We start from the raw sequence: 60948 nt of genomic DNA, 5'->3' as shown, positions 1-60948 counted from the left end.
CATTAAAAATCTCCCATGGATGATCCTACGCATGCTCTCTTTTGTTGAGGCATGGGCGGCCCAAGTGTCTGATGGCTGAGATAGAAAACCTTGATCTTGGAATAGCTGCAAGGAACAGAGGCCTTCAGGTTCTTCCGCTGTCTCAAGGAGTCCACATCAGACTGTTACATCAGAAAGACACTTTTCATGAGGCCACTGGAGGAGAGGGTGGTTGTTCTAACAGCTAGCATTATTTCCCCTACCTAATATTTTTTACATATACTAAATATGCAAGTATATTAGAATCTAATATTTAAAGATAGCCTTTGTCATGTTGGCATATTTATAAGATACTGTATTTCATTTAAAGGTGTAAACTTCAGTGGTAACATAAACTGTACTGTTCACTGTGCTTTAGGGAAAGGCATAGATAAAGCATGAGTTAGGATTTGGTTCAGCTATATGTGAAGAAACTCTAAATGACCAGGCTCTAAACAAGATAGACAGGATTTTTCTCTTATAGAAACAAAGTCTAGAAGCAGTCAAGAAGCAGGCTGGGCTGGTATGTTCACTTTAGGAACTCATTAAATTCAGAAGCTTCTTCTACGTCACCTGTCCAGCCTCTCTACAGTGTGGCTCTCATTCTCATGGTCCATGATGACAGCCCAAGCTCCAGCCATCACATCCATATCCCAGGGAGTAGAAAAGGACAAAGAGGAAAGGGATCACAGGGCATTTTAACAGTTTTTTTAAAGGGAGGCTTCCTATAAAGTGCCATAGAACGTTTCTACTTATATATCATTGTCCAAAGCTTATCATTTAAGTATACCTATCTGCAAAGGAAGCCAGGAAAGGTAGTTTTTAATTGTAGCAGCAATGTACCTAGTGAAAATGGAGTGTTTTACTGCTGACAAAGAAAGGGATAGACTTCCAGGAGCCTCTACTACATTTGGTAAGAACGAACTTCTTACTGTGAGGGGATCATTTTGGACATGGAATTTTGGACATACATCTGTGTATATACATATAAATTTTTGTTTATATTAGATATATGTAGTGCATATAGCTTCTCATTTCCATCCTCATCTCAGCCCATCAGAATTCCTCTAGAGTCAATGAATGAAGTATTGTCCAGTGTTTGGGGCATAAACAGAAGGGTGGCAGATGACAAGAGATGGGCAAAGATACTTTCCGTGTTGTATATCAGGATGCACAAAAGAATTAGTTACAGGGCCTACAATTGTTTCAGTGTAAGGAGGACGAAGATTGTGATTGTGGTATAGCTAGTGTAAGGAGGATGAACATTGTGATTGTGGATTTATGGATAGCTAGTCTCTATTCTGAGTCTGTTTGTGTGCAGTTGTGTGAGTGAATGGTAAGAACTCACTGTACTTCATTTCTACAAGGCGCACTATCATGTAGCATCATGGAGAAACTGGTAGAACAAATAAATATTAAATAGAGAACTGTCTTTCAATTAGGTATGTGGTAGACCCCTTTCTTTATCCTGTTTCCTTCAGGTGTACCATATTTTCCAGGAGTATAACACATACACTGGGTTCCCCTTTACTTCCTACGATGTCAGTAATGCCCTCCTCCTGTGTAATAGAGTATTTTTGGCCTTAAAATTGTATCTATCCTTCTCCCTCATTCTTTATCCACTCATGTAAATTCTAACACTGTATTTGCCCATGTGGCCCCCAAAGACACAGAGGAAATGTTTCATAGATTCAGAGATTTGGGGTTTTGAGTGCCTTTGGACATCAGGTGTTGGCAAAGTCCAAGAAACAAGGCCTTAATGAACTACCTGCCAGCTTTCCAAAGGGCTACTCTTGGATTCCCCACTAATTCTGTAAGGAAGGTACATGCTTGCCCTGTCATCTGACTTTGTAGAGGTAGTGCTTGAGGTCCTGATACACTATGGTAACTCGGGTCCAGTCACAGAGCTAGTGGCCCCCTGAGGCCCCCTGCAAACTGCCTGCCACCAAACCCCACGCCTAACACCACTACATGCCACTGCCTCCACCATGACTCACCACCAGATCCTTGATCCCCTCGCGCTGGTGTCAGCGAAGTGCCCTCTTGGAGCACTGCCTGATGTGGGGCAATCCGTCTCTGGGAAAGCCTACCGTCTAACTGGGAAATAACAAAGTGCTATGAAATGACTGGAATGCCAAATATCCTGTCCAGGGGTGCCTGGGCGGCTCAGTCGTTGAGCGTCTGCCTTCAGCTCAGGGCGTGTTCCAGGGGTCCTGGGATCGCGTCCTGCATCGGGCTCCCTGCATGGAGCCTGCTTCTCCCTTTGCCTCTGTCTCTGCCTCTCTCTGTCTCTCATGAAAAACAAAACAAGAAAAAAAATAAACCCCAATATCCTGTCCACCAGAAGACCCTGGTCTCAAGGCCTGAAACGGCTCAGGGACTGTGCTTGACTCTGTGGCCGCTAACATCCTTTCATGGGCCATCTTGCCTTCCGAGGACAAGAAGCACCCATTGGAGGCACAGATTTGGTGGAGACTTTTCGTCAGGCAGTTCCATCTTGCCATGAATCAACCACTAACCATTTTCATGTGCTCACTTATTTACTGCCCCCTCCTCCTCCCAAAACATTTATTTGCAATCACGTTCATATATTCTGGGCACTGCGAGTCAGTTCAGTTAACAAGGAAGAAGGAAACCGATAAAGATATTGTTAATGGATCTCTTTGTGCATAAAAAGAACTCGAATCTTCCCTCCCACATGCTGTCCTGAATTCCCCTTTTCCTCCTTCTCAAAGTTTTACTTTTTCTCAAATGTCTGTGTATGCCATATGACAGTGATTTTCTCTGGTAATTGCTTTATTCTTTGCTAAGAACCTTTACAATGGTGAACTCCTACAATACTTATGTGTAAATTAGGGCTGTTCCAAGGCAAAAACTGAACCTTTGAATATAAACCTGCGCCATATCTCCCTCGCTGTGAATGTGAGTAGAATTTCTGACTGGTGCAAACCCCCCGCCAAATCCCCTCCTTTAAAAAAAAAAAAAATCACTCCTTTTTTTTTTTTGCATCTATGGTTTCATGCCTTTGGGTTTACAACACAGGATCTCAGAGAGGACAGATCATAAATTCATTTCAAAATAATCGGCTTACTAAGGAAGAGTATATTTCATTCTTTTGTACACAAAAGTTGGGTGGAATTCTATATAAATGGAATTCTAAAATTCAAGCGTTCTCTGGCTAACAAGGCTCATGAGCAGGCTGGCTGTGGGGCAGGGGGTGGCTGTGTCCCCAGGTAGCGGGGCCCAACATAAGAAAAAGCCACACACCTTATCTGAGGGGCCCCCAAAGAGAGGATCTTGCTAGCATAGCTTTATTTTGCTCACTTGCAATAGCAACAACAAAATGATGTCGCAGACGCAAACTGCCATGTCCCACCCACACCATCTGTCCTGCGCTGTGCACCCACAGCCCCCTCATTCTACAAATTAATCTTTCACACATTTTTTAACAAAAAAAGTGTTAATGTTATAAAAGAAAAAAAAAACAAGGAAAACAGAAAGGGCTGTGTAGAAAATAAATTAAATTTAAATTTGATGGCAGTTATGACTTTTTTTATTGACTATAAGAGCAAACAGTCACATCAAATTGGTGCCACTGGCATATCATTAAAACTACAGGGCACCCTTAATGATCTCTGACAATGATTGCGTGTGTGTTTTTTTTTAAATATAGCATGCACATTTTGTCCAATTTGGGCTCTTTTTTCCTGTTGCTTTTGTCCTCTTTCTGAGTGGATATTATTCATGAACTGAGCCTTTATTATCTATTTGGCCATCTGCATAGCATTGGCCATAGTCCCCTGTATTGTAATTTTGAGTGAAAAGGACTATAGGAGATCACAATACTAATACTACTACTACGAATAATATGCTTTAAGAACCCAAAAGTAAAAAATCAAAAACAAAAACCCAAATTATTTGTGATGGAGGTAAGGTTTGAAGACACATATAGCAAGGAGGTGGGGGCACACAGAAATCACTCCATTTGCTCATTTAGGATCATAGAATCTGGATATTCACTCTGACCAAACTGGCACCTACTTGCCTTGGTAACAGGCAGTTTAGAAAGTGATGCTTCTTCGAGGCAGAATGTCTTTGAAAGGGAAAAAAAAACATTTTTTCCCCTTACTTGTTTCTCTCTCCTTTTCAGCAGTCTGCACATCTGTTAGTGGAGTGGCAACCCCAAACAGTAGCATGGCCCCGAAGCTATTAAGATTCTAAAATTTGAATATTCATGTTTACGAGGCATTAGTTGCCTTGTTTTAGTCTAGCGAAGGAAGATTTTAAATTAAAATATAAGGACATACTATTTCCAATTAAGAAAATTCTGTGCTAGGAAAAATGAACTGACTGAAAACTTGTATAATTGCTTTATTTCCTAAAACTTTGCCTAGTTTTATTTGGTCTTCATCCTTTCTTCTCCCTCCTCTTTGATCTCTTCTTCTCTTTCTTTCTGAAAGTCTCTTAATCAGCATTAGTTTACCATTTTTTCCCTTTCCACTTGCCAGATCTTTCCTGCAGCCACTAGAAGGCCATCAAGGTCAGCTGACTAAAGATGTATGTGGACTAACCTGGAAACATCTTCCTGAGAAGAGCAAACACACAAGACTGTAATGATTGATGACAGTAACACTTCAGTTTGAAATGAAAATGTGTAATAATCTATTTGGTTTTTAATGTTCCTTGTTTTTTTCTTGTAATTGTTTCCTGTTAAATTTGAGGACTATGCAATGAAAGTGATGCATACACACACACACACACATACACAGGCGTGCACACACGCGCACACCTCACATGCATGTGCCATGGGTTTACTCCCAAAGCAAGATGAAGTCTGTCAGTTATCTCATGATTTGGAAAATGAATTCTTTACTTGCATTCACAAGTGGCTTAAAATAACTTAAAAAATTTTGTCTTCCCTCTCCAAATTGGTTCATGTATGTATATAGTAACAACCTATATGGCATAAAATTTTCATATTTGGAAAGTTTGAGCTAATCACTTTAATATGCATATTGACTTACCTAAAAATAATGAAGAGTTTCTAAGACCAAGAGGGATAACCCAGTTTCAAAATTAACAACTTGTTCATGGTTGGTAAAATTTAGGCCATATGTTTTTATTTATTTTCATATCCATTTAAAATGTATGTTGACGGTCTGTTGGTCATTTAAAAAATGAGTTAATTTATTCCTTCATTTTTAAGACAATTTTAATTATGAGTATAACAATAGCCCAGACATATTAAACACTTCCATCTCATTGAATGGTATGGAACTTTTATTAACATTATAAAATACATGTTTACATATCAATATTGTATATGTTATATATTATCTGTAGAAAATAAAACTATAATGTTATTTCTTACACCTGTCATATGGTTCCATTCCCACTACATTGGTGTGATAATCACTGATATTTTTAAACCTTATCCAGATGTACATTTGATAAAATGGTACAGACTTCTCTGTAACAAACTATATTTCCAGTCTAAATCTTTAAAAAAATAAAAAATAGAAATCTACCCCTCACACAGAAAAATGCCCAGCCTTGAGCATTCTTGTTTGAGAGCCAATGTTTCTACTCTTGCAGCAGAACAAGAATAAAGTGGTTAAAGATCATGAATTCAAATATAATTTTGTAGATATATGCTATAAAATAAGTACTTTTAATAATATTAAAAGACACCATACTTGTATGAAATGGTTTGGGCCAATATCACATGCTTTGACTCTGCTTTATTGCCCTCTTCCAACACACCCCCAACCACCCCCAAGTATTATTTGCATGGAACATCATCCGAATGCTAAACATTAGCTCTTAACCAGGGCTGAGGAGTGTTCTAACGAGGAAGCCGGAGTCAGAACAATGAACAGGGCCAGGAGTACTCACTCATGCTCACCCTCCAGGAGTTATAGGATTGTTTTGAGGAGCACAATTGGAGTAATGAAGCACTAGTGTGCTTAGGTAAAGTGGCCTCTTTTTTGGATATTTTTGTAGCTGTTTTAAGTGTTACAGATTGCTAATCTCAGAAGCTGTGTGAGAAGAAAGGATCTCAATCAAATTTCGGACCAGATCCCTCCTTATGGCCGTGAGAGTTTGATTTTCATTTACACAACAATAAATGTAGGCATAAGGGTTTGAGATAAATTATGGAAGCCCTTTAGCCATAACCATTACATTCTGCCACCAAATGAGCTGCTGTTCTCACTTTGTTTTATGGACTCTGCGTAGCCTGTGTTATTGTATCTGCCAAATAAAACCCAGCAAACCATGCAAATGAAAATCTAATCTTTTATATTTCATAGTGACAGGATGCACCCATATATACAGTTTTATAGATTCCTCTGCACCAGATTTACTGCTATTAGGACCCTACTGTCTTAGTATGATCTGTAGGATGGGAAAATATCCCTTGCTGGGAGGCTCCTTCCTTTATGTCCACCAGTGGCATTTGTACCCAGTTGGAGCTACACTTGAAAAGTGAGCAATGATTTCTTTCATTCTATGATGTCTAACTTGTCTGTGTGGTTCAGTTGAGATCATGGACTTTGCCCTTAAGGATAAAGACCTGGTAGGTTGTATTTCTTTCAAGGCACAGCAGATTTTAATTTGTTGAAAAACAATGGAGGCTTTTCTTTTAGTTTCAGAGTGGCCTAAATATCTGAAGAACAATGACTTAATGAATCGATGACTAACTCGTTCTGCAACTAACCAATCTCAATCTTGGGCCTTGAACAAGCCACTTAGCCATTCCATATAAACATTCTTCTCCCAGTTGCAAAAATAACAAAAAAATTTCTGCCTATAAGAGGTATTGCTCAATAACTCATTTCTAAAATGCCTCAAAGATGAAATACTCTTTACATATGCTAGGGAATTGCTATGATTCTACCAGAAGTAAAGTCTGCACCACATCCATCTGGGTTGTTTCTCTCCTGGGTCAGAGTACTCCCAAGAAGGGAAACGGACAGTCTTCTGGTAATCTGTAGAATCAGCCGTACTTTTCACTTTTTCCTGAGTTTGAAGGAAGCAGTTGTAAATGAAAAGCACCGCTATTCCCTCCAGCTGGAAAAACGTAAAGGTGTAAGTTCTTTCTTTCCATCCTTCCCTTCCTCCCTGCCTTTCCCACCTCCGTCCCTCTCTGCTTACAAATCTTTCTTGAATGTGTATTCTATGTCCAGCACCATTCTGGGCGCTTGCTAAGGGTACAGTTGTTACTTTCATAGAAGATGTCCCCAAATGAGGGAGCTTAGATCCTATTGAGGAAGATAGTAAACAAAACATAGAGTCAATATCTTAGATCATGGAAATTTTTCCTGGTTCACCTGATTCCAGCAGTTCAGTCTTCTCTCTCTTCGATGCTAATTCATGCATCTGGTCATAATCCTGGCCAGATGTTTTATATGCAGGCTGATGTGCTTTGTGCCAGGCCTTATGCATGCTAGATGTTTAGTGACTGTTGAATGAATGAATTTCTAAAATATGGTTAGTTACGTTGATAAGTAGTTCATATTCCTCAATGAAATGTCAAAACCTCCCCACCATTTCTCCATAGGGTCAAACCGAATACCATGTAATGAGTGTGCTCTGAAACTCGGATGCTATGTTACAAGGGTTCATATCAAGCAGGTCTTATCAGAAAAACCAACTAAACTAATGACCTATAGAGACATGTGCTCGCTCACACATTTATGCAGTAGGCAGCTGCCCTGATGGTGACAATTTAATGTCTTAGGAAGAGTTAAATACCAAGTATATTCTAATTCTCTTTACCTTGGGGCTGGCTATTTCTTAAAGCAGTATTTAAGGACAAAGAGCAAGATATGAGCTGACAAAAAAACCAAAAAAACAAAAAAACAGTGGCATAGGATCAGCAGGGCCAGGAAGGAATATCAACATCTCCGTATGTTTACCTTGTTGCCACTACCACCTCCACCAGCACCACATCCACAAACCAAGGCCTCTACCCACTTCCTTCTGGGATCTTTCCTTTTCTTCATCTCTCTTCCATTATCCCTCTAGACTGCCACCATCTTCTCACTGTTCTTTAATAGCCCTACCTCTCCCCTATGAAGCTATTATTTCCTATGCTGCTCTTCTCTCTTAGTATTTCTGTCTAAAATGCTCTATTATGCACGCATCTTTGTTGACTCTCGTTGCTGTTCTGTCTTAGTGAGCCTGTGTTCCTGCGCCTGTCCCGTATTCCACAAGCTAAGGCATGGCTTGGCAATGTGGACCGGTTGTCAGTTTCTTGTTTTTTGAGGGTTTTTGACTCACAACCTCCCCTTTATTTTTTATTTATTTATTTATTTATTTATTTATTTATTTATTTATTTATTTATGTATTTTTGCCGTGATCTTGTTGAAAAGCCTCAGTTTTATAAAAACAACTTCAGAGCAATGGGTTCTCACTTAAACACGTGCCAATACATTAAAGGTACAGAGCCAGGGAACAAAAGCTTCCCGACACATAGAAGAAATTTGAAGCCTGTTTTCTCTGAGTTCATATTCAAGAACCACTTTTCCTATTGTCTCCCGTAAAGTCATTACTGCAGCTTCAATTTAAAATGCTTATTTTTACTGAGTTTAATTTAGATACACATTTGCATTGTAAAATGAGTACTTTAAAAATAATCATTTTAGTCTTAAGCATAAATGCTAGTTCTTTGTGAGGGAAGTAACTTCCTGAGTTGCATGTTATCGCTAAGGGCGAAGTAAATTTCTGGAGTGAGATTTTACCTTCTGTCTGCTCTTATTACCAGGAATAGTTTGAATTTGGTATGTATCAAGACTTTTGCATTAAATGTATAGAATTTCTGTGTAAGAAAAGATTTTTATTAAGACAGTTTTATATCATTACAATAGTTAGGATCGGTATGCATTTCTTAGCCACTGCACAAAAAGTGAAATGTTGTCTCTTTGTCTAGTGTGTTCACAATGACATTTATACATAATGAAGTCCTGAAGGGAGGGATGATCTTGCCTCGTGTATTGCTGGCACCTAGCACACGGTGGAAATTTGACAAGAACCATGAAAGGGAGCTCTACATTTCTCTAATGTATTGTGTAAGTTCTCAGTAAATAATTTTGGGATGCATCATTTTCCTTTCTGCCCACTTAAAGTCCAAGAAAGTACTGCATTGCAGGGTGGAACAAACATAAAAGGCAGGAAAAACTTCTTCCTGCAGTGAAATGTGGACAGGCAGATGTTTCTTTTGGTCGGAAGCACAACACTTGGCACCTAGTAGGTGCACAGCGACAACACCTACTGGAAATCTAATTCTCTTCAGCTTTTCTAGCTAAGTTCATTTGCACTGAATTTCTACAAGCCCCAATTTAAGCAACTGAATATAATTAAGAATATTAGCATTTACATATTTAGAAATTTTATTCTTTCATTTTGAACAAAACAAACTACCCCTATTGACTATATATTTTACAGAATTTTAGGACAAACAGAACTCAAAGATTTACGTTATTAAAAAATGGGGCATAAATATCATAGGTTCATATCAGATCTTTCTGCTATAGAGTCTATTCATCTGGAAAAGTGATATGTTTCATCAGATTAATTTTTAAAAATTAAATCTAAAAAAACTCCACTGATTAAATGAATGCATCTTCTACTGATCCGAATTAATGCAGCCTCCACAGCAACAGGACAATTCCAACATCTGGGTGTTGGAGTTTCTGTGTGATTTTTCAAGGGCAGTAGACTTGTCCATCCCAATTTATTTTGTTTAGGAAGAGTAGAGGTGGGCAGTGGGGAGAGAGACAGAAAATTAGAGGTGTGGTTGGCTAGTCTTGGTGTCAACCCAGCCTAACCTATCAGCCTCCTTCACCCATTATGCTGTCTCTGGATTTATGATGGTCACATAAAAGCACTGGAAGACTGTATCTTTTGCTCCTTTTCTCCCCTTAACCCTCAAACAGGGTTGAATTACTGGTGTAGGCTCTTTCTGCTTTCAGTGTAGGGGGTGTATGGGTCCCCAGCGCCCTGTATAAATCTGCTAAGGATCTTTCATCAAGAGTTTATGATAACATTATTTCTGTCGTCAGGTCTGAGAATCAGGATGAATTATCTCTTATTTACGGCTTATCATAGTTGAGGAATTTAAGAAATAGATTCGAGTATTACAGAATTTATAACCCAGAGAATGATTTAGTATATAACATGTTTTGCAGAATTATAAACATACACATTTTTTAAAAACCATGCTTTGGGGAAATATGCTCCCTGTTCACGTCATTATTGTAGTGTGTGTTCCAGTTTGTTCACCTACTTTTTTTAAAACTATTGTCTCAGCTGTGATTCTGTGTCTCTTTTTACCTTTAGGCCATTTCAACCTGTTCATTTCTGAAAGCCAGAGAGAATGGGAGAGAGAGAGAGAGAGAATCTAAACAAGTTAATAGAATTTCATGTGTGCTATGACATTGAAAGAGTCTGGGCTTAAAAGAAGCTTTAACACGTTTCACTTCAGTATATTTTTTCTCTCTAGATTCAAAATCAGGTTAACCACTACCCACATTTTGTTACATTTTATAGTTCTTATATGTAAAATATTGCACTTTGGAATATCTGGTCTTTTATTTTTAATGCTCGCCTCCCTGACTTTTTAAGAAAAAAAGACCCCAGTTATACATGAAGTTTATAAAGCATACAATTGCAGGGATAACTTTTTTTGACATGACCTATCTCACAAAGTGTTAACAAAGATGTTGAGTTTTTCAGAGATTTGACCTGTGATTCCCATTTAAAAGTCATTCATTCATTTTATGGAGTTGCCCATCAAATTAAATTTTATTTGGTATGTCAACATTTTATAGTGTTAGATTGTTATTGTTTGAAATCCATGTATTATTAAAACATAAAACTTGTTCTCTGGTGAGAAATCTAACCATGAACGGTTAGATTGGCTCGTGTCATTTTAAATTTCAGGACTCTTAGAAAAGTATGCATTAACTGTTAACTGTACAGGATTGGGATTTTTTTCAGAAGAAAGTAATGGTACATTTTTCTAATAGTTTAGAGATTGTACTTTTTACACTTTATTTCTCCTCACTGTGGGAGAGGGAAAAAAATACTGGCTTTCAAACTCTGTCAAGCAGCTTTTTTTTTTTTTTTTATCTTGTTAATTTGCTAAGCCTGTTGGGTAGAGGTAAACAGACCCCACTTTGAGGAGCTTACCCTGGGGGCTATTTGGGTCTGACTTCTTACTTTCCACAGTTCCAGTGAGCACTCAGTAAAAATAGTAATTGTTCTGTGTCATGACACCTCTGACATCAGTCTTGTTTTATTTACAATTTGTATGCTGATGATTTTCCAAAGATGATTAAAAGGATCATTTTTGTAGTAAGTTTATGACACTTTCAAATAAATTCAGAGAGTAAAACATTTTCTTAACGTAAAAAATGGGGCAGAAAAAATACAGCCTCACCAGGGGCCAGGGGGAAGATGGTTGTAACAACTGAATATTACATTTAGCTCTGACATTCATATTATATTGTTGTTTAGTCTCTCCGTTGTTCCAGATTTTTATACAGTCACACCATTTCTTTCCCAGCTCCATTTAAACCCCAGGAAGGAGAGAACCTGTCTCTTGCTTTTCTGTCATCTTTCACATCCCATCAGAATGCCTTTCTTGAACACAATAAATACTCCAGAAATGTTTTTATTGATTCTGACGACTTATGAATATTCCATGCATTTTCATAAATTTATAAAACCCTTTACATAATTGAGGGATGACATACTTGCTTCCTTAAATATCCATTTAATCTATACTTTCTGGCTACACAACTCAGCTCTCAAAAATGAATTCTAGTAATGACTGCCACATCTAGGAAACAATGCTCACAACTTCGGAGGCATCGACGTGTCAGACCCCTGGCTCATCTCCCGGGCTGTTATTCTACTCTTAGGTAATTAAACCTTTTGGTACAGCTGTGATTTTGCTCTCTATGCCACAGAGCTAAGTTTCCAAACTTTTCGTGGAGGATCTAATTTTCTCACGAACTTATTAATATCCTGATACAATTGCTTCATGTCTGTTCATCCAGAGATCTGTTATTTTCCTTATTTTGAACTTTTCTTAGGTGAGGAACAGCTCTGAGAATGCAAACATTTTATTCCTTTTTTCCTTCCTCAACTTGTTGGCAAAGCATGTGCTCCTTTTCACATTTTTTTTTTTTTAATAGTATGTTGCATCCATCAAGAAAATTTACAAATTTCCCTAACTGGAAACAGAGCAAACTGAAAATTGGGCCTTCTACCAATAGACTAAAAGATCTAGAATTCACCAAAAGCATACATACAACGGTATGTTTCATGAACTAAGGAACTAATTATCACAGGAGGGCCTTGATCTCAGTGATCCATCCCGAGGGCATGTGAAAAAGCCCAGGAAAGAGAACATCGGATTGTTTCTAACAGGACAGCCCAACTGTATTTCAGCCCCAGGAATGTTACGTGCTCCTGTTTGGACTTCATTAGTAATTCAACATGTCTGATTTGCCCACACAATGCTCTCAACTTAGTTTACCCATTTGACCTGGAACAAAGTGAAAGCACATTTTGCTCAGTTGAAAGGTCTCCTGGCAAGTTGGTTAGCAACAGGCTTGCCAGTCCCGGTTCAGTTAGCAAAGAATAAACACATTTCATGTGACAATTACTAGTGCACTGACTTCCTTACTGTGCAATTGGCTATTGTACATTCTTGAACCTTTTTTTTTTTTTTTTTTTTTTTTTTTTTACTTGCTGCTCCACTTTGTCATCCCTGCCTCAACAAGATTTGCAATTTCTTGAGAAGTCTCCACGTTTCTCCGTTGCCGTGATGGACCCAATTTCATAGCCAAGAGGCAGGATCAGATAAAAGTTCCTCTGGAGGGAGGGGACAGCGGCACTGCGGTCTGTCTCACATCTTCCCTCGGTGGCTGAACGCTGTGGCTTGATACGTACCAATTAAGGAATCCGGCTACGGCTTCCACAACTACCAATTTTACCGGAGTTCTCTAGAATTTAGTCGCTTGGGAGTGTGTGCTGGTGAGAGGGCGAGTGCCCCGGGGCCGCGGGGGCCGCAGGCGTGCCTCCCGGAGCCAGACCTCGTCCGGGGAGCGACGCCCGGACTCGCCTCCCGGAGCCCGCGGCCGCGGCGCCCCGACCTGCACCGGGGGGCGGGGGCGGGGGCGGGGCGGGGCGGGGGGCGGCGGGACGGAGCGCGGGCGCCGCTCGGTTCCGCTCCCCGCGCTCGGGCGGCCACGACTGCGCCGCGTCCCCCGCGTCCCCGCGCCCTGCCTCCCGAGGATACCTGCGGAACTCGGCGCACGCCGGCCCCACCGCTTTTAAAAGTGTGTTTCTGGTGGTCACGGTGCGCCCCGAGAAGGTCGCGCCGCACCCCCCCGGGGCGCGCGAGGCCCCGGAGCCCGGAGACAGGCCCCTCCCAGCGCAGCTGTCGCTGCCGCCTGCGGGCTCCTTTCACTTTCTCACGGCCAAGTCACCCAGAGGGGCGCCGCTGCCGCCACCGCCGCTGCGCCCGAGGACTCCGCCCCGCGCCGCCTCGCTACCGGCCCCCCGCCCGCCCGGGCCCCGCCCACCGCAGCAGCTCCTGCCCGCGATTGGCACGCGCGAGCGGCAGCTCCGGCCCGCCTCGCCCATTGGCTGCGCCCTCCTGTCAGTCCGACGGTCGCCCGCCACTCCCCCCGCCCTCCCGCGAGGCCGCCCTCCCATTGGAGGAGGCTGCGCGCTGGGGGCGGGCGGGGAGCGCCGGTCCAGCCGCTTACGGTCAATCGCAGGGGCCCGACGCCGGGAGGGAGGGAGGCAGGGGGAGGAGAGGGGCGGGCCGAGGCCGGGCGGGGGGAACATCTGGCCGGCGCCGCCGCGTGCGTGCGTGGTGCGTCCTCCCGCCCCCTCCCCTCCCCCTCCCCCGCCCGCCCCCCCTCCCCGCCCCCCCTCCCCGGCCGGCGGCTCCGCGCTCGCTCCCTCGCTCGCTCCCTCGCTGTGTCTGGCAGGCTGCGGCCGCCGCTGGGCTGCTGCCATGGGGAGCCGTTGAGAGTGGGGCCCTCTTCGCTCCGCCGCGCTCCTCCGGCTGCCAGCGGGGGTGGGTGGGAGGGAGGGAGGGGGCAGGGGGGAGCGGGCGACGGAGCCGGGATTGGGGGGCGGGGGGGCCGGGAGGGAGGGGGGCCAGAGGAGGAGGAAGCCCACCAAGTCCGGCGGCGGCGGCGGCGGCGGCGGCCGGGAGGAAGAGGAGGAGGAGGCGGAGGACGCGGCGGCGGCGGCGGCGGCGGCGGCGGCGGCGGGGACGCGGTGACTTAGGGCCGCTCCGTGTGAGTGCCGGCGCCCGCCCCGGCCCCTGACCCGGCGCCCCCTCCGCGCCCGGCCCCCCTGGCGGGCGGGGGGCGCCAGCTGTGCGGCCCGGGCCCGGCCGGGGCGGGCGGAGGGCGGGCCGGGCCGGGGGCGCCCCCGCGAGTGGAGTTTAGTTTGTGTGCTCGGAGCGGCTGGGGCGGCGGGGGGCGGCGCAGCTGCGGGAGGCCGGGCGCGGGGACGGGGCCGCCGCAGCTGCGGGGTCGGGCGGGGTGCGGGCTCGCCGGCTCCGCGCCGCGGCCCCCCGCCCCCCCTCCCCGCGGCCGGTGCAGCTGCGGCGCGGGGCGGGCTCCCGGCCCGTGCAGCTGCGGCGGCGCCTCCCGGGTGCGGAGGGCGGCGGGCTGGGGGAGGGGGGCTTGGGAGCCGCCGCAGCTGCAGCGGCGCCCGGGACGGCCGCGGCTCCGGGGACCGGTGCAGCTGCAGTGGCGCCCGGGGGGGAGGGGGCCGGCGGGGGAGGGGCCCCCCCTCCCGGGCTGGTGCAGTTGCCGGGAGGCCCCGGGGGCTCGCGCGCCGCGGCGTCGGGGAAGCGGTAGCAGCCACCCTCCTCCCGCGGGCTGCTTCTTACGACTTTTCTTTTGTTGTTGCCGTGACCCGGGTCTGTTTTCTCGTCTGCTGTGGAAGGTGTTTTCCTGCTGCACCGGCTCTCCGCCCTCCACCTCCTTCCCTGTGGTTTAACCTTCCTCTTTCCCCGTGTGTTTTATGCACGGCGAACTACGTGGGGATTTGCATTTCTTCCCCACCCCACCCCACCCCACCCCACCCCGGCCCCACTCCGCGCCCTCGCCCCCACCCTCGGGAGAAACAGAAGCCCAGCCTCACGGTCCGCCCCTGGACCCCGCGGTAGAGGACTGCGAAGGGCTTGATGTGTGGGGTGGGAGTCGCTGGCCCATTGCGGTGCTTGGGACTCATTAAACTGTCACTCACCCCCCACCCACTGGGTAAATGGGGTGATTAATGTCTGATATGTTGGAATGGGGCGAGGGCATTTGTGGAGAGTAGGTTGTGTGGCTCCCGAAGAGTGCCTCCCGCCATAGGCGCCCGTCCTTATGTCATTCGCCGCGAAGTTAGGGAAAGTTAGGTCTGTGACTTCGGCCAAGCGAGGAGGACTGGACGGAGGCGCTGGGTTTTGTTACTGGTGGACTCCGCCGCGGTTTTCGGGGCAGGACCCGGCGGTGACCAGCAGGGCTGCGACGCTCGCGCCTCGGGCCTTCGCTGCGCCGCACCCTCCCGAGTGCGCGGGGACGGCGTTGACATTCACAGATGTCGCAGCACCTTGCAGGGCGCGGGGCAGCCCAGCCCGGGTTACGTTATGATTTCATCAGCCATTAGAAAAAGACCCACAAAGTCGAGCTGAAAAGTTCCCAAACTTACTAGACTTGCCCCCCTCCTTCTAACTGAAAGCTGAAAGGTTTTCTTGTGATCACGAAACATTACAGAGTGACCCAAAAAAAGATTGTTATGGGACACAGATCAAGGGGAAGACAAAGTTCTGCTTTTTTTTTTTTTTTTTTTTTCTCCCTGAGCGGAGAGTCAGATCAGATATGCAGGTGCAGTGTTCATTTTAAGCGGCCGTAGCAGGTTGTATCAGTTTATTAATTTGTCTCATTGAACTGAAGTACTTTCCAGGATTTCAGAAAGTGCAGTTTCACCTTGTTGATAGTGAGAGTTGAAATTTGCATGTAGTGGCAATGTGAGAAATTTTATTGAGTAGGTTGTAGGAGATAAATAGTTAAAATTAAGAGGGAAATAATAAGGTGAACCCGGCTGTAGTAATAGTTATGTATAGTCTCCCAGCATTGAGACATGTATGCCATTATCTTGGTGGAAAAAAAAAAAAAATGAAAGTACCGTAATAATGTTGAAATGGGACTGGAGATGTCAATTGGGTTGGTTTAAAAATATCCCTAAGCTGCCTTTGAAACTAAACGTTGGAGTTGAATAAAAGTGAATCTGGATTTCCTGAATAGCACCGTGGCTTGAGTGTGCTGTCAGTATGTGAGCCAGTCCACCAACTTAAGACAGAAGTGTTGCTATTCCATAAATACAGTAGAACTCCATATGCTGAGTTTTTCAATTTCTTTCTGTTAGAAAGTTTGGAAAAAAAGGGAGACTTTGAAGTATTTTGTTTATACTAACAGAAGAGAAAAGTTCTCCTAAGAAAAAGCTGGTGGCAGGAGTGTAGAGGAGTAGCATATGGCATTAAAAGGAGCACAGCTGGAGGTAGCATTTCCATCTGAACATGATGTCAGAGCAGCTGACAGCCTGCCATCCCTCAGCCTTTTATTCTAACACACAGACAGGGAGTTAGTGTGTGCGGATCTGTGGTGGAGAAGGTATCTTATTCCTCTCTAACATCATCTCCACTTTGCATCTGTCTCTCTTAGTCCGCTTTTTTTCCACCGATGTAACAGACCTGGAGCCAGCGAGACCCAGAGGAAAGGACTTAATCAGGTTTATGTGTCCTAAAGGTAGGAGTAGCAAGAGATTAGATTGAGCATATTTCTGTTTTGGTGTTTTGTTGATTTAATTAAAAAAATCACATTACTTTTCTAACCCAGTTTAGGAATAATATATGAAACCGAGTATTAAATGAACATCTTATTGGAGTTGAAAGTCTTGGGCTTGTGTAGTTTTAATTTTTATCCCTTTTGCTCGAGCAAGTAAATAACTTTAATACACAGAAATATTTCAAGTTTTGAAATGTTAAGAAAGGCTTTGAGATGTTGCTTTTTGAGATCACTTGGGATTAAAATGCTTTTTGTTGTTGTTCACTGCTATTTAGATTCCTTTTGCTTCTGGGGTAGAGGGGGGAGAGAAATAGTAAACTGTCTGGAATCCAGCATTCAAACTTATATGAGAAGATTATTCTAGTTAAGAAGCTAGATTGTTGTGTAATTAATTCCACTGTGAAACTTTATTCTTCAAAACATTCAGCAGCACTGCTGAAACATACAGCTGTAGTGCCTTTGAAACCGAAGGTTTTTTAAAAAGGGGGAAAAAAAAAAACTTTTGTCCCCAGGAGAATAGTTTGACTGGTTTCCTCATTTCTCTTTCAAATATATATTTAAGAGAGCTTTTATTTCAGCATAACAATAATTATTTGCAGGAGTTTTTGTGTTAGCGACTAATTTAGAACTTGTAGATTTGAGCTGCCTGAATTGGCCAGACAGCTGTAATCGCACTCCTCTATTCTTAATCTCTTTATCTGGGCAGCAGCTGCCATATGGCCACAGTCAGCTGGATCAGATGTTTATAAGCTTCCTTCTTCGGCCCTCTCTGTCCTCCCAGCCTCCTAATTTGATCACGGCTACCTTGTGAGCTGCCCTCCAATCTTTATTTTTAGCCCTCTCAAGGATTAGGATTGATGTTAGCTGTGGGGCACTTAAAGTGATTGTATTGTAAATCTTGGTTTATTCTAGCGGTGGCATCGTGCGGAAGGTATTTGGGGGCTAGGATGAAAGTTTAGTCCATCTTGGACAAAGTGGAGAGAAAGGGAGGTAATTTCTGGAATATTAAATTGCTATGTGTCCGTTCCCCAAATGCACTCTCTGAGATGGTCGGTGTGGAACCTCGCTTCTGGTCACAGGAAAGGGGAAGTCGCGTTTTCTTGATTTTTTTTTTTTTTTTAAAGGAGTTGAATTTTGACCCTTTGTACATCTTCGCCTTTCCTCTCCCTCCATTTCACCCTCCTTCACCAGAAAACAAGGGCAGCAATGCAGATTTGAAAGAATAGAAGCTAGTGGGAAAACAAAATATATCAAGTTTTATTGAAACAAAGTATTTTCTGTTGAATGAGGTAAGGCAGAGTCAGAAAAAAAAATAGTTTCTCTTTTTCTTGCAAGGCTTTTTTTTTTGGGGGGGGGGGTGTTGAACCTGTACAGCTTTTGAGTTTCATTTGAATACGATATGCCTTCATTTAAAAGTTTGAAATAATTTCAGTATGGAATTCATTTGCTTTGCACCGGATCAAAGTTTAGATGAGAATTTGCAGAGTTAAGAGAAGCCCTTCTGGTTCCTAATATTCTGGATATACAGATTTTACAAAGAAATGTTACTGTTTTTTTCCTTCAATTCATTTAAAAAATATTTGGATTTGTTCATAGTAAAGATGATCTTTTCCATCTGTTGGTGTAGCTCTTTCTGATCTCGTACATGTGTGCTCTACCTGCAAATCCTAAGGCATTAACATCTGTTTTTATACACAGGGCTTTTGTTGTTGTAACACTCTGACTTTAAAAGTGAGTTGTTTGCTAATTTCTGGGCTAATTATGCGATTTCATTTTTTTCCTCCTTGATTCAGCCAGTGTGTGTGTTAAAATTGTGCTAAGTGCAGTCATGTATCCAAAGTAATAAAATAAAAAGGACGGTCGAACAAGTTTTGTGAATCTTATAGAATGTGTTTGGGACTTTTCTTTGTCCGTTCTATGTGCTGTTCCCTTTGAAATTAAAGCTGTGTTGTAGGTTTTGTGGGACATGATTTGATGAGTAGGTTCACTTCTTCTGAAAGAGATCTCAATTCTTAATCTCGGTGAGAGACTGCACTGAAATTAAGACTTTTAAAACTTGCCTGAAAGTTCCAAGAAGGTGGAGATGCGTCAGGGACTGTTGGGCTGGGACGAGCAAGTTTGAAAAGTGCACTTTATTTTTTCTTTCCCCCTTCTCACGTTTAGGTTTTGTGCGAGTCATCTGGTAGTCCCCGGGTCAGAGCCTGATTAAAATTCAGGGACTGGTACCTCGGGCGGCCAGAGCCGAATCACTGTCACTATCTTTTTTTTTTTTTTTTTTTGCACGGGGCTAAAGCACTGGAAAGTTGTTCCTGAGCAGGCTCTCATGAGAACTCTCTCTCTCCCCAGGTTATGAAGACAGTATGGAGTTTCCAGACCACAGTAGACATTTGCTGCAGTGTCTGAGCGAGCAGAGGCATCAGGGCTTCCTTTGTGACTGCACTGTTCTGGTGGGAGATGCCCAGTTCCGCGCGCACCGAGCTGTACTGGCTTCATGCAGCATGTATTTCCACCTCTTTTACAAGGACCAGCTGGACAAAAGAGACATTGTTCATCTGAACAGCGACATTGTTACAGCCCCGGCTTTCGCTCTCCTGCTTGAATTCATGTATGAAGGGAAACTCCAGTTCAAAGACTTGCCCATTGAAGACGTGCTAGCAGCTGCCAGTTATCTCCACATGTATGACATTGTCAAAGTGTGCAAAAAGAAGCTGAAAGAGAAAGCCACCACGGAGGCAGACAGCACCAAGAAGGAGGAAGATGCCTCCAGTTGCTCGGACAAAGTTGAGAGCCTCTCGGACGGCAGCAGCCACATGGCCGGCGATCTGCCCAGCGACGAGGACGAGGGCGAAGACGAAAAACTGAACCTCCTGCCCAGCAAAAGGGACTTGGCGGCCGAGCCCGGGAACATGTGGATGCGCTTGCCCTCCGACTCGGCAGGCATCCCCCCGGCAGGCGGGGAGGCCGAGCCACACGCCACAGCAGCTGGAAAAACAGTCGCCAGCCCCTGCAGCTCCACAGAGTCTTTGTCCCAGAGGTCTGTCACCTCCGTGAGGGATTCGGCAGATGTTGACTGTGTGCTGGACCTGTCTGTCAAGTCCAGCCTTTCGGGAGTTGAAAATCTGAACAGCTCTTATTTCTCTTCACAGGACGTGCTGAGAAGCAACCTGGTGCAGGTGAAGGTGGAGAAAGAGGCTTCCTGTGAGGAGAGCGAGGTTGGCACTAATGACTATGACATGGAACATAGCGCTGTGAAAGAGAGTGTGAGCACTAACGCCAGGGTACAGTATGAGCCGGCCCACCTGGCTCCGCTGAGGGAGGACTCGGTCTTGAGGGAGCTCGAGCGCGACGACAAAGCCAGCGACGACGAGATGATGACCCCGGACGCTGAGCGCGGCCCGGTGGAGGGCGGCATGGAGAGCAGCCTGCTGCCCTACGTGTCCAACATCCTGAGCCCGGCCGGCCAGATCTTCATGTGCCCGCTGTGCAACAAGGTCTTCCCCAGCCCACACATCCTGCAGATCCACCTGAGCACGCACTTCCGCGAGCAGGACGGGCTACGCAGCAAGCCGGCCGCCGACGTCAACGTGCCCACCTGCTCGCTGTGTGGCAAGACTTTCTCGTGCATGTACACGCTCAAGCGCCACGAGAGGACTCACTCGGGCGAGAAGCCCTACACGTGCACGCAGTGCGGCAAGAGCTTCCAGTACTCGCACAACCTGAGCCGCCACGCCGTGGTGCACACGCGCGAGAAGCCGCACGCCTGCAAGTGGTGCGAGCGCAGGTTCACGCAGTCCGGGGACCTGTACAGACACATCCGCAAGTTCCACTGTGAGTTGGTGAACTCCTTGTCTGTCAAAAGCGAAGCCCTGAGCTTGCCCACTGTCAGAGACTGGACCTTAGAAGATAGCTCTCAAGAACTCTGGAAATAATTTTATATATATATAAATAATATATATATATATACATATATATACATAGATCTCTATCTAGTTGTGGTACGGTCTAAAAGCAGCCTTGTTTCCTGGAACTAAAACGTCGGGGTGTTAACTCGGTTTTGCACTTTAGAGTAGCATGAGACTCTCACTAATTTAGCATTCTGGTAAAAGAGACTTTCGAGCAAGTCGGAGACTAGAGAGGGCTTTTTCTTTCGAGGGGGTAGGGGAAGGAAGCCAATAAGAACCTTGGAAACAACTCGTCCTATCACAAGATGCTTTCACAGGGCTTAATTTTGTCGACACTGCATTGTCTTCTGAGCGCTCTCTCTCTCTCTCTCTCTCTCTCTTTCCACTTTGTTTTGGTTTTGTGTTTTTGTTTTGTTTTGGTTTTGTTTGGGTTTTTGTTTTTTCCTTTTCAGAGTAGAAATTCCCTCCAGTTTTCTTAGCCTCTTTATATGTCACAAATTGCATGAATCTTTTCTGGCTGTTGGAAACCTGAATGCTTTTAGACCCAAATGGAAAATTTCTGAAATGCTGGATTATCTATTTTTAAACAAGCAGTTGACTTAAAACTTTCTGTGGCAACTTCTGGTTTTCTGACGGTTCCCAATGAGAGAAATTCTGAAAGTACACTGGGATCACTGGGACGCTGTCTTTGTGAAGGTTTGCTTGGGATGAAAAAGGATATTGCAGCTTCAGCAGTGTTGAACTGTGTGTTGAAAAATGTGAATTACTGTTCTTGTATACTGTAACTGATTACACGGGCTGGGGGGGGTGTCAAAGAACTTGACAGGTTGTGTTGATGCTCTTAGTTGAGTCTTGAAAAGTAAATATTAACGCTACAGAAATGCATGAGTTTCAATATATTTTTTGTCTTTGTTTGCATTGTATAACTTTAACGAGTGAGTTTAAAATTATTTAATTTCCTTAGAAAAAAAATAGCACCGTTTGGGGAAAAAAACTGGTGTTATGAAGAACGTAAATGCACTGTTTTTATTTTTATTTTATATAATTTAAATTGACTTTCCCACTGTCCTTAAGTTGAAACTGTTAAGCTGAATAAAAACTTAAGCTGCAAATTGATAACTTCGCTACATAACAAGGAAAATATAAATGTTTACAAACGGCTTAAAGATTTGCATGTGCAGTGTGCATTTATAACAAACTTCTAATTGCACAAAACCCATGCCAGCTCAAAAGTTTAGGTGTACACATTTACCCAGTTGAGCATTTTTAGAGTAACTACTGCACAAATTGACAATAGGTCATTCTCTCTCTTCTTCTTTTCTTTTTTTGGGGGGGGGGATTTTTTTGGGGGGCTCCCCTTCTCTTTTTCTTCCTTCTCCCTCACCCACCTACCCACCCTCCCTCCCTCCCTCCCTCTCTCCCTCCCCTTCATTCCCCCCCCCCCCCCTAAACTCATGAAAAGATTCTATGGACTGAAAAAGCCCCGGGCTGAAAGGACTGGACTGCCTTGATTGACGTGGGTTAGGTGGGGAAGGGGGTTAGTGGACTCTGTGTATCGGGGCAGCAGAGGCTGCAGCCCAATGTGTGGTTTTCATGACCAACACGCAGGGCAAAAGCATTTTGCACAGTGTTTGTTTTCCTGTCTTGCACTTACAAATAAGGTCTATGGGAGTAGCATGGAAAACGTTTGCTGTTTTTCCCTTTTTTTTTTTTTTTAATTGCTTTTGTTTAAAATTTGATCGCCTTAACTACTGTAAACATAGCCTATTTTTGTGCTTAAGATACTGAATGGAAAACTCCATTGTGTGTTGCTGGACTGTTTTGGAAATATTTGGTCAAATGTGTGTTAATTTGGCTGTAATGGCATTTAAAGCAAACAAACAAACAAAAAAAGCTGTGAAAATGGCCTTGGAGCATTATTTTTAGTTACTTGAAGAGTTTTTAGTTTTTTTTTTAAATACAGTTTATGTTAAAATAATTTTTATTAATTTAGAAGAGACAATCAATGTCTGAGAAAACGGACTTTCTTTTGGATTTTCTTTTTTGTGGTCATTGTGAGTGATTGCTTTTTCCTTTTATTAGTTTCACATTCTTCCTTTGTTCTAAACCTTAGACTGACATCTAGCTTTGACAATCATAGTATGTTTTATTTTCCTGAGGGGGGAATAACTTATAATGCTGTTTAGTTTTGTACTATTGGTGTGTTGGTGAATTTTTAAACTGTGTGCTAACTGCAATAAATTATATGAACTGAGAACCTCGTGTGTGTTATTTTCATTGTGATTATGGACTACGTGGATCTTCAGTATGCATTGTACGGGGCGTCGTTATTTTCAATATCCACCCTGTCCCGGGTTTATGAAATTGTTAGGATGCCTTAACTCACTCCGGTGGAAATGTGCAAACATTTTGGCTCTCAATCATTTAAGATACTAACGCACATTTTAAAAATGTGACCCGTTTTCTAGCACCTAGATCAAGAATGTTAAGATCATTCATTCCCTAGAAACCCATGAACCTCCAGAACTTCAGGTGGCAGTGGGGGTTTTCCCTAACACGCTGTGCCACCAGCTCCTCATATGTACACCCCAAGTCATTTTCATGGGTAATTTTGTCCTAAGTTGACCGGTCAGACCTATTCTGTGTTCTGGGGTAAGTGGAAGATTGAAGGAGACCGGATGTCTTAATTCGGAAGATTGCTTGGCTAATGACTGGAATTCTAGGCAATCAAATTAGCAGGCATTCGATTGTTGAAGATTGGCTGTATGCATCCTTTCCGTTGCTGGGAGAGCTCAGAAGTTCCCAACTTGTAACTCTCACAAAGTTTTTACTTTGCAAATGCAATCTCAAGGACTTCTGGACCCTAATGCTATCATCCAGACTAAATGATGGGCTCCTTGGGTGCGTCAGGGTGAGAAACGCTGCCGATTGACAGAATTGACAGGGAGAACACACATGTGCTGGACAGTGTGTGCGCTTTTGTAAAATCCTGATGCTCATCTGCCCCATGACTTCCAGCCTTAAAAGATACGCTTTTACATGACTACCGTCAAACAAAATACATTCATATTACGTGGCCAATAGTAATGTGAACATTCTTAGCTTCTGTAGAAGAAGTGGGAAATGAGGTCCAGGGCTTCAAAACACACTCATAAGCTCCCGGGTGGCTGGGGATGGGAATCTAAAAAGATTTTTTTTTTTTTTTTGATCATAGAGCACCATCAATAATTCACTATTTGGAATCCCTGTGTTTCCTTTTCTGTTGTTGTCCAAGCAGGATTTCTATCACATGGAGCTCACACTTGGTTTTAACCAACCAAACGTTTCACGTGAAAGGGCTCCACGAAATTATTTCTTCAGCAGTTAAAACAGGCTTATTTTTAAAAAGGGCTGGAGGTGGGGGCAGGGTGGAGAGGGTGGATCTCATGTTCCTGTGGTAACTGGTCAGAGTACCTCAAAAGTTGTCTGAAGATGTTGAGAGTTATCATTTAGTTTCACTGACTGGCATCTAATTTAAAATGAAGAGCATTGTCCTAAACTTAGCCGGATATGATTATAAGAATAGTATTTTGACATGTGACTTGGAAGAAATAACTTCTTAAAACATTCCTTGCAAAACTAGAACGAATGGAATATTAAGTACACAAATCACTACACTTGTTAAGAGAAGTGAAGGAATCACTTGTTCATTTACTACATTTCAAAGAAAAAGGAAATTAATTTGTCATGTAATCATGTTGGAAACCATTCAGATTGATCCCCCCCTTTGACATCTGGCTGATGTCTAAGTGTATTTTAACTATGTGATTTCATTTACTTTTGAAACCATCTGTTTTTTTTAGATAATCAGTTATGCCTTAGATCAGTGTGAGTCCAGCATTGTGCTAGTTCTACCCTAGGGAATATCCGAGAAGTATATATAATGTTAAGGATACTGGTTTTGGATTTCCTTTCTAGTTAATTATGTTATCAGATTAATAGGTCAATCAAGTTGAGATTTTTCTTTAACAGACTTGTCATGATTACCTGTAAATGGGTTATTGGAAGCCTAGGAAAAGGTGAACACTGTATTAAAATGACATGATGGTGCACAGTAAAATGGCCAAAATATTAATTTTTCAAGGAAATCTTTTGTTTTGAACTGTCATCAAAGAAAACAGTTGAGTCTTTTACCCACGAAGTAATGCTACTTAAAAATCCCTGACTCTTACAAGTTTCAGCAATGAAACACAAGTATACAAAAATTAGACTTTACAAGTCCCTTTGTATCAGATAAGAATTTAGAAAAAAGTCCTAAGATCTCAAAATTTCCTGTATTGCATGACTACATTCCGGTAAAGCTTCAAACATTCTTGGATTTCTAATATGATCCAGGAAACTTTTATATACCTCTGGTTAGGAAACTCAGATAATTTTAGATTTAATCTAAGTTTTTGTCTAACTGTTATACAATGCTTGAAATTGCTGATAAATACAGTGAATCGAGTAAGTGTGAGTTTTGAAATCCAGGACAGAAGAGCTCAGTCGTTTTCAGTACAATCATTTGCCATTAAAATGCTAGAGATGATACCATTTGAAAAAATAACGCAATAGTTTTATTATTGTCTCTTTACAGCAAATAGCTTTTAGGAGTTTCATTTTGGCTCTAGTCCAAGGTTATTACACTGACAAGATTTTGGCCCTTATGTTAACATTTTTCTACCTTTCGCCTACAAAATGTGGCAAAATATCTTCGTATGTGCTCCTTTGGTCTAAAATGTAGAACTACCTATCTGTGGACTTCCAGTCGGTTCAGTTAGATGAGAATGAAACATGTTTCCAGCCTCCCTACTCCTTAGATTTCTTAATATCATGAAGGGTTAAGCAAAAGCAATCAGAGCTTATTGATGTCACTTGGGGCTGGGAGGTTAGAAATAGTAATTTATTTTCAGAGACATTTTAGAAATTAAACTTTCGATATTTTTGCAAACTGACCTCTTAACGAGTATTACCAATTTTTGTAGTTTCTTGTTAACGAAGCTGAACTCTTTAAATTTAAAGCATTGTAACGAGAAAGGGTGATGTCATAAAAATGAAACAGTAGCTGAAAAAGTTTCTCTCTTAAGCCCAAATGCCTTATTACACTAAATTGTTCAGGTAATTATCCAAATAACTCTGGCTCACAGAGTAGCTTTTTCCTAAAATATTCAAGCACTTGAAATCAGATTTTTTTTTTTTGAGAGAGATGGATTTACCAGTTAACTTTTCTGATTCTGTTTTTACATTTGCTAGTTTACTGTTGATCACAATTGCTGGGTTTATGTGAGCACGGTATTTTCCTTGGCTTGCAGGGTACTTTACAAAACAATTTCTTGAAAACTGAAATTTTTCTTGAATTTTCAGGCTCTCTCCCTCTCTAATCTTTAGGAATGGGTTTGCAGTGGAGCTTGCATTTTGCTATAGGAAGCATTCTCTCTAGTTCCTTTGGCAAGAGAAGAGTGAAAACCCAATTTGGCTTTAAAATGTAGCGCATTAGTGAGTAACAGTTTCAGTGAGGATATTTAGAGTGGCTTTGAGAGGCCGTGTGACACCCATAGAGAGTCCATTCACGGAAATGACTTATTTACAGTTTGTCATAATCTCTGTAGTTAATCATTAAATCAAGTCGTTTTTATTAAATGTCAGTCTGCATGTTTCATATTGGCTATCGAGGAATTTAAGAAGTCATATTGGCCTAAATATTGAAGTTTTTAAGAAGTATATTTGTAGTTAACACGAAGTGGTGCATGGAAAATGTATTCAAATATTAGTAAGCATTTATAGGGTAGATTAAATCTGTTGTTTCCGTACATAATGCATAGAGAACAGTACTGCACTTGAAAGAATGGCATAGGCTTATTTCTGTGTGCTGTGCCAGGCTGGTGCTAGCTTTGATATATGACCGGGCTTAAAAGAATGCATCTTAACCCTATGTGATTAAAATATATGTATTACTTAAAATATTTGTAAATAAGGATATATTCACTTCATTTAAAGAATCGTCCTCAATGCAGTGTGTACTTTACCTTTGAGAGGATTAGTAAAGATACATTTTTGTATGGCTAATGCTCTGAAATGATCTTTGGTCAAAGGAAGAACATGTAGGCTTTTCATGTGAGTCTCTTACCTTGGTTTTTAAAAGCAGACTAAAAATATACCTCTATCTTTTCTGTAGACCATCTCTTTGGAAATGTATTCTATGAACAAGCTGTTTGGTAGTACTGAAATGCCTGTTTCATGTTTACTAGAGAGACAACAATGCTTCCTAAGGATGTCTATTTGGACAATTTTCAGAAAAGTACAATGGTCTAATAATGGATAATTAAAACACTTAAGAGAAGTATGTATTGCTTGTGAGCCATAGCCATAGAAGTCAGTGCCATTTATTTGTCCGTAGTGTAAAAAAAAAAATCTGTTTCCTCTATTTTAAAACTGTTTCTCTGTCATTTAAAGTCCTCATCAAGTTGAAGAAATCTGAGCCCAGAACCATATCCCAAGAAGAGCAAATTTATAAAGTTGTTTCCATAACTAACTGCCTTTGAGAGAGAGAGAGCCTCTTAAGGATGGGCCCGGGGTGGTGTGTGTGTGTGTGTGTGTGTGTGTGTGTGTGTGTGTGTGTAGGAATGGTGCAAGTTTACATTCAAAGTCTAGATATTATACATAATCCCTTAGTGTAGCATTTGTTTGTGATTTCAAAATCCCTAAGATTTTGCAACTGAATAAACCAAAAGAAATTGAAGGTAGGGGGGCACGTGGAATATCCCTTCAGGTTCTTATTTCTGTTGAGACACAAACTAAAATTCATACTTTACATAGTCTGCTCTCCGTTCCCCCCATGGCCTCTTATCAATAATAGAAGAGCACATTTTACGCAAGGGGTGATTTTGACACCCTTGCACCGATGCATCTTCCAACCAAGTTGGTTTCGTGTCTGAATTTCTACCATTTTGAAGTAATGGCAACAATCTTGAAATGAAAACCACATTTGAGATTGGCCCTACTTGCCAGTCTGCGCCGGCAAAGGACGCATCTCCAGGGAGGGGAGGCTGGAGCATGTGGATGAAGGGGCCACTTCCTATTTCAGGGGAATTAGTACAACAAATGACATGGAACAGGATGAAATCTTTAAGTGAAGAGGAGACAAAAGTAGAGGGTATGCTGGGGCACAGTGAAGTTTTGTTTTTCATACTAAGTGTGGAGTCTAGAAAATGTGGTGATTTCTCACATTCTATTTATATGTTATTTTACTTGAGGGATGCCTCAGAGCGGTACTAGAATCACTTATGTGCAAAAGGGGGAGGGAGGGAGGGTTTGTCATCGTTTGTTCAACTTGCTTTGTAAAGGTGCTTATCTTGCAGTAAAAATAATACTTGAGTCAAAATACAGGCAGTCTGTAGGCTTGACCAGCATGGAAAGATTTTAATGATTGAAGTGTTTCTATTTAAAAGTCAGTCAAGTAACGCCCTCAAAGGCAATCAATCCTCATATTATTATTCTTATTTAATAATATATATATATTTTTTTTTCTCTCCAAAAATAACAGAACTTTTAGGCATTACAAACCAACTCAATTCCAAGCTTACATCTGTATCCTGAATTTTAAAATTTGCATTCTGGACTGGTTGCTCTTGAAATAACGAATTAATTTTGTTATTCAAACTGCAGAAATCTAACGTCCAGAATTTGAAAATAATCTCATGGTCCAATTATTCTCCATTATTTGAAGACCTATATTGGTGTGGCCGATATCCCCCCCCCGACCCCTTACAGATTGCCGTATAACATGGGCTTCCACAGAGACCAATCTCAAATCACAAAAAAAACCTTAGAGCTGGCAGGAGCAAAAGTGATTTCCAGTTTATTTATCCTGGAAGTGGAGAGGCAGGTGCAGGGCCAGGCACAGGGGAAGGCAAGGGGCTCCGAGGACTTTGCAATCACTTCATACATTCCCCAAACCATTGGCTATCTATCTTTTCAGACATGAGATTTTCCTTTCTTTAGGAGCGCACGAAGGTTGAGTCCCTTGCTCTGGGTGCATCTTTGAGTCTGAATCCGAAGTCAACATTCTGGTTATGCCCAAGGGATCAAATTTGCATTATGTAATTATATATCTACCACCATTGCGCTTACCATTGTCTGCTATATATATTTACAAACTGAACCCAAGATTGGAGTTATACTATTTCCTTTCCTGACTTGGATCCTCTCGACTATTTTAAAAATGTTATAGCAGAACACTCTCTCCTGGTGTCAGAGGAGGACAAGTTGCGGGCCCTCTGCTTAGGCTCCCCAAGAGCTGAAACCCTGGCAGGATTCTTCTGCTGACTGACACGCTCTCCCTCTCTGCTCCCAGCCACAAAAAGGGTTGCTTGGGTTTCCAAAACATGTTATTTGTTCAACCACAACGAGGCACTGCTACTTGCAGGCTACCGAGCGCAGGGCTGACAGAGCTGTTGCTGGCCGTGCGAGAGGGAGAGAAGAAACATGATGGCATGGCCGGGTGGCAGCCAGACAGGAGCCTCGGAACTCATTTGCTGCCCAAGTGGGAGAATTGAATAGTTTTCCACTTAATCTGAAAATTGGCCTCGGTTCTTGGAATGTTTCTCACCTCCTTCTCTCAGCATCAGCTGTTGAAAAGAAGCCTGAAGAGAAAGTTGTGGAAGGTCTACCAATGACACGGGAGGAACCGTGCCCTGATACCTCTGGTTCTCCGTTTGCAAGACCAAAGTGGTAACACCCACCTCACCTTCTTCCTTAGAGGAATGCCAAGCAGATGTGCAAAGCATCACACTCAGAAACAAGGCATCCTGTACGTCTGAGGTGACCTCACTATTACCATTGTGATTATTTGTTGCGCCAGGATGAACTTGTTCTTTATCAGAAAGCCTTCTGACCAATGTGGCTTTTTTTTTTCCCTCAGTGTGGCTTTTTATGATTTTAATCCACTGAGTGCTTACCGTCTCAACTTTATTTCCATTTTAAGCAGGCCCCGAGGAAAGCAATTGCCACGTGAAACACGGAAAAAGTTCTAGCACCAGGGTAACTAACGGAAAGGATTGCACATTCCCAGGTGGGCTTGTAGGTGGACACACGTTTACGCACACGAACCTCATATAACTCACGTCCCACTGTTGGTGTCTTTGCCAGAGCTCTCAGAGCCTTTTCAACTCTCTGATTATCTAATCCAAAAACCTAAGTTGAATACAGATATTTCCCCCCTTAATGTTGAAGAGACCAAGCCCGAAGCTTCAGGTCATGTCTACACTTGTGTCATAATATGAACAACAGTAGGATTAATATACATCATGATAGCAAACAGGCATAGCTCCCCCAGGGAAGCACACAGACGAAAGTGATTTACCCAGAGACTTAAATGAATTCCTCCGATCTCACCAGGGGAAGGGTGGCACAGGCCAGATCACAGCTTACAGCATCTCGGTCTCCGGCCTCACATCACAGATGCACTACGTTACATGTTGTTAGAGCCATTTGTGGTACAAGGACAGACTCTGGTCATACTGTATCACAGCGAACAGGTCCCTTTAGGGGAAGATGCACCTGGTCCAAGTTCACAACTCGATGAATGCAAAGCTGCTATGTTCCTTATAAGGGAACTTTGAGTCCCTGTTGCCTGAAACAGACTTAGGACCCATCCTGTCCACATAAGCGGGTGTCGAGAAGCCCTTTCAGAGAGTCCACTTTGCACTTTGATGCAATGCCACTTCACAAAAGGATTCGTGCCACACATCTCTTTCTCTTTTCCTCTCTCCCCTTGATATAATGACACAAACCTTCCTTTTTGTTTTATGATTTTCATAGATATTTTAAAAGGCAGTGACTTTAACAAGACATGTTTGGTGAAATGGTCCTTTGGGTTGATATATTTAAGAGTTTGGTTTAGAAAAAAGTTGAAAAACAACAAGAGCCAAAAACAAACAAGTCCCCCCCCACCCTCCGCCCCCCCGCCGCTCAGTGCCATAGACAAGAGTCCAAAGGACATTAGCTGCTCCATTGCACACATTGGGAAGGAGAGTTTGCTGTGAGCTCAGTCCTTCTAATAGACTGGCAATTTTGTAAAAGGTTTAGAGGATTTTGTTTAACCATTTCTGCATGTGTTTTTAATGAGCTCATGATGGTTCCTAACAAAGGCCAGGTTGTGCGTTTTGCTGCATTTTCTGACCTGCTCCCTCCCTGCTGACCCGAGGCATGGGCACCTGTGCTCTGCTCTTGGCTCACCTATGGGAGTCAAGGTGGTGGGGCCATCTCCGGGCCTGTCTTCATGCCAGGGATGAATCATGCAGTAGGCAGAGCGGAAGGAGTCTCTTTGTTGACAGCTTTCCATCTGGACTTTGGATACGGCTGATCGTTCACGTAGAGCGTTGGTTAGCTGGAAGGGGCTACGGGAGTCAGCTCCTCCGTAAGGGATCAGGAGCATGTAAGCATCAGCAAAGAATGGCCCCGGATTTCATCTGTAAAGCTCAGAGAAGCATTTCACCTCCCTAAGCTGCAGGTACCTAGGTCTGCAGTTTGACACGGTGGCATTTAATAGTCAATAGGATCATTTACAGCTCCATTCAGATAATCCGACTGGAGTACACCTGAATAAATACATTGAGCTCAGGTGGCTAGAAGCGAACCCCTTTTGAGTTTAATAATTAAAATAAGCAGGGCTATTAAGATGAATTTCAGTTTGTCATGTATAAATGTAAGAGGCTCCATAAGGGATGGTGTTTTGTGATTCATATAGGAATATGATGGATGTATGATACGTTTTCCACAGCTATTTAAGAAAGAAAGATTATCTTAGTCATGGGGTAAAGTTATGTGATGCATTGCACCATCCAGGCTGTGTCTGGGCCAGTACAGATTTTTTTTTTTTTTTTTGTGAAAGATTACTTCTTGGCAAACTAGATATGCAAACGCCAGAATACAGTAAAACCACATTTAATTGGACCTACTTGCCAACTTCTTGAACACAGCTTGGATTATTCCACTGGAGGCTGCTTCTGTTAAAAGCTGGGGGAGGAGGAAGTGGCATATTGACAAGGCTTCAGATAATTTTTTTTCACTCGAAGTACAATTATGCAATGAGCCAAGTTTGGAAGTATTTTACTATGTTTAATAATTATTATTAAAGATATTGTAAAACATATGCATTTGTTAAGTGGAATGTAATGGGAGGAAAATCATGTCATAAATTTTACTTCGGATTTATTTTCCTATTTTGTTTTTTATTTGACAGCCTTCCAAATTGGTTCTAGCCAAAACCATGCACTCTAATACATACCGTACTTGATATCAAAGTGAGAATACGAGTAATTTATAGAACCCGAGTGAGAACAGTTTTCTTCTCTTAGCCAGCTTCTCTGGATCTGCCACCTCTGTTCAGGTAGCAGCTGACACGTACGGCAGACACCGTGAGTGAGATAACCGGGATCGAGGAGCCCTCCACCTAGAGAAATCTCCGTATCCTTCCCAGTGATCCAGCTGCCCAGTCCCCTCGGCCTGGCCACGTCCGTTGTTCAACTGTCCACCCTCCCAGAAGAAGGACGGCTATTTCTTGACGTGTGTGTATGTGTATGTGTGTGTGTGTGTGTGTGTGTGAGTGTGTGTGTGAGTCGAGGAGAATCCGATTCAGCTCTGGAAGGGTGAGTGGGGAGTCACTGAAGATCCGTGATGCTGCTCAGGTGAGCCTTAGCTTCAGGTGACACCGCCGTCCCTCACTCAGAAAGCTGAGAAGGCATGACATCAGTTTGCTTCACATCTTGAGCTTAAACAAATTTATATTGTTTTTACAGGCTCTTTTCCAAGGGGAAAAAAAAAATGCCCCTAAAACTGCGCTTCTTGAAACTGAACAAAGGTGCCATCTCTAAAGATTAGCAAGCCGCTCTGGATTTGCGCTGAACTCCACCTGCTCTGTGAAAACCCCATGGTTTTCTCACAATCCCACTCAAGCTGCTCAGCAATCGGGCCCCCTCTTCCGAGTGTGGGTAGTTGTCAGTTTGACTTCTGTTTGCCCTGCCGTTTCATCGTTTTCTCGTGCCATGCCACAGCCAGCGACCAGGGTAGGAAGGCGGCGGGAAGAGGAGGCCGAGCCCTGGGGCCCCTGCAGTGGGGCAGGCTCCCCCCTTCCCCGCCCCGAGGTGGGCAGGTCGGCGGTGACCCTAGGTGTGTTTTGAACATGTGCCCAGGGATCGGGAGCCGAATGCAGCTCTGCGGCTGTGTGGGGTGGACTGCAGCAGTGCGAGCCTTGTGTCTGCAGAGGGGACATGAGGACATCTGGACCGTGTCCCTGCGAGCAGGGCTCCTGCTGCAGGCCTTTGAAAATCCTGCCACAATGGCCCCCAGCGCCTTAGAACTTTCTCCCTGGAGAATTTAGAAGAGCCGGTGTCCTTGATTTCTTGGACATCTGCAGCCTCCACACGTGCAGGTCTGTCCCTGAGCCGGGTGTTTCGGGGGGCCCAGGAAGTGTTCTGCGCGGCCCCTCTTTCTAAGAGCCTAGAGCTAGGAGAGGGGGTCATGCACACTACTCTCCAGTCCTCGGCTACCTGGCTGTGCAGTCTTGAACAAGTGACTTCATTCTTTCTGGGCATTTCCCACCCCTTTCATCTTTAAAATACACTCCTTGGGAGATGACTGGGTGGCTCAGCAGCTGAGCATCTGTCTTTGGGTCAGGGTGTGATCCCAGGGTCCTGGGATCGAGTCCTGCATCGGGCTCCCTGTAGGGAGCCTGCTTCTCCCTCTGGCTATGTTTCTGCCTATCTCTCTGTGTCTCTCATGTGTCTCTCAATAAATCTTAACAAAACAAAACAAAACACTTCTTGGGCCATTGACTCTGAGGTTTTTTTTCAGCTCTAAATTCTTGGGGGTTTTTGCTTGTTTGTTTTTACCTGTTTAATGCTGATTGAACTTGGGCTGATTAACCAGAAAATATTTTCCAAGTAGAATAGAGATGGTGACTAACTCACCACTTGGGCTTTGACACCTTGTTACCATGAAAGGCATGCTCACCCAGATAAGAGGGGGCCACGGGCAGGGCAGGTGAATGTTTCCACTAGCCTATGGATTTTTAATGTCTAACTGTATTTACAAGTGGATGTCTTCTTTGTCTCTCTTCAAGCCCAGGAGGTCTGGGGTCCTGTTTTCTGATAGGAGGAAGCTGAGAGGTCCTGAAGAGATGTTAGGCAAGAGCCTGCCTAAGTCTATGGTTTGTTTACGCTGCACCCTGCTTTTGGGAAAATGAAGGGGACACTCTCACCCTCATGGTTGTCGCTCATCGTCTTAACTAGCAGCGAACATGTGCAGAGGACACCTGGCAGAGGAGTCATCCCTGTTAGTACTGCAAAGCGGTTTTCTGCTTGTTCGGCTCCTTGCAGAGTCCCGGTTGGACAGCTCCCTGCCACCTTCCAGCACAGGACAGGGCCTTGCATATGAAAAGGCTAATTCTAGTAGCTTCCATAGGAAGGGGCACACCAAAGACTATTGCCGTGGGTGTGGTTCGTGGAATTTGGAGTGTCCTGGGGGATTGGTGATGGGTCTACAGAACAAAGATCGCTTGAATTATGTTGATCATTGAGAGAAACACACCATACTCACAGACAGATTCTGATATTAAAGGAAACCAAATTCTTAGGGACTGTCATAAAAATTCCATGTTCCTCCACTCACATCCAGGCCAGTGACTTAGTCATTCCCCGTATTTTAGCATGTATCCTGTCCATCCCAGGATGGAGGAAAACCCTACTAGAACGTCGTGTGAGAAAAAACAATCCAAGAGAACGATTGCAGACTAATTTGTTCAAGAGTCTAACTCAAATATTTCCCTTTTATTTTTTTCATTCTGAAGTTACAAAGTAAAATGGTTGCTGAATTAAAGATTAGCATGTAAGTAAGACCGAAATAGGCCTACATTCTTATATTAGTTAAAATTCTTTTGGTTGCAAGGAATAGAAATCCATCTTAAGCTAGTAAAGCCAAAAAGGAATTTTATTATAAGTCTCCTTGGATTCAATGGAATCCGAGAGAGCAATACGGGAGGCCTTGGGAGCGGCTGGAGTTAGGAGCTCAGAGGCTGTCAGGGTCTGTTCTCTCCCTGCCTCCGACTCCCGTTCTGCTGATTGGCATTTACCGTCCCTCAGTCCACATGGTGGTACGGGCTGCCAACTGCTTCTGCATTTCCATGTCTTTATCTTCAGACTCCTTTTGTCACTTACGGTTCCCAAATCCTGGGGGAGGGTTCTGGTTGGCCTGTTTGGATCCGGGCACCCACCTCTCAACCAATAGGCGTGCCAAGCGCAAGGCCTGAGGTCCCCGTGGTAGGACTCCACCCCCCCACCATGAAGGGAGACCCCACTCTGTCTGGGAGCAGCGGGGGGGACTCCACCCAGTGCGGGGAGAGGCAGGGGCATGGTCTCCAGGGGGCGGAGATGAGGCCGGTGCTGAGGAGACAGTGGGGACAGTAGGGTCCCACTGCATTTCTCTACCGAAATCAAAGGGAAACTATGAACAAATATTATTTATCTGGAAGTGAGAATAATGTATTGTTCTTTGTGGTTCAACAGCAGTTACTAATCTCTAATCTGTGGCCAAATAGTTAAGCAGAATAACGTTTATTTTCTAAAGTATAAAATATTAATTAGTTTTCATTTAACTTAGTTCATCTGATCTCCCTGAAATTCCCTATCGTTTGATGATCTTGGAGCCAGGTAAGGATTCTGTGAAATCTCAGTGAGCCCATGGAATTCAAGGCCGACCTTATTTTTCAACAATTTGATGGAGATCAGACAACGGAGCACAGTGAATGGAGAAGACGCTTCCTTTCTCCTCGTTTAGGACCTAGGAAGGACACTGCAATGAAGAGCATATTTAGCAGGCAAGACATGTGTGTCCTCTGTGCGGGGACACAGGAGTCTGTGAGTCCAGAACTGGGAGGGACGGGGAAGGCCAGTGTTGGCTAATGAGCCAGGGGGTCACCTACTAACGCAGCGGTGCTAAACCTCCCAGGTGACTCCAGGGTCACAGCTGGGACATGCACTTGCCTGCCTGGAGGAAGAAGAGACCTTCCTCGCTTCTCACCACCCTGTTGCTAAAGACGTAAAATGCTCAGTGTGAAGGAAGCTCCTGGTTAGACTCAGGTCTTTAAGGCAAAGGTGGAGAAGCATGAGGCTCCTTGAGTCAGGGTGTCTCAAACTGTAAAGAAAACAAATCTGAGTATTTTTTTGCTAGGTCCTGGGATTTCACTGTTGCTCCCCCCCACCCCATGTTATTGTGACCTGCATTTGGGGAACTTTGGAGGCTCTTTTCCTGGATGTTCCTCTTTTCCAGCCTTGTTTGGGCTTTGCCCCCTCCTGGGTGCCTCCCGAGAGGCAGCTGAGAAGCCAAGATAGAAGAGTCTGTGCTTCGAAGTCAGGCAGCACAGGCTTCAGACTGAGCCTCGGGTCAATGTTTCCTCTCTCCAGCAGAGATCCCACAGCCGCCCCTCAGAAGGGCCCCGAGGACTGGCCAGATGGCGCCTCTCAGGCAACGGAAGCATTGCACCTGCCAGGACCCTTCCATCACAGGTGACAGAAAGTGAACTCAGATTAGCTGGAAAATAAAAAGGAAATTATTAACTCATTTGTCGGAGAGTCTGGGGGTGGCCAGGGCCCCGGGGGTGTTAGGGCACAAGGACTTAGATGATGGCATTAGGTTCAGTCATTCTCTTTCTCTTCCCTGCCCCCTTTCTTGGGTTCACTCACTTCTGTCTTTATGGCAGAGGATGGGCTTTCCTCACGGAATGAGGAAACCAGGCTGGACAAAGATGGTGCCAGCCAGCCTCATCCCAGGAAGTGGCCCAGAGGGAAGGGGATGGCTTCCTCTGAACACCTGCATCTAAACCCCCAGTGAAGAATTCTAACCTGACCTAGATGATGTGCTTATCCCCAAGCCATGTGATAGCTTCCTTACAGTCACTCTTAGTTAAGCCTTGATTCAAGAGCCCAGAGGAGGAAGTGGAGCTGCAGGAAGTTTGGAGGGCGCTGAACCCTGAAGGGAAGATTTCACCAGGGACCCAAGGACAGGGGTAAATTCTGTTCATGGCTTCCTGTCTAGAGAAGACAAATTTGATTTGGGTGTGGGATGGTAGGAAAAAAATGATATGGCAGGGGGCAAATATTTAATTAAGTGACTACTGTATACTTGGCCCTGGGGGTACAGCAAATCTCTGCCCTCATAGAACTTATGGGTTAAACAAAACAAACAAATTGAGTAAAGCATCATAAGTATTATAAAAAGAGCATATAGTGAGTTCAAACGCACAGCAAGGGGAGTCCAGCCTGGCAGCTGTGTCAGGGAAGACTTTCCAGCAGAAGTGACATGGGAATATCAGTTGGTCACACAATAATGGGGTGGAGAGTGCTTGGGGCAGAGGGATCAGCATGTGCAGATGCCCGAAAGAGAACCAGACAGCTTTGAGAGGCCTGTTAGTTCCTTCCCTGAAGGGCTGAAGCCCTGTAGGGGAGAATGTATTTGTTTTCTGGGGCCACCATAACAGGTTACCACAAACTTGGTGGCTCAAAACAACAGAAATGTACCCTCATGGTTCTGGAGGCTGGAAGTCCAAGATCGAGATGTCAGTAGGGCTGTCCTAGGGAAGAGTCTTCCTGGCCTCTAATATCCCAGCTTCTGGCAGCTCCAGGCACTCCTGTGGCCCTACACTCCCATCCCTGCCTCCACTGCCACGTGGCCTTCTCCTTCATGCTCCTGTCTTCACATCCTTTGCTCCCTATAAACACTTGTTGTTGGATTTAGGGACCACCTGAGTAATGCAGGATGATCCCCTCATCTCAGGATCCTCACCTTAGTTACATCTGCAAAGACCCTTTCTCTAAATAAAGCCACGCTCCCAAGTGGACATAGCTTTTGGGGGCCACCATCCAGTACAGGACAGAGGGTAGAGTAACGACAGAGAGGCAAGGCCAGGTCCTAGGGAATTGAGACCTCATCCTAGAGCAGGCCAATGATGTTTCAGATTAAATTCTAGAAAGAACACCGTGGCGGTGGTTTTGTGGAAGCAGGCTGGAGGTGAGCAGTGAGAGGGAAGCAGGACTGTGGTCTGTCAGAAGGCCATTGCTGTGGCTCAGGAGGGAGGGAGAAGGGGCTGCCCTAAGGAAGTAGCTGAGCCAGGGATGGGAAGAAGTGGAAAGCAGGTCAAGGGGATTTGGGGATGGATGGGCTGTAGGGTGGCAGGTGGCAGGACACAGGGCAGAGAGATTGTCCTGAGGAATGTGTATCGTTATGCTATGTATCCTGCATATTACTTTTTTCCGCAGAGGACAGCCCTGAGAGAAGGAAAGAATGTTGGCTTTGGAATTGGCTAAACCTGGGTTCAAATCCCAATGCTTTCACTTTCCAGCTTCCTGACCTTGATTGTCTCTTATTTTCTCTGGGCCTCCATTTCCTCCTCAATAAACCGAAGGCACAAAACTGACTTCATAGTTGTTCCCATAGTTCTGGGAAGAATGTAAAGATAGCTTGCAAAGAGTGCCTGGCCCTGAGCCCAGCACCACGTGGGCACCCCAAATGCACTAGTTCCCCCTCCTTCCCTAGCTTGACCAGCCCCCTTTCCTGCCGGGGCTTCCCCCCTGGGTTCAGCTGCTCCCACCACCCACCTCACTCCCATCTGCTTCCTGGCCAGCTGGCCCCTCACCTGCAGCCCTTCTCTCCTGGGACCCACTCACAAATTTCCCTCTCCCCATCCTGGCCCTTCAACAAACATTCTCTCATGTGTTACTCTGAAGTAGCACAAACTGTGAAAGCAAACAAGCTGTGAAATGGGTGGTCTTAGCCCCCTGAAGTACTCGCTTCATCCAGTTCCTGCCGCAGTTCATCAGTTCACTCACTGCTTGCTGCGTTTCCACAACCACGCACTCGGCAAACATTCAGAGCGCGCTGGGCCTAGTGTGAACGCAAAGTGCAACCTCACTGGTTCCACCTGCTGCAATTTGTGGATTTCACTGGGCCACGGACGTTCTCTCTGCCCGTGGATTCTCCCAATAGGCTGACGTCACGGCTTCACTCAGGCTTTGACATCTCTGCAAGTAAAGTGAGGAGAAGCTCGAGTTAGATGCCCTACGAGGTGGAAGGTGTCCCCTCAGAAAGCCATCCGGCCATTCTACCTCTCAGGCCGATTTCCAGTTTCATCAGCCACATTGTCCTCAGCCCATCTCTTGCCATGTCCCTCTCACTCCTGCTTATTGCTCTTTTCTGGTTAGCTGAGAGGGCAGGGCTAGACTCTTATGTACTTAGAGCCATGTTTTAAGAGCGAGAACAGAAAAACCTGTGTGGTTTTCTGGGTCTGGCCTTGCACAAAATGGAAAGGGTCCGCTACATCCTGCCCCACTGGGGGCTTGGCTTGCTCTTTTGGGCAGTGGAGAGGCCTCTGGTTACCACCTTTAGGCTGCCAGAAGCCTCATGGCACTCGGGGGACATGCATGTGCAAGGAAATGTGTCCTGATGGGATCTGCACACGTCCGGAGCCCTCTCCATAAAGGGATGTTCTCATAGGCTTGCAGCAGAGATTCTGTGACACTGATCCAACACACCACCCAAGCTGTCGTGAGGAAGGGGGGAGATGGTGTGAACTCTGGGAAGGCAAAACTTTCAGGAAGAGCAAACAAGTAATTTCATTAAATGCTGCATTCATTTTTTACATCAACATCATTCAAGACCCTGTGGGGCTTATCGGGGAGAATAAGAAACTGTTCTTGTGCTGGAGGACCTCAAAGAGTCTAGAAAGAAGGAGGTGAACAGGCAGGTCCATGTGTCTTGCTTTAAGACTATCACAAAAATGCTGACATGCAGCCGGCACCTCACGTTGAACACCTTTCTGGGTCACTCAATTTACTAATTCCTGCTAATCTTCCTAACTGTGTTTCAAAATAGGTATGAACACCCATTTCACAGATGAAGAAACAGAAGTGCAGTGACTATTCCAGGAACCAGGCTTTCCAACCCAGTTCTGCTGACTCCAAAGCCTATTAAATCTGCTTGTCAAAATTTAAATTAAAAAAAAATGGGTGAAAGGGCATTTGGTGCATTACCAATGTATTCTTCCTTTTGCAAAAGAACTTGGTTCTTTAACCCTTTAAGTTTTGAGTGATTCTAGAACTTTCATGATAGAGTTTTCACTCACCTGACTTACCTCCACAGTTTCAGGAACAGCCCTAGCTGGCAGTGCAAAGCTCTGCTGGCAGAGGTTTCTGTTGCTCTATCTAGAATAATATGCAGCTACAGAGGCTTTGGTGATTCCAAAAGTGGATGTGAGAAGGCCCCCACAAGGAATTTTGAGCCAGAAGGGAATTTAGATTCCCTGAGCCAAATCTCTCATTATCAAGCATGGGAATTGGCACCAGAGAGGTTAAGTGACTGGCCCAAGGCCACACGGCTGGTTCGTGGTGGGGAGATGAGACTCGGTTTTGCCCACTGCACCTTTTGCCATTTAGTGCTCCTTGACACTGTACAGGCGGTGGCTCTGCCCTCAGGCTCTGTGGCCCATGGAAATGCTAGGAATGAGTGCAGTCACCTCTGTTTGATGGAGCAACCTGCAGTGCAATCATTCCCAACAGTTTACATGCTCTGGGGGTGCCCACAGCCAACTCGATGTACCCTGTGCCAGGAGCTGGACATCCCTGGTGCCATGTGGGCAAGACCCAGTGAGCAGCCTCGCCCAGTTCAGCCCCGCTGCTATGCATTAAGGGATTAGTTTATATTTAATTGAAGTTTGACATATTCTGAGCTGAGGCAGCCTTGCTTTGGCTTTCTGAAGAAAGAATGCAGCCTTGACCTAAGAGTTTGAGTTTCACACAGCAGGTTCCCATACCCCGGGGGAGACTGCCCTAGTACTTTCTAGAGCCTTTCTGAACTGAACATAGAGGTCTATGCATTTGCCTTCTTTGCTGTTCCTTTCTCAGCCGGGGCTCACATCTCACACAGCAAGGAGGTGTGGCTGGGGTAACTGAGGCCCGTGGAGAACAGGCTGCCTCCCCTTTCACACTCAGGCCATTACTGCAGACGTTCTCTTGGAGTAGAGGATGAAGCCAGGGAAAGCTCTGGAAGTGCTCGCTTGGCTTTACTATTATTGCTGCCATTTACCCAGGCTTCCATTTCTGCATCACTCACAGACAGGGACCTGGAGGCCATGGACGGGATCCTGGGAGGGAAGCCACGGAGTATGAAGGTGAGTGAGGGATGGAAATCAGCCCATGGCCCTGCCAGGCTCGCCAACGTCTCCCTGCCTGCAAAGTCCTTCCTGCTCTCTGACTCTAGAAATTCTAACTGCTCTTCAGGCCCTGGCTCCTCCCTGGCTCTGCACAACCCCTGTGTGCATTGCCTGTGTCTATGCTCACGTGCTGCCTCCCCTCGATCCCACTCCCGGGGCCCTGCTCCTGCCCTAGGCTGCTCAGACCCTACTCTGAGTCATACACTTGACATTGAACATCCCTTTTGATTCTCACATCGACCTCATGCAGTAGATGTTTTCCCATTGTGATGGATAAGGAAACAGGGTTCACAGGAGGTAAGTGACCTGTCCAAGGTCACCTGTGGAGTGACAGTGCGGAGGCAGGTGCAGCTCCTCTGGTCCCCAACACCTGCTCCAGGGCGGGGGCTCGCGCTGGGGTCTCTGACCTTCAGCGGGCAATGTGCTTGGGGAACATGAGCGGTTTTCTTTTTTGATGTATACATCTCTGTTTTTTGAATCTTTTTCAACAAGCCTGTGTCACTTGTGTCATTGAAAATCACATTAATGATCGCTGACTACAGGCAGATGCTTACTGAGTACTGGACATGTGTCATCTTGCTTATTCCTCACACAACCCTGTCTGAGGAGCCTGTGACTGTCATCTTGGGTTTCTAGAGGAGGAACCCAAGTTGAAGAAATGTGAAACAACCAGCACAGTCATATAGTTAAGAGCAGCAAAACCAGGCTCAGGCCTGGGGAGGCCTGACTGAGCTTTCTAAGCAGAAATGAAGCTTTGTCTTAGGCATAAAAAGAGCAGTCTGCTTAGTAAGAAATGACCAGAATTGGCAAATCCACAGAGACTGAAGCAGATGAGTGGTTGCCAGAGGCTGGGGTGGATGGGAACAGGGTTTCTTTCCTTCCGGGTGATGACACATTCTGGAACAAGACAGTGATGATGGTTGTACAATGCTGTGAATGTACTAACTGTCATTAATAGTAGATTTTACATTTGCGTTTTATCACGATTTTAAGAGTCTTAAAAAAGAAAAAGCAAGAAAAGGAAAAGTGATTACTGACCATTTCTAGGGTCAGTTACATTCTGGAGACTCTTTTCAAGAAGGAATACAGTTTCTTTGAGAAACAATAGAAGAATACTAAGAAGAGGCCCATGGGGATGGGGAGGCCTGGAAACCAGAAATGGGAATCCGATAGAAGTTAGACTTATTTCCTTTGCCAAAGGGGTCTACAGGTTCATCTGATGCTCATCAAAATCCTGGGCATCATTGCCTTTATCATACCCATTTCAGGGATGGGAAAAATTGAGGTCTAGTTAGGTTAAATGACTTACCCCAGGTCATGATGTCAGTGAGTGGAAAAGCCGGGCTTTGATTCCAGGTGGTCTGACCTCCAGGTCCACACCGGGAACTGCAACCATCATAGATCTGTGTTCAGTCTTGTCACCTTATGAGTGCAACACAGTCCGATTTAACTCAGTGAAAGCATTCCCATCTTTACCCTTCCTGCTTTCATCAGTAATAGCTTGTCCAACAGAGATAAGTGCTTCAGAGATAGTAGGCTTAGTGAAACTGCTGAACACAGGATCCCCAGCCAGGCTGTGCTGGGTGATGACAAATCATGTTCAAATTAACCTTGTGCCCTGAAGGTTGTATTGGGTGGGAGGCTGGAGAGAAGATGTGAGCTCCTGGCCAAATGCACCCAGTGGAGAGCCTGTGGGACCTCCTGACTGGTTCTGTTACTAGTGGGCATGGTGGCCGCCACTCGACCGGTGGCTTGGTGGCCCACACTGTGGGTGGCCACAGCCACTGCCCAGGAACAGTGAGCAGGGAGACAGTTGCACCGAAGTGGCATGAGAAAGCACTTAAAGATTAAAAAACAAAATAAAAAGCCAAACCCACAATCCTCTGTTGCAGATATTCTTTTAGTCCTGGTGAGGTTGGAGTTAGGCTGTCTCTGTGTGAGACGACCCCACGCAAGCCACCGTGGATTCCATTCTTCAAGTTCTGTTTGGATAAATAACAACAAATATACCAGTAACAACCCAATGCTGTGCAAAGATCTGCTCTCCACACCAGGGTTTGGGGCAGAAGCACAAAGTCTCAGATCCTGGACCCTTGGAGGACAGAGCACACGTTTCTGTCATCCCACTGCCTGTTTCCCACGCCGGGTTGGGTGCCTTCTGCCTGGACCTTGGCAAGAGCCTGCTAACGGGGTTTCCTGCTTGGATTCATCTGTGTTGAGCAAGCCACCAACCCACCCCACCCCAGAGGGAACTTTCTGGAACCAGGCGGGGTCCACTCTCTCCCTTGTTCCATATCTGGCAGTGGTTTCACTTCACTCACAGACTAAAACAGGCTCCCCAGGCTGGCATTCAATGCACATGGGTGTCTAGTTTCCTCCACCCTTTCATTTGTAACTTATTCAATGCACGTTCCTCCATGTGCTTGGCATTGGGACCTCCATGGTGGACACAAAATGACAAAATCCTCATGCCCTCTTCCAAGGATCTCACAGTGCAGTGGGGTCCACACTGGAGGTGCTATGGAACCACACAACCTGAGCCCCTGCTGCTGTTCCCGGAGGTCAGAAACTTGTCTAAAGTCCCTTGAAGTCACCTGAAGAAGGCATGGGGGGAGGCAGACAAGTGTGGGGTGGACAGGGAAATGAAATGAGTGTGAGAGAGAGAAAAGCCCAGGGGCAAGAGGCTGCAAGTGCAAGGTGGCAGCAGGAGTGCTGAGTCCAGCTTACAGTGTGTCAGGGTGTCACACTTAGCCCTGAGACCAGAGGGGCCACGGAAGAGTGTAAGCAGAAGAGTAATAGGACCAGACTGGCATTTTAGGAAGACCATTCTGTTTGAAGTTTGGACACATGGCTGGAGAGAAGGGTGAAAAGAGGCAGGAAGATTAGTCAGAAGCACTTTCAGGAATCTGGGCAAAAGTGATCATGGCATTGGGGATGGATGGAAATGCACAGGTTCAAGAGAGATTGGAGATTGGAGTGGGCAAATCTGGGCAACTATCTGAGGTTTCACAGGTTTCTGGGTTGGCCAGCTGTGGGGACGATGGTCTATTTCCTGGGCGAAGGAAACCAGTGGGGTGGGGTTGTCAGATGATGGCTCAGCTTTGGACACAATGACGTCTGTGCCTGTGACACACACAAGCAGAAATAGTCATCATGATGGAGAAAAAGAAGAGGGCCTAAGACAGGACCAGGAACACCGGTGTTTGAGGATGGTCATGGGGAGGGGCTCTGCCCGGAGACACAGGAAAGAGGCCGCGCTGGGGGCCAAGCCAGGGAAGTGGGTCCCCAAAGTCAGGACACCAAGGTGCGTGAGGAGGGAAGAGCATGTGCCGTCCTGGCAAGGGGAGTTTTCGGGGGGTTAGCGCTGGCCCGGGAGGAGCTGATGGCAGTGGCAAGTTGAAAAGGTGAGTCAAGGCAAACAGTAAGTGAAGGATGAATTTGTCAAGAACTTCAGCCAAGAAGGCAGGAGAAAAAGAACGACTGAGCTGGAGAGGAAAGATCTTCAAAAGAGGTTTTCTTTCCTTCTTGCCTTCCTCCCTCCCCCTCTTCCTCGATCCTTCCTTCCTTCTCTCTCACCCTCAACAGGGGATCCTGACTGTGTCACACGGGAAAGGGGCCAGCAGAGCAGCAGCAGGGGAAGACCCGGGAAGGACAGAGGATGGCCCTACAGGGAAGGGGATCAGAACCTGGGGAGAAGAGTTCCTATTTTCACCGCTGCCAGGAGGAAGACAGGACGCAGCAGGTGCAGGTTGGCCTGGGGTTTGAGGCCAGGAGTTGGGGAAGCCACCGCTTCATCCTTTCCAGCCTTGCCTCCAAGTCCTCCTGTATGAAAAGGGCCACATGCACTTGTCCCCCTGCATGACTGGCTTTTCTCCAGCTCACTGGGTCTGCTTTCCCTGTGCCCTTCACTCTGTCTTTCAGTGCAGGGGGTATCTAGATTCTGTGGCACCTGATGCGTGCACAATGTGGGACAGCTTCTTTAACAAAAAGAAAGCTCACTTCCATTCTTTTGGCAAATTTTACAAAAGCACGAGAAAATGTGAACACTTTTCTTGGCTCCTCCTAGGACCTTGAAAGGAACCCATGTAAGCTCAGGTGCTCGAAGGTCAAGCTTTATGAATCCTCCTCGACTCATGTTAAAATCCCATGCGACCTTCAAACCTGAGCAGCAGCAAAAACAAACCAACCAAAACAAAGAAACCCCCAAAGGAACAAAAACTTCTTCCACAAAGCCCTTTTGAATGGAAGGAAGGAACCAGAGTCTTGGTGTCCTCATCTGTAAAACAGAGTTAAGAGCATCTACCGCCTTGCTGGAGAATTAACTAAGGTGACATATGGGGCAGGACCTGGGTACTTCCTTTCCCATAATCACCACTTCGTAAATGATGGCTAAGGAAATAAAATGCTTTCCTTTCTCACTTATCTCTCTGACCTGTATGTTAGTTATTTGTTCAACTTCTCCCCACACATCTTGCACACATCTTGCTATTTTAAAACCTGTACCCGTGTGTCTTGCAGATGGTGGGCGTTCGATGCATGGATCAAATGAACGGATCGATAAATGAACTGTGCATGAACCACTTCTTCAGGAAGGATGTTAGGAGTCGTGCTTAGACCTCCACCTGAATGAGTTTCCCAGGGGGAGCCCACACTGGTGATCTCATCTGGAAGAACAGGAAGGTGTCACAGCAGGTAGCACACATTTGGTGGAGGAAGCGGAATGTGGGGGAAGCCGAGGCCTCGCTTCAACCAATTTTCAGGGTTTAGTTGGCAGAATTAGGAATCTTTAAGACAGGATGGTGAGCAGTGCTGCTTGGACTAAGCATGGCAAAGCCCCTCCTCCCCCTCCCCACCCCCCAAGTGAGGCGGGAGCTGTCAGACGCAATTCACAAGTCTAATGAATATGTAGTATAATATGGGTGGATTTCTTACTTTATTCATTTTGAATACACTGCTGCTTAGGGAAATCTCATTTCCTAGAGCTACCTGTATAGGGAGAAAGTGCTTTATGGTTTTCCTTTCAAGGGACTTTTGTGAAGGTTAAGTGAAAAAAAAAATTCTATAAAAGCGTTTGATAGGGATCCCTGGGTGGCGCAGCGGTTTGGCGCCTGCCTTTGGCCCAGGGCGCGATCCTGGAGACCCGGGATCGAATCCCACGTCAGGCTCCCGGTGCGTGGAGCCTGCTTCTCCCTCTGCCTGTGTCTCTGCCTCTCTCTCTCTCTCTCACTGTGTGCCTATCATGAATAAATAAAATAAAATTTAAAAAAAAAAAAAAGAGAAAAGCGTTTGATAAACTGTCAATGCCGTGCAAATATATTTTGTTATTGCTATTAGTGTGGCTCCCTGGCCTGATCTCTCTTCCTCCTCCCTTGGGGCCTGCTCCTGTCCTTCCCCTTCCTTCCTGTAGACTTTGCATCCTACAAATTTCTCTGAAGTGTCATCATTTCGTTGTCCCACACGGCCAAGGTAGCCTGCCCATGCACGTGTGTGCCTATCCCCAGATTCCAAAGTCCTTGAGAACAGCCTTAGCACACAGTAGGAGCTCCGTAAATGTTTGCTGGATGGATAATACTCTAAGATGATGGGAAAATGGCACTTGTATAATTTCATTTGGATCATTTGGTTGTGCAGCCTCTTAAGGAAGGTAAATTTGGTTCATAAGACACTAGCCCCCTTCATTATTCCTAGGAAAGCAAGGCCATAAATATTCCTACCAATGTTGGAAAAAATATGTCCCTTTTCCTCCTGGAAATCATAATATACCTGTCCTCAAGTAACTTCTAAACTGCCCTTAATATCACATTGAGGAAGCCAGCTCTGCTGTGGAAAAAGCCCCAACAAGGTATCCAAGCATATGGGCTTAAGTCCACATGATCTAGTCTAAAACCTTCTACTTCTTGGAGCTTCAGTTTCTTCTTGTGTAAAGTGAAGGTAATAATCCCATCCTGCCTTCCTGTGGGGATTGTTTTTGAGATCGATAGAATAATGCGTGTATCCATGCAAGCCCTGCACCCTTCTGCTCCCTTCTCCCAGGATGATCTTTTTAGACAGGACCTTGGTAGACACAAATGGCATTTGTTGATAAATATTGGTAAAGGGTCAGCAATGAAAGGGACATACTAGAAAAGTGTGGAGCAACAGCTCTCTTTGGGGACAGAGCAGTTGGTAGTTGTTACCAGGTGGTTTGGGATTTTGCCACAGAATTGGCTCTTGGAGAGAACCCCGATGTCCATGTTTCTAAATCCAGTGGATGTCTTGGAATCCAGTAAAGTCTAATCTTCATTTTATTTGTGATGCTCTCTCTTCCAAGGTGCTGCTTTCCTGTGGGGGTGTCCACATCATGATGTTCTCTGGCCTTTCCTCCTGGCTGTGGGAGCTCCTTCTCAGTCTCTGGTGTGGGTTGAATCATTTCCCTCCAAAAGATGCTGAAGTCTTGACTCTCAGTACCTAGGAATGTGACCTTATTTGGAAATAGGGTCTTTGCACATGGAATCAAGTTAACAGGAGGTCATTAGAAGTGGGCCCTAAGCCAAAGAGTGATGGAAATTTGGACACAGGCACAGATGGTCAAGTGACAAGAGAGGCAGAGATGGGCATGATGCATCCACAATATAAGGAATGCCACGGGTTGCCACAAGTCACCTGGAGCTGGGAAGAAGCAAGGAAGGACACACCCAGAGAGCCTTCAGAGAAAGCATACCCTGCTGACACCTTGTCTTTGGACTCTGGCCTCCAGAACTGCGAGGAAGCAAATATCTGTTGTTTTAAGCCGTCGAATGTGGGGTATTTGGTTATGACAGCCCTAGAAACGGATAGTTTCTTTTTAGGCTCATCCTACGTTAGATGTTGGTTTTCCTAAACACTTAGTTCTAGACTTCTCTTCATTTCTCTACATATCCTCCTCCCTAAGTGACCTCCTCCACATCCACATGTCAGCCGTGGCTTCTCTGCCTGTAACCCCCCATCTCAGCGCTCATCTCAGACCCAACTCCCACGGGGAAGCTTCTGCAGTAGATGCTGTCAGTGTCCGCCCACATCGCTGGCTCTCCTCACTACCAGTTCAGCTTCTTACTGGGAGCTGCTACACTCTGCCTGAGTACTTTTGCTGGCTGCGGGGGGGATGAGGGTGGGCCAGAACACCAGAGAATGAACACCTCCAGAAGCCACTTGCCAATGACGGCAGATGGGAGCCAGAGAATATCCAACCTAGCTTCCTCATCGCCCAGTGACCTCCAGCATCTCTGAGAGACCCCAGCAGACTAAGCCTTATTGGCCCACGGGGTATCTATTCACTGACTTGGTCCGTATGGGCTTTCTTCTTGGTCGCCACTCCCCTCTCCTGCTTCCTGAGTCCACTTTCCAAACACACTGCTTTCACTCAAATCCTTGTCTCAGGGTTTTCTTCTGGGGAATCTCACCAAGATGCTGTATCTGCATTACCAGCCTGAGACAAGTTCTTCAGGTATTCTTTCAAGCAGCGTGATTGTGCCTTGGCTGCACGGCAGCTCTTATAGTTTGTGTACATATTTCTTTTTGTGATTATTTGAATAGTGTCCGTTTCTTGTGCTGGAGTGGGGGTCAGCAAACAACAGCCTTCAGGCCAAAGCAGACACGACTCTTCATTTCCACACCATCCATGGCTCCTTTTGGGTTACAACTACAGAGCTGATTGGTTTCAATGAAGATGTCATGACTTACAGAGCCAAAATATTTGCCATCCGACCCTTTGCAGAAAATGTTTCTTGACCCCTGTGCTAGGCCGTAAGCTTGTGTTAGCTTTGGCCTTGTAAGAAATATCCCCAAACTTGTTCAAAACAAACACCGTTTATTTAGCCACAGTTCTCCGAGCTGGCTAGGCAGGTTTTCCAGTCTAGGCCTGCTCAGCTGATTTTGACCAGGCTCCCCCATGTGCCTGTGGTCAGAGGTGGGTCAGCCAGAGGCAATGCCCCTGGCATGGCTTTGCTTGCACTGTTGGCCAGGGAGACAGCAGCAACTGGGCCTTTGTGTTTGTCACATGCAGCAGGCTACCTTAGGCTTTGTCACATGGTGGTGGTGGCAGAGGTTCTAAGAGCAGCCAGATAGGACAAAGCACAAGTTTTTTGAAGCCTGTGCTTGGAGCATGTTGGCTAACATTCCATTGGTCAACACAAGTCACATGGCCAAGTTCAAAGTGGGAAGGCACTCAAAGGGCATGGTGGGGGCGGGAAAAGAGACTGTGGCTCTTCTGCACAATTCACCCTGAAGCTCTATGAGGCCACAGGCCCGTCTGCATTTACTCATATCAGTGACAGTGACTGGCATATAGTATGTGTTAAATAAATATTTAGTAAGTAAATGAATAAACCTTAACTGTTTGATAACAGCTGTCTTTTATTGAGCCTTTACTATATATAATAGATGCTGTTTGAAAAATCTCCCACACATTAGCTAATGCTTACTCTATAAAGTAGACATTATCAGTACCATTTTACAGACAAGAAAACTGAGGTGTAGAATCGGTCACTTGCCCTGTGTAACACAGGTGAGAAGAGAGGAATCAGAATCTGAAACAAATTTGTTTAACTGCAAAGCTTTTGCTGTTAAGCACTGTCCTAGAATCCTCTTATGATTATTGCCTTTTCCCCCTTTTTTACTAAAAACTTGTTTCGTAGTTGAAAATTTCTTCCTTTATTTGATTTTTAAAAATATTTTATTTTTATTTATTTATTCATAAGACACACAGAGAGAGGCAGAGACAGGCAGAGGGAGAAGCAGGCTCCCTTCAAGGAGACCAGTGAGGGACTCAATCCCAGGACCCCAGGATCATGCTCTGAGCTGAAGGCAGACGCTCAACCGCTGAACCACCCAGGTGTTCCATCTTCCTTTATTTTAACTGTAAAGGTGGGAACAGGGTGTTCCTTGCTTCTCCTGGCCTTCCCTGCATCACTTCCTTGGAGGTCCAAAGGTCCTATTAACACCTTACAATAGATCTCTTATTCTCGTGCTAGGTGGCACTTCCAAGTTAAAAAAAGTGAGCTTGTGGGACAATCAACAACCCCACATCTAAAGTCACTGCTCTTGATGGCTCAGCAAAAGTGAGGGCCAGTATTTCACCCAAGAAGACAATAAATCCAGCCCCAAACGTAGCTGAGAGATGCTGAAACAGCCCTATTTATCTTATCTGTCAGACCTTTCAGTTCTGACATGAGGAAATCCACGGATGAAAATCAGAATGGTCTCTGGTAAACACAGTCTTCTAAATGACCATCATTATTCAAAAGTCAATAATTAATCAAGTCCACCAACATTTGTTTAACATTTACTCTGTTCTAGGCACTATCTTATTTAGGACAGGGGAACATAAGCAAACAAGAGTCCCTGTGGTCGAGACACTCATCTAGACATACTTATTTGACACTGTATTGAGTATACTGGTGGAGACAGGCCCAGAAAGGACAGAAGAGGGGAACTGAACGCAGTTTGAGCGGTGGGAGTGGAAGGGAAGGATAGGGGATTCTGTACAACTATTAGAATCCAATTCAGAGTCAGACAAGGCTGGGCTTCTGAAACAGTACAGTTGAGCAGTCAAGTTCATGGAGTCAGACAGACTGGGTTAGAATGCTGTTTCTGCCACTTGTTAGGTGTGCAATTTTCTAGAAGATAACTTTTCTTAACTTTAATTTCTTCATTTATAAAGTGGGCTAAGAATAGCACCTGCCTTATTTTTGTGAGAATTACATGTATACCAAGTGCCTAGCACAATTTTGGGCACACAGTAAATGTCCAAAAGTCATAGGTATTATTAGTGGTTGAGGTAGTAGTAATCCTGAGAGTGGCATTCTCAAATTGTGATTCCTTTATTCACTCAACAAATATTTGCTAAGGGTCTGTCTCATGACAGACTATGAGAAAGAAAAATGACACAGTACATGTCATGCTCTCAAGAGGCTCAGTGTAGAGAGAAAACGTGTATAAATAGTCATCTTATTGTCCAGATCCAGACTCGCATTCAGTAAGCATGGGGCTGGAAGGAATGGTCTCCCCTTTACAAAACCCAGTAATCTCTCTTTTGAACCATTCTGAAGCTTTTTGATTTCAGATGTATCCCCCCCGCCCCCCCCATTTTTCATTTGTAGTCTCTCTGTCTTTGTAGTTGGAACTGGTTTCATGCTAACCTCTGGCTTTCATTTTTGGGTAGAGTTGATGTTCTCCCTTTGGATTATGTGGATTATTTGAGGGCCACTCCAGGCAAACATCTTACCTAACCTGGCTTCAGCAAAAGCTTGATCCAAACTTAGTCCTTAGAGGTTGATCAGATTAAAAGGAGTCTTAAGGGAGGAATGTGAAAGCGCTATGGAGAGCCCAAGGGAAAGTCAGGCTGGCCTAGACTTCTGCACATGAGCTCGGTGGGCAGAAAGCAGCCAACACTCATGATATGATTCATTCTGTGCAACACAGAGCATGTCTTTGCAACCTCCTAACTGATCTTGTGTGTGTCTGTGTAAATATATTCTTTGTTAACATTCATACAGAGTCTTCAGATGCTTGACTATGACTTGACATCTAAAAATCCATCAGTATATTTATTAATGTTAACAAACTGGTTTCACCCATAGAAAATTGGAAGCTAATTTTTCAATAAGCCATGTCTCCGGGGATGGTTCACGAAATCAAAGAGGAAAATACCTGGTCCACTTAATTCATTATCACAATCAAATAATGTTTAAAAGTTTCCTTGTGGAATAAGATTAAATTAGGGAATTTTATTAGCAGCTCTAATCATTATTGATTAATTATCAGCCTTTAAAAATCGTCTCCAGTTTTGAGATTTTTAGATCAGATTGAGATTTATAACATCATTCTTTAATTCCATTCACCCTGTTGCACCATATATTTCACTATTGTTGAATGAGCCCTGGACTCACCTGGATTCACGTCCTAGATCCTTCATTTAGTGGCAAGTTGGAGAAAGTCAACTATTCTTCCTGAGTCTTGAGGTCCACATTCATGAATGGGAAAAATGATACTAATTTTGCAGAACTAATACAAGGATTAAATAAAACTGTACTTACGAAAGCACTATTTAACAGTAATAGCTAACAGTTACCAGTGCTTATCATGTGCTAGGAGCATGTGTAAGTTCCCAACACATAATGGTTGACCGTATTTATTGTCCTATTTACTGTTTTAAAAGATTTTATTTATTTATTTATTTATTTATTTATTTATTTATTTATTTGAGTGGGGGAGGGAGCAAGGGAAGGACAGACTTTGCACTGAGCACGAAGCCTGGCCTGGGGTTTGGTCTCATAACCCCAAGATCATGACCTAAGCCGAAATCAAGAGTCAGACACTTAACTGACTGGGCTACTCAGGCACCCTTGATCTATTTAATTTTTATAAAACCCTCTGAAGTAATTATTATTAGTCCCATTTTACATGCAGGAAAACTGAAGCATCAGAACCCTTAGTAATTTGATTCAAGTTCTCACAATGAATAAGCAGTAGAACAAAGACTTTGAGTGTTGCTAATCTAGCTTCAGGGTCTACACATTAACCACTCCTTGGTTTCATGTCTAACTACTAGGCAACACTGCCTTCTGTGCCTACTACACCAGTGTTCAGTGTATAGTGAATAATAAGCATAAATGTAGCCAACTATTGAAGAGCTCTCTTTTTTTAAAGATTTATTTCATTTCATTTCATTTTTAGAGAGGGTGAGCTTGTATGAGTGGAGGTTCCAGGGATGGTGGGATAGAGGGATAGGGAGAGGGAGAGGGAGAGAGAGAGAGAATCTCAAGCAGAGTTCCTGTTGAGTCAGGATCCCAACAGAGAGGGCTGGATCTCACAACCCTAGATCAGGACCTGAACCGAAATCAAGAGTCAGACACTTAACTGACTGAGCCAACTCAGGCACCCCGGTAAGCTCTTTTGAAGATAGCATGGTGTCTCACTCACCTCTGCATCCATCCTTCACAGGCGCTAGCCCTGGACAAATAGAAACTAAATATTGTGTGTGTGCATGTGTGATTGTGAGTATAATTTGGAGGGGTGAGTTTGGGGGAGGAGGAGAGGGGTGAAAAGGATAAGAGAAAGATTTTACTAATTCCATAGGTAACTTAAGTCTAAAGATGTTACAATCTCCACTCCCAATCTTTTGAGGGAAATACCCTCTCTGACACTTCCCAATGTAACATAACCAGGCTAAACTCAGCTTAGACTACCCCGGGTCTGAGAAATCAAGTCTGGACATACTTTCTTGGAGAAATATTGGTAGGTAACAAAGAAACAAAGTTGGAACAGTTGGTGCATTAATATCTGAAATGTAATTCAGATGAAGTCATATATCGAGGTTCTGCCAATTTTCAATTGCTTCCAGCATCTTAAATACCAAGTGCCAAAACCTTCTAACCACCTCACTTACCAAACACCTCTGCTTCCCACTCTCTGGAACTCAGGATCCCCATCTTTGAATCCCCTTTCTCCCTGGGCACCCCTCCCCCTCAACTTAGTTTCTAGGGCCATGGAGTCAGCCTTCCCCATGCCATTCACCCTGGCTGTTCTTCCCTGCTGTCTATGGCCACCAAAACCTCCTCACTGGCCTCTGACCCTATTCTTGTCTTTCTCCAACCATCGACGCACCACTGTTCATTCATAGTTCTAAGTACATCATCACCCTGCCTTTTGGACCACTCTGCTCTTCATCTGGACCCTCTCCCCTTTCTCACCGAAATAATCATATTGCCATTCACAATCCAAAGCCAAAGAGACAAGTCATCAAGGGTAGTAAGGATCTTTTAATTTCTCTTCTCAAAGACACATTGTCTAATACTGTCTACTTACCAGCTGTCAGGACACATCAATTGTTTCTTCATTACCTGCTATGCTTTTATACTGGTCTCATCACTGGGTTGTCCATCAAAACCAAGCCCCATCTTTCTTGTGGACAAGGCTTGCCCCAGCCTTGTTTACTTAGTTGATTTGTGCCAATGCCAATTACTTTTGAAGGAAGCCCCTTTGAAGCACCCCATCTAGCTATGAACGTGACTCCACAGAAGGAAAGGCAGAGTGAAGAGCAGAGCACTAGAGCAGGCAGCCAGAAGCCAAGAGCCGAGAGTAAGGGGGTGGATGGTGAGAGGAGGCAGGCTGAGTGGTGACTGCATCCTGGGGCTGCAGGCTCAGTCCTTTTGACCCCTTCAGATACACATTATTCCTCAAATGCCATGTATAAGGTGACTGAGTAGAATTCTTTTTCTTCACACACAATTCTGAGTAGAATTCTTTCTTCATGATGGATCTCAGTATAAGATTTTGGACTTAGCCAATAGAAAATGCATGTTCTTCAGATTTGGAGACAGGCTCATCTATGATAGAATGACCATTAGCATCATTCTATTGGTAACCGGACAAATTATTTCACCCACTCCTGCATTTTGCAGACTCTAGAGCACTCCTGGCCTGGGATCCAGTATTCCCACCTGCTTTAAACAGGTGGTAAGTAAGTTGCTGATTCTACAGAATAATAATCATCATCATCATCATAATCATCATCATCATCATCATCATCATCATTCTGTCCCAAGGAGTGGGTATCACTTCTTGCCAGGCTCTTTATTCCAGCTAACCTCTTATACATGGGTCACTTGCAAAGGACTTAACATATAAATCTTGGGGCACCTGGGTGGCTGAGTTGTTTAAGCATCTGACTCTTGATTTTGGCTCATGGCATGATCTTGGGGTCCTGGGATTGAGCCCTTCATCGGGCTCCACTCTCACTGCGGGTCTGCTTATCCCTCTCCCTCTGGTGCTCCCATCACTCTCTCTCTCTCTCTCTCTCTCTCTCTCTCTGTCTCTCAAAATAAAATAAATAAACAGAAATCTCTCATGTATCTAAAATTGTTTGCCTGAAAATACAGACCTCTGTTTTCTACACATCCCTTTAGAACTCTGGGACATCTTTCTTCTTATCAAATGTCACGTCTGGGTCTTCAACATTTTTTCTGAGGATCATGAAGAACTTAGGCATATTGGTCCATGACCATTTGTCACTGTACTCTTTTTTTCATTGCACCTAGGAGAAAACTGGAGAGTAACCTACAACTTTGGCCATGTGGAGCGCTTTTTCGTATAACCACAGTGTCACAAGGGGACTTTGATTCTGCAGGCAACAAGCAGTAAAATCTCAGAATCGACAGTCAGCTGTTAACGCCTCTTTAAAATCAGAATCATGACTTCATGCAGTTAATTTTATTTTTTTTGCATACCAACATGTTCGTGGCACTTTACTGGGCACTAGGAGGAGAGGCAAACATGATATTGAGGATGACGAGAAAACACGTATGAAGCAGAGACATTGCCCTTATAGGAGTTACAGGAAATTTTGTGATTAGCGATGGTTAAGCTCTGTCACCACCACATAGACACTGAATTCAGTGAATACTGAGCCGTTCCTCCTAAGAACTTACTGTGTTAGGTTGCTGTGAGCCTCTGGTCACGGCATTTTCATTAGTCGATCAATACATGACCTTGTTTTATGTGTCTTTCTCCTTAAAGACGCCTTACTTAATATATATTATTGATTCATTACCATTGAACTCCCTGCCAACCGCACTATCACTCATTCTGCACCCAGCCTGTCTGACACGCACTTTCTCTGTAAGGCACCGTTAAAATGGGGCCCTTTTAAACAGTAAAGGGACCAACAGAAAGCACAATACGGAATCCGTGAATAATGAGGATTGACTGTGTATTCCCAAGGGCATGTGAACAACAAATTATAAAATTTACAAGACAGAATGAGGCAACACCAAAGTATTAGAGCCAGAGCCAGCTATGTAATTGGCAGAGCCCAGTACGAGACGAAAATGCATGGTCCCTTGTTCAAAGACCGCAACAGCAGAGCATCGAAGCCAGTGTGGACCTTGGTGGGCACAGGGCCCTTCGACGACTGCACAGTCCTGGATTAGCACAACCCAAGGAGCAGGATTGGCACTGGGTCAGGAGGGTTATGGTGGCAGTCGCTTCCGAACTACACCTGGGATGGCACAGAAAAGGAGTTCTAATGAATGGCGGAACACTACCGATTCATACAACGCCTCCAGTGTTCACAAACAAACAGCTGGGAAGCGTGCTCTGGCCGCCGCGTATAAAGGCTGAGGAGCACGGATTGACCCTGACCGTGTGCCAGGTACTGGGGTGAACCCGCACATGCATTGTGTCACTTAGCATCACCTCGACCCTGTAAAGGACAAGCCATTATCTGGTTGAGGGAGAGGAAGCTTGGTGAGGCTGGATCACTTGCCTAGTAATGCAGATGCCTAGGGCTCTCTGATCCCAAAACGACGTACCATCTTGGACCTATACAATGGGAAGGACACAGTGCCCTGTTTTCACAGCATTGGGTTTGCCAGTCTCACAGCCAATGGGCCAGGGATGCAGCCGTGGGTCACAGAAGGGACCGCCCGAGCAGGAGGGGAGGGACCCTAGTCCTCGCACATTCCTCAGTCCTATTGGCTCCTGCCAAGGAAACTCAGTCATGCATTCTAGGCATAGACAAAGGCCTTGCATTTGTACAGTCCCTTAGAGATTACAGAGCGTGCTTACTTTTGTCATCTTACAACCCAGACTTGCAAATTCCTTAACTCAGATTTCGCAGCCTGGAAAATAGGGAGCAAGGGTGAGTGACTAGTCCAAGGGCATGCAGGTGAGGCGTGGAGGCAGGACCTGGACCCCGGGTCTTCCAGCCCCCAGCTCAGCTTTCTTTGGGCTCAGCGCCACCCCTCCCCGCCCCCATCTTCACTCAGGACCATTTGGGGACCAGTAGTTCAAAACTTAACGCTGCAGAAACTCATGGCCTCTCCATGTGCCAAAGCCTCTCTCTGATATGGTTTGTTTAGCAAATGTGTCCTCCTTTTGATTCTGGTTCTTTAGTCGTGGGGCCAGAGCACCGAGAATTCCATCGGATAATTAATACTCTGAATAGTACACATGACGGAATCTGCTGGCAGTTCAGGTCGATCTGTGGGCTGCTCAGCAGAAGGGGGGTTTCTAGCTCCTCAGAAGAACTGGGCAATTAGGCAAAGTTGCTGGAGGGGGCTCCCCTTGGTAGGGGACAGGGAGAGCAGAGCAGTGCTTGAAGACTCAGGCACCGACTGGCATCTTCACCCAGCACTGGAAGGCTCTTTGGATCCGAAAGATGAGTCCTTCCTAGCTTCTCCGCGGCCTTGGCTCCCACCACCTCCCTGTCTCGCAGCCAGTGCCCTGAGGTCCATCGGGCCTCCTGGCCTTTGGGCCTTCAGGGCCCTCTACCTTAAGCACATGCGAGGGGACGGGGTGCCCCCTCTCCTTCCAGCAGCCCTGGAAGGAGGAGGGCAAGGCTCCTTCTCTTCCATGCTGAGCTGGGCCTCCAGGGGAGGGAGGGAATGAATAGAGACACTGGCTCTGTTTTCCAGAATTAATGGTTAGCGTCTGCTGAAGCTATTTGCACTGTAAACGAAAGTAAACAACAAAGAGCAGGGAGAAAGCAAAACACCCCCAAATGATCAAAAAACATTCTGATGGTGGCTGCAGAGGTCCAAGGGTGTGGACCCGCCATAGATGATCTGACAAAGACAATACCTGTGCAAGCGGCTTCTTCTCGGGGACACCCGCACACGCATACACTTGGAGAGGAACACACTTGGCTGCCCTGAGAAGTAGTGCACGTCTGCGTAGTCAGTGGTATGTTTCACAAGTCACCCAGGGGTCCTGATCTCAACTGGAAGTCACTGGAAATTTGTGAAAACTATCCAGAGGGGTGGGTAGAAATTCAGCAACTTTATTCTGTTAAGTAAGGAATAATTCTGTGGTAGCTAAGCATCCTTCTGCCTCATCCAGAAATTTTGTGGTAGACTCATTCTATGGAAAGTTTTGTCTACAGTTTTCCATCTGTTGTGATAATCGTTATTAATCAAGCTGCTGTCATGCCATCTTGGGCTGTGATTTTTGTCAACTCCTTGCTGCTAAGTCGGGTCGGGCCTGGGGAAGGAAGATGTACCTGAAAGGGCTCAGATGGTGCATGTTGCCCACACCACGTGAGAAGTCTCTGGGCTGCTAAATGCCATTTTCTGAAAGAAACATAAACTGGAGTCTGCAGAACATCTAAGGCACACCCAGAGGATTGTCCCCCGGAAAATCTGGGAAGCTAGTTTCTCACCCACAGGTACTTACATGGAGTTTATCCAAGTCTCTGATTCTATCAGAAAGTGCTCTGGTGCTGCCTACCCCCTAGTCTGGATCTCTTGGCCTCTAGAGTCCACACATACTAACCTCCTTTCCCAGGCGGCTGTGCTCAGTGGTGCTGAGGGGAGCCCTGGGTCCTTGGAAAACCAGCTTCTCTGCAGTGGCCCTGGAGTCGATGGTCCACAAAAATTAGTCTGAGTGCTTTAGAGTCTGTTTGCTGTTTATTGCTTTTGTGTTATCTTTAGAAAACAACTTAGACTCAACAATGTCTTAAAATTAATGTTCTGCTTGAGGGAGCTGGCCATAAGTAGAGTTATTTCAAAACCTAGAACCCCAGGATTGGGAGGTGTAAAACAGAAAGTGGTAGTGGATTTTTATGTTATGAACTAGGACAATGGCAAAAAAATTTACAAGTAGAACTTTGTGCTGAAAGGCACTAGAATTCATCATGTTGGACCTATCAACAAAGCCTCCTTCTCTGCAGGCCTCAGCTGACCAAATTCACCCTCCCCTCCTGGTCTCCCCATATGTTCTATTTGAAAGGCAGACACAATTGAAACTTCCAAGAGAACAAGTTTATAATAGTGGTAAATGATGTGGTAAACATATTTGGGCTAATGCATAGAACTTCTGTATCTCCTCATACAGAGTAGAAGTTGTAATAATACCAAAGCAACAGCAACTAAGATTTATTGAAGACTAGACATGGTACTAAGTGATTTACATGGATCATCTCATTTCTTCGCCATGACAATCCTATGACTACATTACTGCTATTATCCCCATCGTACAGATGAGTTTTAAAGCAACATTCCCAAACTGTAACTAGTTGTGTGACTAGTTCTACAACTAGTAAGGAGTCGAGCTAGCATCTGAACTCAGGTTTGTGTGACTGCAGTGCCCATGCTTTTATTTTTCTTTACGATTTTATTTATTTATTCATGAGAGACACACGGAGAGAGGCAGGAACAGGCAGAGGGAGAAGCAGGCTCCCCACAGGGAGCCTGATGTGGGACTCCATCCTGGGACCCTGGGATGCTCAACCACTGAGCCACCCAGGTGCCCCAAGCCCATGTTTTTAAACACTGCACTCAATGAGAGAAAAATGGGCTTCTAACAGGAACTGGGAATGGCAAGCTCACGAAGACTTGACATTCATGAGAATTCCTCTGTCTTTAAGAGAATAGTCAACTGTGTTTGCTCATCTGTGCTTACTGGGACAGTTAAGGGTTTTCAGGTTAGCCTCGAATCATCCAGAAGTTCAGGTAACTGGAAGATGACATCTCCAAATAATTTAGATTAATTAAGATTTAAATTCCTCTTGTTACCTTTACTGTTGTACCTTGGCTTTTACCTTCATGCATTTAGATATCTCCCTTCCTATGGTGATTCCTGTTTTACGTGAAATTTCCTGACTTTCTTGTACTTCTCATTTTATCTGAGTACCATCGTCACTTTTTTCTGTGCTTGAAGGATTGTTTTTCTTTGCATATCTTGATTTCTCTATCCCACATTTTTTTTTTTCCTGAACAAGCCAAGAAGCTCTCCTGAAAAAGGCAGGTATGAATCTTAGTGTCTGTCGTGTATTCCTTTGCTCTGCACTAGACTAACTTCTACATTAAAAATTTTTTCTCTTTGCATCCTCTTAGCCTTCATATACTTTATTTCTTTCTCCTTTCCTTCTCCTTTTCAGTACTAAATGTTAAACGTGGCTCTTCTCACTGACGAAAGCAGCCCCTCCAGGACAGAGGAGATTCGGCTTCCCAAGCTGCCAATTCAGCATGGCAGTGGAGGAGGTCACAGAGAAGCATACATTTAAAATTGCTGATAGGCATAGAAAAACCTTGTAGGGTGGTTGAAAACTGTGGAATCCATGAATTTTCTGGGACCGTGTTCATTAGTCACGAACTTTGGCAGGTGGAAGCCTGCTCACCTCTCCCGGAGGATGACTGCTCCAGCTAATGGAATTCTTCTGTTTTCCTATGGTTCTGTTTTGTTATCTTTAGGCACTGAGTCAAGTGGCATGTGCCAGTGGGGGTGGCAGCTGCCCCTGCTGCTACTGTCCTGGCATGGCTATGACCCTTCTCTCTGTATCAGCATCAAAAGGAAGCCGTCATCCCGTGGTACCCAGCAAAGCCCTCCTTCCCACCTCCTAGAGCACCACGTTGTCTCCAGATCCTTCCTTTTCGCCATTAACTGTGACATACCCAGCACAGGAAATGAAGGTGGAAAGACCAGTAAATGGATGCACTTCTGCATCCTGGCGGTGATCATTCTTTTCCTTGGGACTTCTCTTCTGCTGACTATAGTTTCAAATTCTAATGTTACTGTAACTAATTCCTGGCAGATGATGATTTTTTTTAAGCACAATTAAATTAAAGCAGACTTTGCTCTTGGTAAACTATTTTTAGTAAAATGTATAGGATGAAAAAAAAAGAGCCCAACCCAACACTGACAACATGCTCAATCTGGATGTGAAACACGTTGTTCACTCAAAACCCTTATGCATATTTTGTTATTATTTAAGAAATGAACTGGCTTATTAGTCTAAAGGAAATTTAACCTTGTATAGCTAAGTACAAATACATGGCAAGACATCTGAAAAATCTGATCTATATATACTCAAACAAAAGATTTTGAGCTATTAAAAATGCTAATATGCCTGTAGACATACTGTATTAT

The 60948-nt window shown here is 44.8% G+C and overlaps 1 protein-coding gene across 2 annotated transcripts; it reads left to right on the top strand.

Moving 5' to 3' along the window:
- Positions 1-14190: 14190 nt before the first annotated feature.
- Positions 14191-23049, top strand: ZBTB18 (zinc finger and BTB domain containing 18). Of its 2 annotated transcripts, none has more exons than XM_041764872.1 (2): positions 14191-14346; positions 19237-23049. In XM_041764872.1, the coding sequence occupies exon 2, from the start codon at positions 19251-19253 to the stop codon at positions 20817-20819; it is 1569 nt and encodes a 522-aa protein (XP_041620806.1). In that variant the 5' UTR covers positions 14191-14346; positions 19237-19250; the 3' UTR covers positions 20820-23049. The 2 variants fall into 2 exon arrangements, with proteins under 2 accessions (XP_041620806.1, XP_041620800.1); XM_041764866.1 differs by lacking the exon at positions 14191-14346 and adding an exon at positions 15053-16851.
- The last annotated feature ends 37899 nt before the right edge of the window (positions 23050-60948 follow it).

This window comes from Vulpes lagopus, chromosome 1 (genome assembly GCF_018345385.1).
Source record: "Vulpes lagopus strain Blue_001 chromosome 1, ASM1834538v1, whole genome shotgun sequence".
NCBI lineage: Eukaryota > Metazoa > Chordata > Mammalia > Carnivora > Canidae > Vulpes > Vulpes lagopus.
The sequence above is the reverse complement of the archived record's forward strand: the minus strand, read 5'-3'. Positions and strand labels throughout refer to the sequence as shown.